The sequence below is a fragment of the Dama dama genome, chromosome 23 (assembly GCF_033118175.1).
Source record: "Dama dama isolate Ldn47 chromosome 23, ASM3311817v1, whole genome shotgun sequence".
NCBI classification, from domain to species: Eukaryota; Metazoa; Chordata; class Mammalia; order Artiodactyla; family Cervidae; genus Dama; species Dama dama.
In genome coordinates, this window is record NC_083703.1 from 2241567 (window position 1) to 2313655 (window position 72089).

Sequence of the window (72089 nt, forward strand, 5' to 3'; positions counted from 1 at the left end):
GGGTATATTCTCGATTTACGACTGGGATGGCCCTTCAAGACTCCTGTTTGTTCAGCAACGTCGGGACTCCTGTCTAGTTGCAAGGGACACCTCGGGATTCTCCTCAATTCTTCGCAGGGCAATAGGGACGCCTCTTGAGGTTATGTGGGAGACCCAGGGTCGCTTTCCACTTGAAACAGGTATATTGGGATTCCTATCAATTTTCAGGAGGAGTCAGGCATCGTCTCATTTTGAAGCATTGAACTCCCCGTGCCTCTCGGGTTGGCAAAGGATGTGAGGTCTGCTATGAGATGAGGCGGGAAACTAGGGCTTTCTCTAGGGTCTCCACAGGGGATTCAGACATCGCCTCATCTTGGGAGATGCAAGACAAACCAGCATTCAAGTCACTTCAGGGACACCCGGCCTTATTTCGAGTCAGGGCATCTCGGTGTCCATTCCACATGAGGCCGCAAAATCAGGGTCTCTATCACATACATTTACCTGAGAAAACTCTGCTCTTGAGGTGCTTATGGAAAGTTGGTATTCTTCTTGAGTCGAAGACAGGGAATCAGCTCACATCTCGAGTTGATTTGGGGTACATGGAGCTCTTTCATGTTGCTGTGCTGATCTCAGGGTCCCTCTAGGCTTGTGACAGTGTTCTTGGAGACTCTCTGGAGTGCCATCAAGGAAGTCAAGGCTCCTTTCATGTTTGATGTGGAACACGGAATTGCTCTGGAGACAATGCAGGGGAATCGGGCATCATCTTGCATTGAAGGTGGAATCTTGTGGAGTTCCTCACGTTGCAGTAGGAAACTCGTGCTTCCACTCGAGTAACTACGGGGACGACAGTGAACCTCTCATGGTCTTCAGGGATGTCAGGCTTCCTTTCTCGTTGCCAGAGACACTTTTGGATTCCTCTCGAGTTGTGGCAGGGGAATTGGGACGCATCTGGAGTTGAGGTAGAAAATCCAGCTTCCGTTTCCTGTTGCGACAGGGATCTTGCGGATTGTATAGATATTCCAGGGGTGTCAGGCATCATCTCGTGTTGAGGCATGGAAGCCCTCCTGGTCTCAAGTTCGAAATGGGGTGTCAGGTCTCATTTCGAGATGGGGTGGGGAACTCGGGCTTTTTCTAGAAGTGCAACAAGGGAGTCAGACCTCCCTTACTGTTGCGACAAGAAACTCAGAGCTCCATTCAAGTCGTTGCCATGGAATCAATCCTTTCATGGAGCTGAGGGGGAACACGATGTCCTTTCAACTTACAGCAGGTACCTCGGGGACCTTCTGGACTTTCAACAGGTGAGACAAGGCAGCGCGTCCGGTGTGAGTAGAGCATCAGGATTCCTCTTCAATCAAAGAATGAGAATTGGCCCTCATCTCGAGATGATTTGGGGTACACACAGAGCACTCTCAGGTTGCGGCAGTGACCTTGGGGTTCCTCTAGCCTTGTGACGGTGTTCCTGGGGACTCTCTGGAGTTCCATAAAGGAACTCAAGCCTCCTTTTGTGTTTGATGTGGAACACGTAATTGCTTGGGAGGCAATGCAGGGGAATCAGGCCTCATCTCGTGTTGAGGGGGGATATCTCATGGTTATTCTCGAGTTTTGGTGGGAACCTGGGGTTTCCTCTCGAGTTACGATGGGGATGTTCTTGAAACACTCGTGTTTTCTCAGTGACGTCAAGACTCCTGTCTAGTTTCCAGGGACACCTCGGGATTCTCCTCGAGTCGTGGCAGGGCAGTAGAGATACCTCTCGAGTTGAGGAGGGAGACCCATGGTCCCTTTCAAGTTGCCACTGGGATATTGGAATTCCTATCGATTTTCAAGAGAAGTCAGGCATCGTCTCCTGTTGAAGCATGCAACTCCGCATTCCTCTGGAGATGCCAAAGGGGTGTGAAGCCTCCTCTGGAGATGAGGCGGGGAACTAGGTCTCTTTCTAGGGTCTCAACAGGGCATTCAGACATCCCTTCATGTTGTGAGAGGAAACACGGGCTTGCATTTGAGTCACTGCAGAGAAATCAGGCCTTGACTCGAGTGAGGGGAACTCGGTGTCCATTCCACTTGAGGCAGCAAACTCAGGGTCCCTCTCACATACTTATAGCTGAGAGAAACCTCCTCTTGAGGTGCTTGTGGAAAGTTGGCATTTCTCTTGAGTTGAAGCCAGGAAATCAGCTCTCATCTCGAGATGATTTGGGGTACAAGGAGCTTTTCTCGAGTAGCTGTGCTGAACTTCGTGTTCCTCTAGACTTGGGACAGCATTCTCAGGGAATCTCTGGAGTTGCCTAAAGGAAGTCAAGCCACTTGTCGTGTTTGATGGGGAATGTGGGATGGCTCTGGAGCCAATACAGGAGAATCGGGCCTCATCTCGAGTTGATTTGGGGTTCACAGAGCTCTTTCATGTTGCTGCGGTGACCTCAGGGTCCGTCTAGACTTGTGATGGTGTTCTTGGGGAGTCTCTGGAGTTCCATCAAGGAAGACAAGGCTCCTTTCATGTTTGATGTGGAACACGGAATTGACCTGCACACAATGCAGGTGAATCGGGCATCATCTCGTGGCAAGGGGGACGTCTCATGGTTTTTCTCGATGGGGATGTCCCTTCAAGAGTCGTGTTTGTTCAGCGACGTCAGGACTCCTGTCTAGTTGCGAGGGACACCTCAGGATTCTCCTCGAGGCTGGCAGGGCAATAGGGACACCTTTCGAGGTGAGGCGGAAGACCCAGCATCCCTTTCCAGTTGCCACAGGGATATTGGGATTCCTATCAATTTTCAAGAGGAGTCAGACATTGTCTCCTTTTGAAGCATTGAACTCTGCTTTCCTCTCAAGTTGCCAAATGGATGTGAAGCCTCCTGTCGAAATGAGGCGGGGTACTAGGGCTTTCTCTAGGGTTTCAACAGGGGATTCAGACATCCCTTCATCTTGTAAGATGAAAGACGAGCCAGCATTCAAGTCACTGCAGGGAAATCCGGCCTTATTTCGAGTCAGGGCATCTCAGTGTTCATTCCACTTCAGGCAGCAAACTCAGGATCCCTCTCAAATACCTATAGCAGATAGAAGCCTCCTCTTGAGGTGCAAGTGGAAAGTCTGCATTCCTCTCGAGGTGAAGCAAGGGAATCGGCCCTCACCTCGAGATGATTTGGTGTACACGGAGCTCTTTCATGTTGTGGCAGTGACTTCGGGGTTCCTCTAGACTTGTGACGGTGTTCCTGGGGACTCTCTGGAGTTCCATAAAGAAAGTCAAGCCTCCTTTCCTGTTTGATGTGGAACACGGAATTGCTCTGGAGGCAATGCAGGGGAGTCGGGCATCATCTTGCATTGAAGTTGGAAACGTGTGCGTTTCCTCAAGTTGCGGTAGGAAACTCGTAGTTCCACTCGAGTAACTAGGGGGACGGCAGTGAACCTCTGATGGTTTCTCAGGGATGTCAGCCCTCCTTTCTTGTTGCCAGAGACACTTTGGGATTCTTTCGAGTTGTGGCAGGGGAATCTTGACGCATCTCATGTTGAGGCAGAAATTCCATCTTCTGTTTCCTGTTGTGACAGGGATCTTGCGGCTTGGATAGATTTTCCAGGGGTGTCAGGCATCATCTCGCGTTGAGGCATGGAAGCTCTCTTTGGTCTCAAGTTCAAACTGTGGTGTCAGGCCTCATTTCGAGATGGGTCGGGGAACTCGGGCTTTTTCTAGAAGTGCAACAAGGGAGTTAGACCTCCCTTAATGTTACAACAGAAAACTCGGAGTTCCATTCAAGTTGTTGCCATGGAATCAGTCCTTATGTTGAGCCGAGGGGGAACAAGATGTCCTTTGGACTTACAGCAGGGACCTCGGGGTTCTTCTCGAGTTTCTACAGGTGAGGCAAGGCAGCGTTTCTGGTATGAGTGTAACATCGGGATTCCTCTCCAATGGAAGAATGAGAATCGGCCCTCATCTCGAGATGATTTGGGGTACAAGGAGCTCTCTCAGGTTGCGGCAGTGACCTTGGCGGTCATCTAGACTTGTGACGATGTTTCTGGGGACTCTCTGAAGTTCCATAAAGGAAGTCAAGCCTCCTTTCGTGTTTGATGTGGAACACAGAATTGCTCTGGAGGCAATGCAGGGGAATCGGGCCTCATCTCATAGTGAGGGGGTAAATCTCATGGTTTTTCTCGAGTTGCAGTGGGAACCTGGGGTTTCCTCTTGAGTTATGATGGGGATGTTCTTTACACACCTGTGTTTTCTCAGCGACGTCAGGACTCCTGTCTAGTTGCCTGGGACACCTCGGGATTCTCCTCGAGTCGTGGCAGGGCAGTCGGGATGCCTCTCGAGTTGAGGAGGGAGACCCAGGTTCCCTTTCGAGTTGACACTGGGATATTGGAATTTCTACCGATTTTCAAGAGAAGTCAGGTATCGTCTCCTGTTAAAGCATGCAACTCCGCATTCCTCTGGAGATGTCAAAGGGGTGTGAAGCTTCCTGTGAATGTGAGGCGGTGAACTAGGGCTCTTTCTATGGTCTCAAAAAGGCACTCAGACATCCCTTCATGCTGTGAGAGGAAACACGGGCTTGCCTTTGAGTACTGCAGGGAAATCAGGCCTTGACTCAAGTGAGGGGAACTTGGTGTCCATTCCACTTGAGGCAGCAAACCTAGGGTCCCTCTCACATACCTATAGCTGAGAGAAGCCTCCTATTGAGGTGCTTGTGGAAAGTTGGCATTCCTCTTGAGTCGAAGCCAGGCAATCAGCTCTCATCTCGAGTTGATTTGGGGTCCACAGAGGTTTTCTCGAGTTGCTCTGCTGTACTCGGTGTTCCTCTAGACTTGGGACGGTGATCTCAGGGAAGCTCTGGAGTTGCCTCAAGGAAGTCAGGCCACTTGTCGTTTTTTATGGGGATGCGGGATGGCTCTGGAGCCAATGTAGGGGAATCGGGCCTCATCTCGTGTTGATTTGGGGTACACAGAGCTCTTTTGTGTTGCTGCAGTGACCTCAGGGTCCCTCTAGACTAGTGACGGTGTTCTTGGGGACTCTGGAGTTCCATCAAGGAAGTCAAGGCTCCTTTTGTGTTTGATGTGGAACACAGAATTGCTCTGCAGTCAACGCAGGTGAATCAGGCCTCATCTCATGGAGAGAGGGAAGCATCTTGGTTTTTCCTGAGTTGCGGCAGGAACCTGGGGTTTCCTCTCGAGTTACGACGGGGATGGCCGTTCAATACTCGTGTTTGTTCAGCGACGTCAGGACTCCTGTCCAGTTGTGAGGGAAAACTCGCGATTCTCCTGGAGGCTTGGCAGGGCAATTGTGACGCCTCTCGAGGTGAGGTGGGACACCCAGTGTCCCATTGCATTTGTCACAGTGATATTGGGTTCCTATCGATTTTCAAGAAGAGTCAGACATCGTCTCCTTTTGATGCATTGAACTCCGCGTTCCTCTCTAGTTTTCAAAGAGATGTGAGTCCTCCTTTTGAGATGAGGCGGGGCAATAGGGCTTTTTCTAGGTTCTCAACAGGTTATTCAGACATCCCTTCATGTTGTGAGAGCAAAGACGGGCCTGCATTCAAGTCACTGCAGGGAAATCCAGCCTTATTTCGAGTCAGGCCATCTCGGTATCCATTCCACTTGAGGCAGCAAACTCACGGTCCCTGTCACATACCTATAGCTGATAGAATCCTACTCTTGAGGTGCGAGTGGAAAGCCGGCTTTCCTCTCGAGTTGAAGCATGGGAATCGGCCCTCATCTGGAGATAATTTGGGGTACATGGAGCTCTTTCGAGTTGCTGCACTGACATCCGGCTTCGTCTAGACTGGTGACGTTGTTCCTGGGGACTCTCTGGAGTTCCATAAAGGAAGACTAGCCCCTTTCATGATTGATGTGGAACATGGAATTGCTCTGGAGGCAATGCAGGGGAATCGGGTATCATTATTCATTGAATGTGGAATTTTGTGGGTTTCCTCAAGTTGCGATAGGAAATTTGTGGTTCCTCTCGAGTAACTACAGGGACGACAGTGAACCTCTCATGGTTTCTCAGGGATGTCAGGCCTCCTTTCTCGTTACCAGAGACACTTTGGAATTCCTCTCGAGTTGTGACAGGGGTGTCGGTTGGCATCTCGAGTTGAGGCCGAAATTCCAGTTTCCGTTTCCTGTTGTGACAAGGATCTTGTGGTTTGTATAGATTTTCCAGGACAGTCAGGTGTCATCTCGTGTTGAGGCATGGAAGACCTCTTTGGTCTCAAGTTCGAAATGGGGTGTCAGGCCTCATTTTGAAATGGGGCGGGGTACTTGGGCTTTTTCTAGAAGTACAACAAGGGAGTCAGACCTCCCTTAGTATTTCGACAGGAAACTCTGAGTTCCATTCAAGTCATTGCCATGGTATCAGTCCTTATGTGGAGCTGAGGGGGGATACGATGTACTTTCGACTTACAGCAGGGACCTCGGGGTTCTTCTCGAGTTTCAACAGGTGAGATAAGGCAGCGCTTCTGGTGTGAGTGGAACATCGGGAATCCTCTCCAATCGCAGAATGAGAATCGGCCCTCATCTCAAAATGATTTGGGGTACACGGAGTGCTGTCATGTTGCGGCAGTGAACTCGGGGTTCCTCTAGACTTGTGATGGTGTTCCTGGGGACTCTCTGGAGTTCCATAAAGGAAGTCAAGCCTCCTTTCTGGTTTGATGTGGAACTGGGAATTTCTCTGGAGGCAATGCCGGGGAATCGGGCCTCATCTCACAGTAAGGGATGAAGACTCATCGTATTTCTCGAGTTGTGCTGGAAACCTGGGGTTTCTTCTCGAGTTACGATGGGGATGTTCTTGAAACACTCGTGTTTTCTCAGCGACGTCAGGACTCCTGTCTAGTTTCCAGGGACACTTCGGGATTCTCCTCGAGTCGTGGCAGGGCAGTAGGGAGGCCTCTCGAGTTGAGGAAGGAGACCCAGTGTCACTTTCCAGTTTCCACTGGGATATTGGAATTCCTATCGATTTTCAAGAGGAGTCAGGCATCGTCTCCGGTTGAAGCATGCAACTCCACATTCCTCTGGAGATGTCAAAGGGGTATGAAGCCTCCTCTGGAGATGAGGCGGGGAACTAGGGCTCTATCTAGGGTCTCAAAAGGGGATTCAGACATCCCTTCATGTTGTGAGAGGAAACACGGGCTTGCATTTGAGTCACAGCAGGGAAATCAGGCCTTGCCTCGAGTGACTCGACGCATTCCCCATCAAACATGACAAGTGGCGTGACTTCCTTTAGGGAACTCCAGAGATTCCCCGAGAACATCTTCACAAGTCTAGAAGAACACTGAGTTCAGCATAGCAACTCGAGTAGAGCTCCGTGTACCCCAAATCATCCCGAGATGAGGGCCGATACTCATTCTTGGATTGAAGAGGAATCCCGAAGTTCCACTCACACTGGAAGCGCTTCATTTTCTCACCTGTTTAAACTCGAAAAGAACCCCGAGGTCCCTTCTGTAAGTTGAAAGTACATCGTGTTCCCCCTCAGCTTGACATAAGGACTGATTCCATGGCAATGAATTGAATGGATCTCCGAGTTTCCTGTCGCAACACTAAGGGAGGTCTTACTCCCTTGTTGCACTTCAAGAAAAAGCCCGAGTTCTCCGCCCCATGTCGAGATGAGGCCTGACACTCCATTTCGAACTTGAGACCAAAGAGGGCTTCCATGCCTAATCATGAGACGATGACTGACTCCCCTGGATAATCTATACAAACCCCAAGATCCCTGTTGCAACAGGAAATGGAAGCTGTAAGTTCAACCTCATTTCGAGATGCCTCTCTATTCCCCTGCCATAACTCGACAAGAATCCCAAAGTTTCTCTGGCAACGAGAAAGGAGGCCTGACATCCCTGAGAAACCATCAGAGGTTCACTGCCATCCCCGTAGTTACTCGAGAGGAACCACGAGTTTCTTACCGCAACCTGAGGAAACCCACAAGATTCCACCTTCAATGCAAGATGACGCCCGATTCCCCTGCATTGCCTCCAGAACAATTACGGATTCCACATCAAACAAGAAGGGAGGCTTGACTTCCTTTATGGAACTCCAGAGAGTCCCCAGGAACTTGACCATCACAAGTCTAGAGGAACCCCGAAATCACTGTCACAACTCGAAATAGTTCCATGTACCCCAAATCATCTCGAGATGAGGGCCGATTCCCTTGTGTCACATCGATAGGAATGCTACCTTCCACTCACACCTCAAGAGGAGGCTTCTATCAGCTATAGGTATGTGAGAGGGACCCTGAGTTTGCTGCCTCAAGTGGAATGGACACCAAGATGCCCTGACTCGAAATAAGGCTGGATTTCCCTGCAGTGATTTGAATGCAGCTTGTCTTTTGTCTCACAACATGAAGGGATGACTGAATCCTCGGTTGAGACCCTAGAAAGAGCCCTAGTTCCCCGCCTCATCTCCACAGAAGGCTTCACACCCCTTTGACATCTCCAGAGGAATGCAGAGTTGCATGCTTCAACAGCAGACGATGCCTGACTTCTCTTGAAAATTGATAGGAATTCCAATATCCCAGTGGCAACTGGAAAGGAACCATGGGTCTCCCTCCTCAATTCAAGAGGCATCCCTATTGCCCTGCCACGACTCGAAGAGAATCCCGAGGTTTCCCTGGAAACTCGACAGGAGTCCTGACGTCGCTGAGAAAACACGAGTGTTTCAAGAACATGCCCGTCTTAAGTCGAGAGGAAACCCCAGGTTCCCACCGCAACTCGAGAAAAACCATGAGATATCCCCCCTCACCGCGAGATGACGCTCGATTCCCCGGCATTGCTTCCAGAGCAATTACCTGTTCCACAACAGACACGAAAGTAGGTGATTTCCTTGATGCCACTCCAGAGCCTCCCCAGGAACAATGTCACAAGACTAGAGGGACCCTGAGGTCACCACAGCAACACGAAAGAGATCCGTGTACCCGAAATCAACAGGAGATGAGGGCCGATTCCACTGCATTTGGTCCAGAGTCATTCCTCGTTCCCCATCAAACACGAAAAGTGGATTGACTTCCTTCAGGCAACTCCAGAGATTCCCCGAGAACAACATCACAAGTCTAGAGGAACACCGAATTCAGCACGGCAACTCGAGAAGAGCTCCGTGTACACCAAATCATCTCGAGATGAGGGCCGATTCTCATTCGTCAATTGGAAAGGAATCCCGATGTTCCACTCACACCGAAAGCGCTGCCTTGTCTCACCTGTTGAAACTCCAGAAGAACCCCTAGGTCCCTGCTGTAAGTTGAAAGGACATCGTGTTCCCCCTCAGCTTGACATAAGGACTGATTCCACGGCAACGACTTGAATGGAACACAGAGTTTCCTGTCGCAACACTAAGGGAAATCTGACTCCCTTGTTGCACTTCTAGAGAAGAACCGAGTTCCCCACCCCATTTCGAGATCGAAATGAGGCCTGACACCCCATTTCAAACTTGAGACCAAAGAGGGCTTCCATGCCTCAATACGAGATGATGCCCGACTCCCCTGGAAAATCTATACAAACCGCAAGATCCCTGTCACAACAGGAAATGGAAGCTGGATTTTCCACCTCAACTCGAGATGCGTCCCATTTTCCCTGCCACAGCTTGAGAAGAATCCCAAAGTGCCTCTGACAACGAGAAAGGAAGCCTGACATCCCCGAGAAACCATGAGAGGTTCACTGCCATCCCCATAATTACTCGAGAGGAACCACGATTTTCCTACTGCAACTTGAGGAAACCCACAAGATTCCACCTTCAACGCAAGATGATGCCCGATTCCCCTGCATTGCCTCCAGAGCAATTCTGTGTTCCACATCAAACATGAAAGTAGGCTTGACTTCCTTTATGGAACTCCAGAGAATCCCCAGGAACACCGTCAGAAGTCTAGAGGAACCCTGAAGTCACTGCTGAAACCCGATAGAGCTCCGTGTACCCCAAATCATCTCGAGATGAGGGCCGATTCTCATTCTTCAATTGGAGAGGAATCCCGATGTTCCACTCACACTGGAATCGCTGCCTTGTCTCACCTGTTGAAACTCGAGAAGAACCCCGAGGTCCCTGATGTAAATCGAAAGGACATCTTGTTCCCCTCAGCTCGACATAAGGACTGATTCCATGGCAATGACTTGAATGGAACTCCGTTTCCTGTTGCCACACTAAAGGAAGTCTGACTCCCATGTTGCATTTCTAGAAAAAGCCCGAGTCTGACACCCCATCTCGAAATGAGGGCTGACACCCCATCTCGAACTTGAGACCAAGGAGCTCTTCCATGCCTCAATACGAGAAAAGGCCTGACTCCCCTGGAAAATCTATACAAACCACAAGATCCCTGTCACAACAGGAAACGGAAACTCGAATTTCCGCTTCAACTCCATATGCGTCCGGATTCCCCTGCCACAACTCGAGAAGAATCCCATAGTGTCTCTGGCAACGAGAAAGGAGGCCTGACATCCCTGAGAAATCATGAGAGGTTCTCCTCCATCCCTGTAGTTACACGAGAGGAACCAAGAGTTTCCTACCGCAACTTGAGGAAACCCACAAGATTCCACCTTCAATGCAAGATGATGACAGATTCCCCTGCATTTCCTCCAGAGCAATTCCATGTTCCACATTAAACACAAAAGGAGGCTTGACCTCCTTCAAGACACTCCAGAGAGTCCCCAGGAACACCGTCACAACTCTAGAGGAACCCTGAGGTCACTGCCAGAAGCTGAAAGAGCTCCGTGTACCACATATCATATCAAGATGTGGGATGATTCCCTTGCTTCACCTCGAGAGGAATGCCAACTTTCCACTCGCACCTCAAGAGGAGGCTTCTCTCAGCTATAGGTATGTGAAAGGGACCCTGAGTTTGCTGCCTCAAGTGAATGGACAATGAGAGGCCCTGACTCGAAATATGGCCAGATTTTCCTGCAGTGACTTGAATGCAGGCTCTTCTTTCCTCTCACAACATGAAGGGATGTCTGATCCCCTGTTGAAACCCAAGCAAAAGCACTAGTTCCCTGCCTCATCTCGACAGGAGGCCTCACATCCCTTTGATAACTCGAGAGGAATGTGGAGTTCAATGCTTCAAAATGAGACAATGCCTGACTGCTCTTGAGAATCGATAAGAATCCCAATATCCTTGTGGCAATTGGAAAGGGACCCTGGGTCCCCCGCCTCACCTCGAGAGGCGTCCCTATTGCCCTGTCAAGCCTTGAGGAGAATCCCGAGGTGTCCCTCGCAACGAGACAGGAGTCCTGACGTCGCTGAACAAACACGAGGTGTTAAGGGCTATCCCCGCCGTAACTCGAGAGGAAACCCCAGTTTCTTGCCGCAACTAGAGAAAAACCATGAGACTTCCCCCTCAGTACGAGATGAGGTCCGATTCACCTGCATTGCCTGCAAAGCAATTCTGTGTTCCACATCAAACGTGAAAGGAGCCTTCACTTCCTTTATGGAACTCCAGAGAGTCTCCAAGAATTCGGTTACAAGTCTGGAGGAACCCTGAAGTCACTGCAGCAACACGAAAGTGCTCCGTGTACCCAAAATCAACTCGAGATGAGGCCCGATTCCCCTGCATTGGCTCCAGACCCATCCTGCATTCCCCATCAAACACGACAAGTGGCTTGACTTCCTTTAGGCAACTCCAGAGATTCCCCGAGATCACCGTCCCAAGTCTAGAGGAACACCGAGTCAGCACGGCAACACGAGAAGAGCTTCGTGTACCCCAAGTCATCTCGAGATGAGAGCTGATTCCCTGGCTTCGACTGAAGAGGAATGCCAACTTTCCACAGGCACCTCAAGAGGATGCTTCTTCAGGTTTAGCTATGTGAGAGGGACCCTGAGTTTGCTGCCTCAAGTGGAATGGACACCGAGATCACCTCACTCTAGGCAAGGCCTCATATCCCTGCAGTGACTCAAATGCAAGCATGTGTTTCCTCTCCCAACATGAAGGGATGTCTGAATGCCCTGTTGAGACCCTAGAAAGAGCCCTAGTTCCCCGTCTCATCTCCACAGGAGGCTTCACACCCCTTTGACAAATCAAGAGGAATGCGAAGTTGCATGCTTCAACAGCAGACGATGCCTGACTCCTGTTGAAAATCAATAGGAATTCCAATATCCCAGTGGCAACTGGAAAGGGACACTGGGTCTCCCTCCTCAACTCGAGAGGCCTCCCTACTGCCCTGCCACGACTCGAGGAGAATCCCAAGGTGTCCCTGGAAACTCGACAGGAGTCCTGACGTCACTGAGAAAACACGAGTGCTTAAAGAACATTCCTGTCGTAACTCGAGAGGAAACCCCAGGTTCCCACCGCAACTCGAGAAATACCATGAGATTTCCCCCCTCACCACGAGATGAGGCCTGAATCCCCTGCATTGTTTCCAGAGCCATCCTGCCTTCCCCATCAAACACGTCAGGATGCATGACATCCTTTAAGCAACTCCAGAGATTCCCCAAACACACCGTCACAAGTCTAGTTGAACACCAAGGTCAGCACAGCAACTCGAGAAGAGCTCCGTGTACCCCAAAGCATCTTGAGATGAGGGCCAAATCTCATTCTTCGATTGGAGAGGAATCCCGATGTTCCACTCACACCAGAAGCGCTGCCTTGTCTCACCTGTTGAGACTCGAGAAGAACCCCGAGGTCCCTGCTGTAAGTTAAAAGGACATCGTGTTCCCTCTCAGCTCGACATAAGGACCGATTCTATGGCAATGACTTGAATGGAACTCTGAGTTTCCTGTTGCAACACTGACGGAGGTCTGACTCCCTTGTTGCACTTCTAGAAAAAGCCCGAGTTCCCTGCCCCATCTCGAAATGAGACCTGACACCCCACTTCGAACTTGAGAGCAAAGAGGTCTTCCATGCCTCGAACGAGACAATGCTTGACTCCCCTGGAAAATCTATACAAACTGCAAGATCCCTGTCACAACAGGAAACGGACGCTGGAATTTCTGCCTCACCTCGAGATGCGCCCTGATTCCCCTGCCACAACTCGAGAAGAATCCCAAAGTGTCTCTAACAACGAGAAAGTAGGCCTGACATCCCTGAAAAACCATGAGAGTTTCACTGCCATCCCCATAGTTACTGTTGAGGAACCACGAGTTTTCTTCCGCAACTTGAGTAAAACCACCAAAGTCCACCTTCAAAGCAACATGATGCCTGAATACCCAGCATTGCCTCTAGAGCCATTCCGTGTTCCACATCAAGCAAGAAAGGAGCTTGACTTCCTTTATGGAACTCCAGAGAGTCCCCAAGAGCACGGTCAATAGTCTAGTTGAACCCCGAGGTCACTGCCGCAACTCAAAACAGCTCCATGTACCCCAAATCATCTCGAGCTGAGGGCCGATTTCCCTACTTCACTTCAACAGTAATGGCGACTCTCCATTTGCACCTCAATAGGAGGCTTCTCTCAGCTATAGGTATGTGAGTGGAACCCTGAGTTTGCTGCCTCAAGTGGAATGGACACTGAATTCCCCTCACTCGAGGTAAGGCCTTAGTTCCCTGCAGTGACTCAAATACAAGCCCATGTTTCCTCTCACATCATGAAGCGGTGTCTGAATCCCCTGTTGAGACCCTAGAAAGAGCCCTAGTTCCCCGTGTCTTCTTGACAGGATGCCTCACACCATTTTGACAACTCAAGAGGAATGCAGAGTTCCATGTTTCAAAAGGAGATGATGCCTGACTCCTCTTGAAAATTGATAAGAATCTCAATATCCCTGTGGCAACTGGAAAGGGACACTGGGTCTCCTGTTTCAACTTAAAAGTGGTCCCTATTGCCCTGCCAATCGTTGAGGAGAATACCGAGGTGTCCCTCGCAACAAGACAGGAGTCCTGACATCGCCAAAAAAAACACGAGTTTTTAAGGGTCATCCCCGTCATAACTTGAGAGGAATCCCCAGGTTCCTGCCACAACTGAAGAAAGACCATGAGACTTCCCCCTCACTGCAAGATGAGGATCTATTCTCCTGCACTGACCAAAGAGCCATCCCATATTCCCCATCAAACAAGTCAGGAGGCATGACTTCTTTTGGCAATCCAGACATTTCCCGAAAACACCACAGAAAGATTAGAGGAACACCGAGGTCAGGACATACACTCCAGAAGACACCATGTACCCCATATGATCTCGAGATGAGGGCCAATTCTCATTCTTCAACTGGCGAGGAATTCCAATGTTCCACTCACACTTCCCCCTCACTGCGAGATGAACCTTGTACCACTACAATCCTTGCACAGTCATTCCTGGTGGAGAGCAGTACTGCCAATGAGGAAGCAAGCAGTGGCGGTGTTATTGGCATGATTAGGGACCCTCCTGGGGCCTTTACTCATATGTAACCCACCAGGGCCTCTGGGGAGTGGCTTTGGCCCTGTCTTTCCACACTGACTAAGGTGGGAGAAAAGCTAGCTCTGCAAACGTCTGAAGGGAGCAGTGTTATGGATTTTCAAGCTATTCTATTATGCAGCACTTTAGGTCCCAGTGGAGCAAAATGGGTTTCTTGTAGCCCCTAGGTCTTGTATGGGTGTTTTCCCATGAAAGCCAAGAATATCCCGACAGACCTTGTCTAACTAGAGCTCTCCTCCAGAGCAAAGGGGACGCCAGAGATGTGTGCATGTGGCTGATCATTCCCATTTCAGAGTGGGGCTACTCCCTATTACCCCAATCTCATGGATAAGTGCCCTTAAGAAAGGAACTCTAAGAAGTGCTTTTCCAGGAGCCTGGGACAGGAAATTCGCATGATGCGGGAAAAGCGAGCCTACTTCGGGGAAGAAGCGACAGCAAGCTGCCGTGTGCTTGCCAGCCTCTATTTGAAGCAAGAAGTTTGCTGATATAACGGGGGACCTCCAGCTCTCCTCAGAGCACCAAAGTTCAAGTGAGAGGGTCGTGAAAATCCCATTTCCGTTTCAATCCTTGCACAGACATTCCTGGCTGAGAGCAGTACTTCCACTGAAGAAGAAAGCAGTGGGAGTGTGTTTGGCATGATAGGGTGGCCTTCTGGGCTCAGGTCTTCAAAGGGGCCTTTCTCTCGAGGTAGGAACCAAATCCCACTGGGGAAGGGCTTTGGCCCTCTTCCTTCCAGCCTGCCAATGTGTGCAACAACGCTGGCTCTGTGAGAGGTAGCAAAAGAGCACTTTGGTGGATGTTCAAGCTTTTGCCAATCTGAACCACTTGAAGGCCCACTCGAGAGAATCAGTCGCCCTGGGGCCCCTAGGTCTGGTATAGAGTTTGACAGACAGGGTGTGTTCCCATCAGAGCCCAGAAATTTCCAGAGAGACCCTTGCTCACTAGACCTCTCCTACAGAGCAAAAGGGACAGAAGGGATGTGTGCACATGGCAGTACCTTTCCTTTTGAGACTGGAGCTACTGCCTAGTAGCCCCGGCTCCAGGATAACTGCCCTTAAGAAAGGAACTCTAAGAAGTGCTTTGCCAGGAGCCTGGGACAGGAAAGTCGCAGGATGCGGGAAAAGCGAGCCTCCTTCAGGGAAGAAGAGACAGCAAGCCGCCACGTGTTTGCCAGCCTCTACTTGAAGCAAAAATTTCGCTGATACAATGGGAGACCTCCAGTTCTGCTCAGAGCAGCAAAGTTCTAGTGAGAGGTCTGTGAAATGCCCGTTTCTTTTGCAATCCTTGCACAGACATTCTCGGCTGAGAGCAGGACTGCCAATGAGGAAGCAAGCAGCGGCAGTGTGATTGGCATGATTGGGGGCCCTCCTGGGCTAAACCCTTCAAGTGGCCTTCACTCATATGTAGGCCACAAGTACCTCTGGGGAACAGCTGTGGCCCTGTCTTTCCACACTGACAAAAGTTGGAGCAAAGCTAGCTCTGCAAATGTCTGAAGGGAGCAGTGTTATGGATTTTCAAGCTATTCTATTATGCAGCACTTTAGGTCCCAGTGGAGCAAAATGGGTTTCTTGTGGCCCTTAGGTCTGGTATGCAGATCCTGAAACTGGGTGTTTTCCCATGAAAGCCAAGAATTTCCCGACAGACCTTGTTTCACTGGAGCTCTGCTACAGAGCAAAGGGGACGCCAGAGATGTGTGCATGTGGCTGTTCCTTCCCATTTCAGAGTGGGGCTACTCCCTATTACCCCAAGCTCAGGGAAAAGTGCCCTTAGGAAAGGAACTCTAAGAAGCACTTTGCCAGGAGCCTGGAACAGGAAATTCGCATGATACAGGAAAAGCGAGCCTCCTTCGGGGAAGAAGAGACAGCAAGCTGCCGTGTGCTTGCCAGCCTCTATTTGAAGCAAGAAGTTTGCTGATACAACGGGAGACCTGCTCAGAGCAGCAAAGTTCTAGTGAGAGGGCCGTGAAATGCCCGTTTCTTTTCCAATCCTTGCACAGGCATTCCCGGCTGAGAGCAGTACTGCCAATGAGGAAGCAAGCAGCGCCAGTGTGATTGGCATGATTGGGGGCTCTCCTGGGCTAAGCCCTTCAAAGGGGCCTTCACTCACAGCATCAGAAACATTTGTATATAATCTTTTCCCAGTTCCTGGAATATTTGGATACAATATAGTAAAATGTAGTATATTGAATGTTTAGAATAAGCCTGAACACTGTTCTAAATGATTCTTACTATTAGTGCACTTTATATCCATGAGATTATGATATCACAGTTAGTACTATTAACCACATTTTTCATATGGGAAAAAGGGAACAGAGAATTTAGGTAACTTATCCAGAGTTAAAATTACTTAATGTTGCTCTGTAATTTGGCCAAGGTAGATTGACTCCAGAGATCATTTTCATAATATTACACTGTTATTTATAATTAATTCCAAATAACTGCATTAATAAAATGCTAGATTTGTAATAAACAATGATAAAAGAATAGTTTAATATAACATGTATTGTTCTTTCCATTGCAATATTATATAATGTTGTTTTTGTTGTTCAGTCACTAAGTCGTGTCCAACTCCTTGGGACCCCCATGGACTTCAGCAGGCCAGAATACACTGTCCTTTACTTTTTTCAGGAGTTTACTCAAATGCATGTCCACTGAGTCCATGATGCTCTCTAACCATCTCATCCTCTGCCATGACCTTCTCCTTTTGCCCCCAGTGGTTACCAGCATCAGGATTTTCCCAATGAGTTGGCTTTTTGCATGAAGTGCCCCAAGTATTGGAGCTTCAGCTTCAGCATCAGTCCTTCCAATGAATATTCAGGGTTAATTTCCTTTAGAATTGATTGGTTTGATCTTGCAGTCCAAGGGACTCTCAAGACGCTTCTCCAGCATCACAATTTGAAAACATCAATTGTTTAGCACTCAGCCTTCTTTATGGTCCAACTCCCACATCTCTACAAGATTACTGGAAAAACTATAGCTTTCACAATATGGACCTTTGTTGGCAAAGTGATGTTATTGTTTTTTAATTTACTGTTTAGTTTTATCATAGCTTTCCTTCCAAGTAGAAAGTGTCTTTTAATTTCATGGCTGCATTCATTGTCTGCAGTAATTTTGGAGGCCAAAAAATAAAATCTCTCACTGTTTACAATTGTCTTTTCTATATGCATGAAGTGATGGGACTGGATGCCGTGATCTTAGTTCATGTTTCAAGCCATCATTTTCACTCCCCTCCTTTACCCTCATCAAGAGGCTTTTTATCTCCTCTTCACTTTCTGTCATTGGAGTGGTATCATTTGCATACTTGAAGTTGTTGATATTTCTCTACAGAATCTTGATTCTAGCTTGTGATTCATCCAGCCCAAAATTTTGCAGTAAGTACTCTGCACAAGAGTTTAAAAAGTAAGGTGACAATATGTTAATACAACCTTGTTGTTCTCCTTTCACAGTTTGAACCAATTAGTTGTTCCATGTCTGATTCTAACTGTTGCTTCTTGACCTGCATACAGGTCTCTCAGGAGGAGACAGAAAGGTGGCCTGATATTCCCATCTCTTTAAGGATTTTCCACAGTTGGTTGTGATCCACACAGTCAAAGGCTTTTGTATAGTCTATGGAGCAGATTTTTTTTCTGGAATTTCCTTGCTTTCTCTATAAGCCAGTGAATGTTGCAATTTAATCTCTCGTTCCTCTCTCTTTTTTCAACCCAGATTTACAACTGGAAGTTCTTGGTTCATATACTGCTGAAACCTAATTTGAAGGATTTTGAGCATACACTTATTTGCATGTGAAATAAGAGAAATTTTATGGTAGTTGGGGCAACCTTTGGTCTTGCCCCTCTTTGAGATTGGATAGAAAATTGACCTTTCCCAGTCCTGTGGTCACTGCTGAGTATTCCAAATTACTGGCATATTGAGTGCAGCACTATAGCAGCAACATCTTTTAGATTTGAAATAACTCAGCTGGGAATCTATCACCTCCACTAACTTTGTTTGTAGTAATGCTTCCTAAGACCCACTTAACTGCATATGCCAGGAAATCTGGCTCTATGTGAATGACCACAACATCATGGTTATCAGGGTCATTGATACCATTTTTGTATAATTCTTCTGTGTATCTTGCACTTTCTTAATCTGTTCTCCTTCTGTTAGGTCCTTACCATTGCTGTCCTTTATCATGCCTGTCATTGCATGAAATATTCCCTTGATTTCTCCAATTTTCTTGAAGATATCTCTATTATTTCCCGTTCTATTGTCTTCCTCTATGTCTATGCATTGTTTATTTAAGAAGGCATTCTTTTAAAAAAATATTTATCTATTTTAATTGGAGGATAGCTACTTTACAATATTGTGGTGTTTTTTGTTTGTTTGTTTGTTTTTTGTCATACATTGACATGAATCAGCCACAGGTTCACATGTGTTCCCCCATCCTGAAACCGCCACCACATCCTTATGGGTTGTCACAGAACACTGACTATGAGTGCCCTGCTTCATGCATAGAACTTGCCCTGGTCATCTATTTTACATATTAGAGATACCAAGGGAATATTTTATGCAAAGATGAGCACAATAAAGGACAGAAATGGTATGGACTTAACAGAAACAGAAGCTATAAGAAGAGGTGGCAAGAATACACAGAACTGTACAAACAAGATATTCACGATGGTGTGATCACCCACCTAGAGCCAGACATCCTGGAATGCGAAGTCAAGAGGGCCTTGGGAAGCATCACTATGAACAAAGCTAGTGGAGGTGATGGAATTCCAGATGAGCTATTTACAATCCTAAAAGATGATACTGTGAAAGTGCCACACTCAATATGCCAACAAATTTGGAAAACTCAGCAGTGGCCACGAGAATGGCAAAGGTCAGTTTTAGTTCCAATCCTAAAGAAAGGCAGTGCCAAAAATGTTCAAGCTACTGCATAATTGCATTCATCTCACATGCTAGCAAAGTAACACGCAAAATTCTCCAAGCCAGGCTTAAGCAGTGCATGAACCATGAAATTCCAGATGTTCAAGCTAGTTTTAGAAAAGGCAGAGGAACCAGAGATAAAATTGCCAACATCTGTTGGATGGTCAGAAAAGCAAGAGAGTTTCAGAAAAACATCTGCTTCTTCTTTATTGACTCTGCTAAAGCCTTTGACTTCCCACAACAAACTGTGGGAAAATTTTTCAAGGCATGGGAATCCCAGACGACCTGACCTGTCTCTTGAGAAATCTGTATGCAGGTCAGGAAGCAACAGCAAAAACTGGACATGGAATAACAGACTGCTTTCAAATAGGGAAAGGAGTACATCAAGGTTGTATATTGTGACCCTGTTTGTTTAACTTATGTGTCAAGTACACCATGAGAAACATTGGGCTCTGTGAAGCACAAGCTGGAATCAAGATTGCTGGGATAAATATTAATAACTTCAGATTTGCAGATGACACCACCCTTATGGAAGAAAGCAGAGAAGAACTAAATGGCCTCTTCAGCAAAGTGAAAGAGGAGAGTGAAAATGTTGACTTAAAACTCAACATTCGGGAAACTAAGATCTTGGCATCCTGTCCGATCACTTCATGGCAAATAGATGGGAAACAATGAAAACAGTGACAAACTTTATTTTCTTGGGCTCCAAAATCACTGCATATGGTGATTGCAGCCATGAAATTAAGAGACGCTTGCTCCTAGGAAGAAAAGCTATGACCACCCTAGATGGCATATTAAAAAGCAGAGATTTTACTTTTCCAGCAAAGGTCTGTCTAGTCAAAGCTATGGCTTTTCCTGTAGTCATGTATGGATGTGAGTTGGGCTATAAAGAAAGTTGAGCATCAAAGAATTGATGCTTTTGAACGATGGTCTTGGAGAAGACTCTCGAGAGTTCCTTGGACTGCAAGGAGATCCAACCAGTCCATCCTAAAGGGGATCAGTCCTGAATATTCATTTTAAGGACTGATGCTGAAGCTGAAACTCCAATACTTTGGCCATCTTATGAGAAGAGCTGACTCATTTGAAAAGACCCTAATGCTGGGAAAGATTGAAGGCGGGAGGAAAAGGGGATGACAGAGGATGAGATGGTTGGATGTCATCAGTGACTCAATGGACCTGAGTTTGAGTAAACTCTGCAGGTTGGTGATGGACAGGGAGGCCTGGCGTGCTGTGGTCCATGGGGTCACAAAGAGTTGGACATAACTGAGTGACTGAACTGAACTGAAGATATTGTATTGGTATTTCTCTTTCTGACTTACTTCACTCTGTATAATAGGTTCCATTTTTGTCCACCTCATTAGAATTGACTCAAAGGTGTTCTTTTTTGTAGCTGAGTAATATTCCATACTTTCCTTGTCCATTTCTTTGTCTGCCAATGGACATTTAGGTTGCTTCCAAGTCCTAGCTACTGTAAACAGTGATGCAATGTGCATTGGGGCACATGTGTCTCTTTCAATTCTGGTTTCCTTGGTGTGTATGCCCAGCAGTGGGATTTCTGGGTCATATGTCAGTCCCATTTCCAGTTTTTAAAGAAATCTCCACACTGTTCTCCATAATGTCTGGACCAGTTTTCATTCCCACCAACAATGTAAGAGAATTTCCACTTATCCACACCTTCTCTAGAATTTATTATTTGCAGATTTTTGATGGCAGCCATTCTGACCAGCATGAGATGGTGCCTCACTGTGGTTTTGATTTCCATTTCTCTAGTAATGAGTGATGCAGAGAATCTTTTCATGTGTTTATTATCCATCTGTATGCCTTCTTTGGAGAAATGCCTGTTTAGTTCTTTGGGCCACTTTTTTATTTCATTGTTTGTTTGATGCAATGGTACTTACCAAGAGTCAAAATTGGTTAAAAAAAATTCTTCCAAGTTTTATCTGTCTAGAATTACATCAGTCTCAATTTGTGTTCACACAGAGAATATGAAGACCATTTCAGTAAAAAAAAAAAAAATCTATAATATTTGTTTTGTTTTGTTTTTTTTGGAGATGAGTTCATTTTAAATTTTAGTGCATTCATTTTATTTTATTCAAAGAGAAAACTAAGCAAACCTAGAAATTGTGTTCAGCTCCTGTAAATATAATTTCAAATGTAAATTTTCCAGGAAGTTGTGTCTGAAGTGAATATTAGGGATCCACTGTTTAAATATATAAGCAGAACAACAGAATATGCCTTGATTCTCATCCTGATAAATCAACGATACTTCATAGACAGGGCTTTCCTTACAGCTTAGTTGGTAAAGAATCTGCCTGCAATGCAGAAGACCTCACTTCAACTCCTGGATTGGGAAGATCCTCTGGAGAAGGGATGGGCTACCCACTCCAGTATGCTTCGGCTTCCCTTGTGGCTCAACTGGTAAAGAATCTGCCCAAAATGAGGGGGACCTGGGTTCAATTCCTGGGTAGGGAAGATCTCCTGGAAAGGGGAAAGGCTACCCACTCCAGTATTCTAGCCTGGAGAATTCCATGGACTGTATAGTCCATGGGGTCTCAAAGAGTAGGACACAACTGAGTGACTTTCACTTTCACTTTTAATGGACTGGGCATAGATAATAATGCAACATTTGGTCATCCTAATTACCAAGGAAGATTTATCAGAATGTCTCCAAGTACAAAAGCTCAATGACTTAATGCAGTTGTGCTATGTTTTGAGAAGCTAGTTGTCTCTTCCTTAGCAGCCAACAATGAAGAGCTTAATGGTTTGGTTGTCCTTTGTGATTTGCTAAATTTATACCTGGGATGGTAGAGAAACTATTTCTAGAGAAATTCTTAATTAATCTAACATTGAAGCCAGGAAGGGTGACATGACATATTTTTTTTACAATGAAACTTTTATATTTAAACATGTGGCACTATCATAGGATTTAATATGTTCATTAGAAGCAAGATGAGACTACAATAAAATTCAAAGAATAACATGAAAATTACCAAAATTTTGTCGCATTTTGATAAACTTCTCCCAATTATGTTTTGTTCATAGAATGCTTATTTGCATGCCTCCAGATTTTCATAATTAATATCAGAATGCATGATCAATATCCATTTTCATTTTATGCTAAAATTACTTAACATATTATGACCAATGCTATATTAGTCTTTTGTAAAACCCATAATTTCATGTACTATGCATTGACTGATAGCCCGTAATCAACTTTGTTCTAGTGAAGCCTTCCTCAAATATTAAGAACTTTCTTAAATATTATTTATCCAACACGAGGAAACAAAAAAAGACTGTGAAGGAATAACAGAGGATCAGATTAAAATATTCTTGTGAATCCTTTATTAACTCATGCAAATTAAACCTATTTTATACAGATTTAAAAGGGACCCTTACAGGAAACTCAGCTCATACTCCAGAATTTCAGGAGATAATTTGTTGGTTTGGATAAAGGAGTTACTTTTGCATTTATTGTATCATTTTTGAAATTTGGAGTGGCAAATTTAGTCACCAAAAGTTAGTTCTACTAAAACAAGTGTGAAATAAAATTCAGGTTTATGGCAAGATAACATAAAACTAAACACAAATTTTGAATTTTTGCTTTAAATTGTATAAAAATTAACATAATAAATAGACATTTTTACTTTAATCAATTCTTTAAAATGATTATTATTTATTGACTTACACAGAACACATTATATCCATTCATAGGCAGTTTTAAATATTCTTTCATTTGCCTATTCTAAAGATTTCACGTAAATTGCTTCATACAGTATGTTGTGTCTTGTGACTAAAGTATTTCCTTAAAATAAAGGTTTCAAAGTTAACCTATGATGTAACATGTATCAGTTCAGTTCAGTCGCTCAGTCATGTCCGACTCTTTGTGACCCCATGATCCACAGCATGCCAGGCCTCCCTGTCCACCACCAACTCCTGGAGTCTACCCAAGCCCATGTCCATCAAGTCGGCGATGCCATCCAACCATCTCATCCTCTGTCGTCCCCTTCAACTCCTGCCCTCAATCTTTCCCAGCATCAGGGTCTTTACAAATGAGTCAGCTCTTCCCATCAGGTGGCCAAATTATTGGAGTTCCAGCTTCAGCATCAGTCCTTCCAATGAACACCCAGGACTGATCTCCTTTGGGATGGACTGGTTGGATCTCCTTGCAGTCTAAGGGACTCTCAAGAGTCTTCTCCAATACCACAGTTCAAAAGCATAAATTCTTAGGTGTTCAGCTTTCTTTATAGTCCAACTCTCACATCCATACATGACCACTAGAAAAACCATAGCCTTGACTAGATGAATCTTCGTTGACAAAGTAATGTCTCTCCTTTTTAATATGCCATCTAGGCTGGTCATAACTTTCCTTCCAAGGAGTAAGCATTTTTTTAATTTCATGGCTGAAATCACCATCCACAGTGATTTTGGAGCCCAGAAAAATAAAGTCAGCCACTGTTTCCCACCTATTTGCCATGAAGTGATGGTATTGAATTCCATGACCTTAGTTTTCTGAATGTTGAACTTTAAGCCAACTTTTCCACTCTCCTCTTTCACTTTTATCAAGAGGCTCTTTAGTTCTTCTTTGCTTTCTGCCATAAGGGTGTGTCATCTGCATATCTGAGGTTATTGATATTTCTCCCGGCAATCTTGATTCCAGCTTATGCTTCTTCCAGCCCAGCGTTTCTCATGATGTACTCTGCATATAAGTTAAATAAGCAGGGTGACAATATACAGCCTTGATGTACTCCTTTACCTATTTGGAACCAGTCTGTTGTTCCATGTCCAGTACTAACTTTTGCTTCCTGACTTGCATATAGATTTCTCAAGAGGCAAGTCAGGTGGTCTGGTATTCCCATCTCTTTCAGAATTTTCCCACAGTTTATTGTGATCCACACAGTCAAAGGTTTTGGCATAATCAATAAAGCAGAAATAGATGTTTTGTTTTGTTTTGTTTTTTTCTGGAACTCTCTTACTTTTTTGATGATCCAGCAGATGTTGACAATTTGATCTCTGGTTCCTCTGCCTTTTCTAAAATCAGCTTGAACACCTGGAAGTTCAGGGTCCATGTATTGTTGAAGCCTGGCTTGGAGAATTTTGAGTATTACTTTACTAGCGTGTGAGATGAGGGCAATAATGCTGTAGTTGGATCATTCTTTGGCATTGTCTTTCTTTGTGATTAGAATGAAAACTGACCTTTGCCATTTCCGTGGCCACTGCTGAGTTTTCCAAATTTGCTGACAAATTGAGTGTAGCACATTCAAAGCATCATCTTTCATGATTTGAAATAGCTCAACTGGAATTCCATCACCTCCACTAGCTTTGTTCATAATGATGTTTCCTATGACCAACTTGACTTCACATTCCAGGATGTCTGGCTCTAGCTGAGTGTTAGTAACATGTATACTCATTTTATTTTTTTCTTTATTGCCATACTTTGCTCTATTGAATGGCTATATCACACTTTATTTATTCATCATCTTCTGATGGCCATTTGAGTTGTTTCTATTCTATAGCTGTCATTCATACTGCTTATGAACATTTTCACTCATTTGCTTAAGTGGATTCGTGCTTTCAGTTAGCTTGGATAGATACTGAAGAGCAGACTCAGGCACAGATGTTTTTACTGGTAAATTCTACCAATACTTAAAAAAAAAAATAATCGATACTTTGAACAATGCAGAAGAGGGCAACATTTGGGAGCTAATCAATCAAAAATATAAAAGAAATGTAATTTCGAGGATTATTCTGTGAAAAAGAATCATCCAGGCACCCTAACCAGTTAACATCTAGGAGTTTGCAACTGAGGATATTTTTTTCTTTATTGAGCCACTCTGTTTCTGAATCCCACTCTTACACCAGCATAGCCTGTTCCTTGACTATTACAGATGTTTTTTTAAGAATAATACTTTTGAGGGATAAACTGTTCTTTATTTTACAAATTTTTTTTCTTCTGTGAATAGGACTGTAACTGTATGTTTCCACAGCTAGTCATGCCAAAACTACACTGTCTTCAATCAGCATTTCCAGAGAATGTCTGCCAGCAACATACATCTTTCAACAGCCCCTGGTATTTTCTTTAATGTTTTCTTTAATATAGCTATGAATTCTACTTTTTCAACTCTGATAATTATAGTAGGATATTGTTTAAAAAATATCCAGTCAGAGAGTGGTGGTAAAGCATATTAACAATAGAGTTAGGGTTTCTGGGTTCAAATGTGAGCTTGTTCTTTAACTAGTGGAGTGACTGTGGACCACTATTTACTCTTTCTGCTCTGCAGTTTCCTCATCTGTAAATTGCAACCTTCAGACACATCTTGAGGCATAGATCTAATGCTGGGGATACAATGTTGAGCAAAGCAAGAAAGAACCCTGAACTGATTAAGTTTATATGACAGTGTGTGTGTGTGTGGGAGGCGGGGGGGAGCAGACAAGAAAAAAATGCAAAACTGCTCTAACAAAATATTATTAATAGTCAGATGTAGATAGTTGGTATGGGAAACAAACGAAACATGAAAGGGAATAGAGAACAGGTACAATTGTAAATAAAGTGGCAAGGATGTTTTTATTCAACAGAATAAGGGGGGAAAATGCAGTTGTCTATGAAGAGGAATTTCTGAATGAAGCAAAAATGGAAAAATCCCAGGTGGTATCAGGATTAGTATATACAGAAGAGTTAGGATGCCATGTGGTTAAATGAAAGTGAATATAATTGATACAATAGTAAGGAATGAGTTCATGGAGATTAGGAGTGGATGCAATGTTTTTATGGACTAGTGGGATCTTATGAAGATTTTTCATTTTACTCTTAGTGAGATGAGACTGTAGGATTATTGAGTAAAGTAATATATTCCAACTTACTCTTTAATAGTATGATCTCTCTGGCTCTTACACTTGCATTTAAATTCAAGAGGGACAAGGCCAAGCAGAGACAAGCCCAGAGACTGCAGCAATAATTCTAAGACTGTGATGGTTCTTTGAACCAGTATAGGTAGCAGAAAAAATGTTGAGTAGTCAGACTTCAAATATATCTTATATTTTGAATCTATATACTATCTTGATAGATTAAATGTGAGGTGTGTGAGATAAAGAGAAAATTTCAGGATTCCTTTTAAGTCTTTGACTGAACAATTAGGAGGATGGCCTTCCATCACCTGAAACTAATATGTAGATGTTGCTGTTATTTACCTGAAAGTTATCTTGTGAAGAAAAACTCTTTTCACTCTATATCTAAAACCCTTTGAGTATTGGCTGGTAGATGGGAAATACTTAACAAAATGTATTATCATCATTCTATTTATCAATTATTTGACAGTAAATGCAGCTATTTATGTTTTTGGTATTCTTCTCTGTATCATACTTTTATTAAATAGCATTTTGGCATGACACTGTAAAAAAGTATATTATATTTTAAATTACTTCAGACCCCATTTTACATAAAACGTGGTATGCTCTAATATAACAAGGAGCGTTTAGGAAAATGAAAATGGTTGAAATATTTCATATGGCCTATAGATTATAAAACATAATGCACATGGGTAATAACATTACTTATATTTCTATTACCATAAAATGTATTCTAAACTACATTATTATAAGAATAGTATTGTCAATTTATAGAGTTTATGTTGCTTATAGTTTACCTAATTTAAGAATTGTCCACATCATAGAATCTGTTCATCATATTTGTTTGCAGAAAATAAGAAGATACATTTCCTAATCATAGAAATGGAAATGAAAGCATAGTAAAAGCATAATTTACAAAAGTGTCTAGAAAACTGAAAGGGGCTCATAAATATAGGAAAGGACATTATGCTTATGAATGATAACAAAGCAGACAAAAAGTATATTATTAAACTAATGAAAGCAAAAACAAGTAGCAATTGCTCTAAGTAAAGAATCTAGAAATCATGGAAATCAGTCATGATAACTTCAAATGGCCTTGATAAATGATGTTTATCATGTAAACAAATTATCAGAAAATAACTCATTTTTAAAACACTTAAATTTGTTAATAGTTTTGAATTAGTAAAAACAATGTAAACTTTTAACTCTTAAAAGAGAATTGCCCTTCTGCATATTATTATTATTAAAATAATCAAATATAGTTTTTCAGAGAAAATAATATTAATTTTTAAAAATGAAAGTTTATAATCATTATAGTGTGAATAAAAATGATCTATCTAGTTGCAGAAATATAAACAAAAAATATTAAATGCTTGGTAAATGAAAAATATGTTCTTAACCTTTAAATATCAAAGTAGATTAAGATTGAAATTCAATATTATGTCCAAGAAAAACTTTAAAATAAGGGAAATTTTTAGCACTCTACCAGACTAAAATTAATGAGCTAACACAAAGTCTGAATTCATTGTAAATTTGTAGCTTTACAACTTATCTCTGTTAAGTAATTTAAAACAAATGAGTTAAGCACTTAATTTCATTAATTTAAATGACCATTAAAAAATCTATAGAAATCAGGAGAAAGGCAATTATACTTTAAAATGCACAGAGTTTCAATTTAAAAGCAATTTATTGAAGTTTGTTAACACATCATAGAAAGGAAGGATTTTTTTAATATTTTCAGATAGTCACCAAAGAGATATAACTGTCTGCAGATTTTTAACTTGATGAATTTACAAACACTTCATGTCCAAAGAATTGCAAAGTCTAAATCTTACTCATGTATCAAAAACACATTCATCTTAGAATTCATTGACAAAGAAATAGTCAAAGGTTAATCTTGTTAGTGTACACTGTGAACTGCAAAACGTACATATGAAATGACAGAGGTATTGTTCTAGCACATAAAGTGTGCATATATATACACATATATGTGCATACATAATTATCAATCTGGAAGAAAATGTACAAAGTTATTAATTTTTAGGACATTTCTATTTCCTGAAATTTTCAACATTTTTCAAGTTTTCTCCAATATTGACAGGTACCATTTTAAATCCAAACCTGTGAGGTGCTAAGTTTTTTTCTTAGCTGTTTGTGTGTTTATCTTTTAAATTGACCAAAAGTAATTTTTTACAAACAAGAGAATATTCTGTATGAATAAGATACTGTACATTAAAAATGCTGAAGAAATGAGTTTTCTAATGATAATGCCCTGTATTTAATAGTACTACCTTAAACACTTATATCAATTATATAATTTAATCTTTACAAAAACTCTATGGACCTGGATTCATAATTTATTATGTTTGATTGAGGAAATATTTTATTTAAGAGTGTCACAGCTGAAAGAGTTGCAGATCTAGAATCATAAGTCTGGAATGTTTGGTTCAAAAACAAGAGCATTCTGCTATACTGCTTTTCCACAATGTAAATGAAATAATTTATAAAACTGCTAACATTGTTCCTAAAATGAAGCTCTTTTCCATCATAAAATTCTCTGAATCTGCATGATGTACTTTAAAAGGTGGTAAAAGTAATTTCCATTTTGCTAATCAGTTACCCTTAAAAACAGATACATTTGCACCATGGATTTAACATGTGTCAGTGTTTCCAATTACAACGTGGATTTCTAAAGGCATATTATAATAAATGTCTAAGAAAATATTTAGTCAATCAAAGGATAATTCTACTGAATAAGTGAATAAATAAAGAACAGGTGAAGTCTTCAATTCATTTTTGAAGAAAGAGGAAGGAAATGCTATAGAGGGAAGAAGAAAAAAAATAGCTTAAAAGTTCAGCATCACTGTTATTTTAATTGCTTGGAAACCTTTCTTTTCTGAATGGCTCTACTGACAGCATTTTTCACTTCTTTGTTTCTAAGACTGTATATGAGGGGATTCAGCATGGGGATGACAATAGTATAAAAAACAGAAGCCACTTGATCCTTTCCCAAGGAGTAGGACTTATTTGATTTTAGGTAAGTGAAAATCATAGTGCTGTAAAAGATGGTTACTCCCAGGAGATGGGAGGCACAGGTATAGAAGGCTTTCCACTTCCCTGAAGTGGAAGTAATTTTCAGGATGGTGGACAGGATGGACACATAGGACATGGATATTGTGATAAGAGACACCACTAGGGTACAGCTAGCAACAATGAATATCATGATTTCAATGTCGTGTGTGTCAGTGCAGGACAGGAATAGAATTGGGGATGTGTCATAGAAAAAGTGATAGATTACATTGGAGTCTCAAAAATGCAATTTGTTCATGCAAAGCACATTGACAAAGGAATCTGTAAAGCCAATCAGATAAGATCCAAAGACAAGAGAGCAGCATCACCTGATGGACATAGCGACGGGGTAATGCAGAGGGTTGCAGGTGGCTACATAGCAATCATAGGCCATGGAGGAGAGAAGGAAACATTCAGTGGCACCCAAAAAGACAAAGAAATACATCTGAGTGAAGCAGTTCAGGTATGAAATAGTTTTGATAGAAGTCAGTAAGTTGTCTAAGGTTTTAGGGATGATGACACTTGAGTAAATGAGGTCAAGAAATGACAAGTGACTGAAGAAAAAAATACATGGGTGTGTGAAGCTTGGAATCCAGGCAGATTATCAGTATCATCCCCACATTCCCCAGCACAGTGATCAGGTACATCAGGAGGAAGAGGGTGAAGAGGATCAGCTGGATATATTCAGAGTCTGTCAGTCCCATGAGGATGAAATCAGACACAAGTGTGATATTCCTTTTACCCATAGTGTTCAAAGCTCTATACTGCTGAAAAATCCAAGTTGAAATCTATCAGAAATTATTTCAAAAAGCTTTGTGTTTCTGTATATGACATGACATATTTATATTCGTTTAGCATTTCCAAGAACTGATGATAATGAGGTATGGACTGTGTATGAAGAGTAAAATATGAATTTGATTCCCAATATAGAAATAGATGTAAATTGACATTTGAATACAACAAAAGGTAGTATATTGAATAATTTGTATAAGCCTGACACAGTTCTAAACACTTCCCATTGTTAATACATCTAATGCCCATAATATAATTATTCCATAGAATTATTAGCCACATTTTTCACATGAGAAAAAGGGAACAGAATTAGGTAGTATATTCATAGTTAGAACTATTAAATGTTGGCTCTGTATTTCTACCAACATAGATTTACTCCAGAGAGCATGTCCATTACATTCCTGTCATAGTAATTTCAAATATGCCTATTAAAATGCTGTTTATAGATCATAAACAATCATAATAGAATATTTTAGTATACCATGCTTTTCTATTCCCCCAATATTATTTAATATTAATTAAAATAACTTTCAACCTTTGGACTTTAGTAGAGGTACAACATACATAGCATTACTTTCCAAAAGATACAAAGTTATCATAACCTGACCATTCAAAATCAAATTTCTTCCAAAATTATATTTCTAAATTGCTAAAAGACCATGATTATAAAAACCCTATATTTCTGGGTCCACCAGTCCTGGCACTACTGAGGCAAATATATCTAAAATGACATCTGAATGCATACTTCTCTGATATTATCTTTAGTTTATTTGATTTCAACTAAAACCTTCCAATTTTGAAAATAATACCAACTGGGAGGCAAGGTTGATCAAAAAACACTTTTCTCCAAAATTATCTGTCTAGAAGTACGTCAACTTCAACACTTACTCACAAATAAAATATGAAGACCATTTCAGTTGAAAATTTCTGTAATATAATTTTTTTTTCTTTGAGATAAATTCTTTTTAAATTTTAGTGTAGTCATTCTGCTTTATTCTGAGGAAAAATTAATCAACCTAGAAATTTTGTTCAGTTCCTGATCAAATGCAAAATCTTCCAGGAATTTATTCTAAAATGAATATCAGAAGCAGAGCAGAGTATGCCTTGCCTCCTATCCTAATAATTCCAGGGCACCTCATATCCTGGGGATTGATTGCAACATTTGGTCATCCCTGTGGACCAATTTCCAAGGAAGAATTCTTGTCATATCTCCAGGGGTAAAAGGGACTTGGCATATCTTCAAGGACTAAATTGCAGGTATGCTAGGTCATGAGAAACTAAATGTCTTCCTTTCCAAGACCTACAGTGAAGGACCTAATGATCTGATCTTCCTGCATGATGCTCTAAATTTTTGCCTGGATGGTAGAGAAACTATTTCTAGAGAAATACTTACTTACTCATGCCTGAAACTGTAAGGGAAGGTATGATACATTTTTCACAATGAGTCTTTTATATTTAATTGTGTGATACTATATGGGAGTGAATATTTTCATTAGAAACAAATTGAGAATTTAACAAAATTGAAAGAATAATATGTATTTCCATACAAATTGTGAAATTATTTGTTCTAGTTCTGTGAAAAATACTGTTGGTAGCTTAATAGGGATTGCATTGAATCTGTAGATTGCTTTGGGTAGTATATTCATTTTCACAATATTGATTCTTCCAGTCCATGAACATGGTATATTTCTCCATCTATTTGTGTCCTCCTTGATTTCTTTCATCAGTGTTTTATAGTTTTCTATATATAGGTCTTTCTTTTCTTTAGGTAGATATACTCCTAAGTATTTTATTCTTTTTGTTGCAATGGTGAATGGTATTTTTCCTTAATTTCTCTTTCTGTTTTCTCATTGTTAGTGTATAGGAATGCAAGGGGTTTCTGTGTGTTAATTTTATGTCCTGCAACATTACTGTATTCATTGATTAGCTCTAGTAATTTTCTGGTAGAGTCTGTAGGGTTTTCTATGTGGAGGATCATGTCGTCTGCAAAGAGTGAGAGTTTTACTTCTTCTTTTCCTATCTGGATTCCTTTTACGTCCTTTTCTGCTCTGATTGCTGTGGCCAAAACTTCCAACACTATGTTGAATAGTAATGGTGAGAGCGGGCACCCTTGTCTTGTTCCTGATTTCAGGGGAAATGCTTTCAATTTTTCACCACTGAGGGTGATGTTTGCTGTGGGTTTGTCATATATAGCTTTTATTATGTTGAGGTATGTTCCTTCTATTCCTGCTTTCTGGAGAGTTTCTATCATAAACGGATACAAAGGATTAATCTCAAAAATATACAAGCAACTCCTGCAGCTCAATTCCAGAAAAATAAATGACCCAATCAAAAAATGGGCCAAAGAACTAAACAGACATTTCTCCAAAGAAGACATACAGATGGCTAACAAACACATGAAAAGATGCTCAACATCACTCATTATCAGCGAAACGCAAATCAAAACCACAATGAAGTACCAATACACACCAGTCAGGATGGTTGCTATCCAAAAGTCTACAAGCAATAAATGCTGGAGAAGGTATGGAGAAAAGGGAACCCTCTTACACTGTTGTTGGGAATGCAAACTAGTACAGCCACTATGGAGAACATTGTGGAGATTCCTTAAAAAAAAATGGAAATAGAACTGCCAAACGACCCAGCAATCCCACTCCTGGGCATACACACCAAGGAAACCAGACTGAAAGAGATATGTGCACTCCAGTGTTAATCGCAGCACTGTTTACAATTGCCAGGACATGGAAACAACCTAGATGCCCATCAGCAGATGAATGGATAAGGAAGCTATGGTACATATACACAATGGAATATTGCTCAGCCATTAAAAAGAATTCAGTTGAATCAGTTCTAATGAGATGGATGAAACTGGAGCCTATTATACAGAGTGCAGTAAGCCAGAAAGATAAAGATGAATACAGTATACTAACGCATATATATATGGAATTTTAAAAGATGGTAACCCTATATGCAAAACAGAAAAAGAGACACAGATGTACAGAACAGAAGACTCTGTGGGAGAAGGCGAGGGTGGGATGTTCTGAGATAATAGCATTGAAACAAGTATACTATCAAGGGTGAAACAGATTACCAGCCCAGGTTGGATGCATGAGACAAGTGCTCAGGGCTGGTGCACTGGGAAGACCCAGAGGGATGGGGAACACATGTAAATCCATGCCTGATTCATGTCAATGTATGGCAAAAACCACTACAATATTGCAAAGTAATTAGCTCCCAACTAATAAAAATAAATGAAAATAAATAAATAAATATGAGCCAAAAACCTTAAAAAATAAATAAAGTACTCATCTTTTAAAAAAATGATATGAAAATTTTCAAAACTTTTGTAACACTTTGACAAACTTCTCAGGATGATTTTTTTTTAATAGAATGCTAGTTTGCATTCCTGTAGAACTTCGCAGTTATTATCATACTGGATATTCAGTATCCATCCTTGTTTCATAACTTAAACTTCATAACACACTATGACCAATGTTATTCTAGCCTCTTATGAAGCCAATAACTTCTTGTTTTATTTATTGACCGATACCCTATAACCAACTTTATTCTAGTGAAGTCTTCTTCAGATATTAAGAACTTTATTGAACATTATTTATCCAAGATACAACAGAGAAAGACTATGAAAAGGATAGACTGAGAATCAGATGGAAATACTCTAATGAATCTTTCATTAATTCATGACAACTAAACCAATTTTCATATAGATTTAAGTTACTCTTACAGAAAACTCTGGTCATACTCCAGAATTTCAGGAGATAATTTTTTGTTTGGAAAAAAGAAAAAAAAAGATTGCACATTTATTGTATTTTTAATGAATTTTAGAAGAGCAATTATACTCACTGAAGCTTCATTCTGCTAGAACAGGTGTGAAATAAAGTCTACATTTTGTGATGAGACCATAAAAATCATAAACAAAAATTTTCCTCTGGCCTTTCACCTCCTCTCTCACCTCTACTGTGCATTGTGTATCTGCATCCAAACTTCCACCATCAACAGAAACACCTGCTCAGCCTTAAATAACTGCATTCTTCTAGCATCAACAAAGCAACTCCTTAAGATATTCCTGCTTGAGATTTATGAGATTTCCTTCCTTTATGAGATTTATGGGGAACAAAAAAATAATTTTCACTCTGTCCTTTCAGATTTTTGGCTAAAACCCACTTTCTTGCAATGAAAGACAGATAACCAGGAGAAAAACAAATAGAAATTTAGTAATATGTATACCCCCTTTATACATGGGAGACACACAAGAAAATTGAGTAATTCTCCAAAAAGTTCCCAAACCCCTAAATACCATCTCCAGCTAAAGGTAAAAGAAGATGTGGGAGGGTAGGAGCCAGAGAAAGAATAGGAACCAAGAGTGCAACTGTTAATGCAGAATCAACTTCATTCCTTCTTCACTGAATAGGGATTTAGCCATCTTTCTCCTCCTGGTATAGAAACGGAGGCAAAGTGAAAGTGATAGTCACTCAGTCATGTCGGACTCTGTGAATCTTTGTGACCTCATGGACTGTAGCCCGCCAGGATCCTCTGTCCTTGGAGTTCTCCAGGCAAGAATACTGTAGTAGGTAGCCATTCCCTTCTCTGGGGGATCTTCCCAGCCTGGGGATCAAAGAGGTCTCCTGCATTGCAGGCAGATTCTTCACTCTCTGAGCCAGCAGGGAAGCCCACAGAGAGGGAGCCATCCTTCCAAATGGAGAGTAGCAGTGTTAGTCACTCAACTGTGTCCAACTCTTTGTAACACCATGGATTGAATTGTAGTCCACCAAGGTCCTCTGTTCATGGGGATTCTCCAGGCAAGAATACTGGAGTGTGTTGCCATTTCCTTCTCTAAGAGATCTTCCCCACCTGGGGACTAAACCCAAGTCTCCTGCATTTCAGGCAGATTCTTTATCATCTGAGCTACATGGACATTTCCTCTTTAAATGTAAATGCCTCCTACAAATTTCCAGAACATCTTCTGTGTCTACTGTTTTATTTTATTTTTTTTAAATAACCAGATAATCCTTGAGCCTACAAAGCATCTATTGGCATTGAAAACTCTGTTCCCTATCAGGTTGAATTTATTGATTTTTTCTAGGACCTAGTAACACCTGCTTGGCCCATTCTGGGAAGATGCATATTAGAGGTTTTGAGGGACAGTACATATAGAGCAGTTCAAAGGGAAAATGATTAGAGGTCACCAAGGATAAATTTGAGGTATATATCAAAATGTGTGTACATCTGGATATTTAATCATAACTTGACAAGTAAAATATATTTCTACATTTTATGATTAACTGGAAAATTGTGGTATATTTCTGCTGTTAGAGAGAGATTAACTAGGAAACATTAAAACATTAAAAATAACAATTGATATATAATTTTATTAATACTAGATAAATATAAAGGCCTGGAATGATCTACAGAATAAATACACAGTGCAAGTACAGATAATACATACAATTAGAACCAAGGAAAATATAGGTAAATATAAATAAATTTCAACAGCTGACATTTTTCACACAATTATAAAAATGTGAGCATTATAGTTATAGTGCATAAATGAAAAGCTTTGATAGAGAAAAAATAAAGGGAAATATCAGTTTAATAATTTTCCATGATGAAGGTAAAATATAATGAAAGCAATCATCTGAATCTGATATTGTGCTTAGAAGGAAAAATGTATGTAGATTTAAGAAAGGGAATGAGTGATGAATTGTTAAGACAGCCTTAATAAGCCTTTATATATAATATATAAAATATTATATAGTATATGTCATCAGTTTTCACTTGCAATAGTTTATCATGTAAAATCACATTGTAAAGTGAAGTTTTCAGGAGTCAGATATCAGTAATGTAGGTCAGAGAAGAAAATTAAAATTTCAAAACCAAATGTATACATTGCGTGCGCGCGCGCACACACACACACACACACACACACACACACATCCTTTCACATGAATTGTCTTCAGCTAGTCCCAAGACTGAAGACTCTTTATTTCTTCAGGATGTTGGTTTGTGATATACATAAGATTATAAGAGGCCTATCAGTTGACTGTACTGATTACAAAACACATCAACAAAGTATAAATCCACATACACTCATTTCCTTATACTAACCATTAAAGAAAAAAATCAGTTGAAAGAAAATCTATTAATCGCTATGCCATTTTTAATATACAAGTAAGCAATGTTTTTGAAAGAATTCTAGAAATAGAACTTTCAATTAATGTTTTTTGAGTGCTGATATGCACAGGGTTGTCTAAATACCAGGCAAGAGATAAACATGAATAAGATAGAATTCTTAACCTTAATGAAATCATCACTATGTTTCCACAAGCCAAAAAAGCAAAGAAAGCATTTACTTATATACTGTATATGTAACACATTCGTTCCATGCTGTGGAGAGCAAAACTATGACTAAACAAGTTTTTCCCAAAGAGCTTACAATCTTGTTGAAGAGAGAGACAAATATTTTAAACACATGTGTTTTATTCTGAAAGAACTTCATTAAATTAATCTTTGCTTCCCTGGTGGTCAGAGGTTAAAGCTTCAACCTCCAATGTGGGAGACCCAGGTTCGATCCCTGGGTCGGGAAGATCCCCTGGAGGAGGAAACAGTAACCCACTCCAGTGTTCTTGCCTGGAGAATCCCATGGACGGAGGAGCCTGGTAGGCTACAGTCCATGGGGTCGCAAACAGTCAGATACGACTGAGCGACTTCACTTTCTTTCTTTCTTTCACTTTCCTTTCAACAAATGTTTTGACTGCTCAATTTGTTTCATTACTTCTCAATGATTCATGCACAGTGAAGGCAGCAATGGGGATTTCATCTTTTCCAGAGGTCATTTTGTAACAATGCTGGGAAGAGTACATTAAACTGGGTTGTTGTTCAAGTCTCTTTTCAAGGAAAAATGAAAGCAAAACCCAGTTTCATTTTTAATACTATAGACTTAATGAAGTTTTTCTGCCTGATTTGGAGAAATGAGAATCTCTAAATATACTTCCAAAATGGCTTAGGAATTATGCTATGCTAAAGTACTTCATGTTTTTACACACATACATGCACACACACACACACAAACATTAAAAAATTATCAACTCTTTGATCTTAGGGAAGCACATTATAGTGAATAAAAATTAAACACAGCTGTTTTTGATGGGTTCTGTACTCCAATGCATAAATGCATCACCTTTTTCTTGAAAACAAGATGAAAACTTAGCTTCCCAAAAGACTAGAAAAATGAAACATGCCCAGAAATATAGGAAAAAGCATTATGCTTCTGAAAGATGAGACAGGAGTCAAAAAGTATATTATTGAACAAATGCAAGCAAAAATAAATAGCAATTGCTGTAAATATAGAGTCTAGAAAACATGGGTAAAGAGCAAAAATAAGTCATAATAATCTTAAGTAGAATTTGTAAAAATGGAAAATAATTAAAATAGATTAGGTAAGTGAAACAATGCACATTTAAAACATTTGAATTTGTTGAGAGTTTTGAATTAATACAAATAATTTACACTATCTCCTAAAAAAGAGTTTATGCTTATGCATTTTATTTGTAACATTTAAAAATATTTTAAAAAATCAAAGATTGTTTCACATATAAAGCAATCTAAATTTCAAATAATTTTTTATAACCACTGATGCTTGAATAAATGATCTAAGTAGTTACAAAAGTTTAAACAAGAACTACCTGGAAAATAAAAAATGCATTCTGAAATAAGCTTTCAATAGAGAAAATGAAAATTACAATTCAAGGTTATGTACAAGAAAAGCTTTAAAATATAACAAACTTTAGTATTCTAAATGACTAAATGTCATGGGTTACCAAAGCTTCTGAATTCATTGCAAATTGGAAGGTATATAATTTTTCTCTGTTAAAAAAAATAGATGAACCAAGCATTCAGATTAAGAATTTAGTTTTAACAATCATATCAAACCTATAGAAATAAGGAGAAAGGCAGTAATGTTTTAAAACACACAGAATTTCAACAAAGATGCATTTACTGAAGCTTGTTGACCTGTAACAGAAAGGTAGCCTTATTAAATATTTTCAGTTGGAAAGGGAGCACCAACCCAAGAGTGAAGGAATATACATATACTTATAGCTGATTCAGAATCTTTGCAACCCCATGGACTATAGAGTCTATGTGATTCTCCAGGCCAGAATACTGGAGTGGGTAGCCATTCCCTTCTCCAGGGGATCTACCCAACCCAGGGATTGAACCCTGGTCTCCCACATTGCAGGCAGATTATTTACCAGCTGAGCCACAAGAGAAGCCCAAGAGACCATTCAGGTATGACCTAAATCAAATCCCTTATGATTACACAGTGGAAGTGAGAAATAGATTTAAGGGACTAGATCTGATAGACAGAGTGCCTGAAGAACTATGGACGGAAGTTAGTGAAATTGTACAGGAGACAGGGATTAAGACCATAACCATGGAAAAGAAATGCAAAAAAGCAAAATGGCTGTCTGAGGAGGCCTTACAAACAGCTGTGAAAAGAAGAGAAGCAAAAAGCAAAGGAGAAAAGGAAAGATATCCCCATCTGAATGCAGAGTTCCAAAGAATAGCAAGGAGAGGGGAAAAAAAAACTTTCCTCAGCAATCAATGCAGAGAAATAGAGGAAAACAACACAATGGAAAAGACTAGAGATCTCTTTAAGAAAATTAGAGATACCAAGGGAACATTTCATGCAAAGATGGGCTTGATAAAGGACAGAAAATGTATGGACCTAACAGAAGCAGAAGATATTAAGAAGAGGTGGCAAGAATACACAGAAGAACTGTACAAAAAAGATCTTCATGACCCAGATAATCACAATGCTGTGATCACTCACACTCAGCTAAAGCCAGACATCCTAAAATGTGAAGTCAAGTGGGCCTTAGGAAGCATCACTACGAACAAAGCTAGTGGAGGTGATGGAATTCCAGTTAAGCTATTTCAAATCCTAAAAGATGATGCTGTGAAAGTGCTGCACTCAATATGCCAGCAAATTTGGAAAACTCAGCAGTGGCCACAGGAATGGAAAAGGTCAGTTTTCATTCTAATCCCAAAGAAAGGCAATGCCAAAGAAAGCTCAAACTACTGCACAATTGAACTCATTTCACAAGCTAGTAAAGTAATGCTCAAAATTCTCCAAGCCAGGCTTCAGCAATATGTGATCTGTGAACTTCCAGATGTTCAAGCTGATTTTAGAAAAGGCAGAGGAACCAGAGATTAAATTGCCAACATCTGCTGAATCGTCAAAAAAGCAAGAGAGTTCCAGAAAAACATCTATTTCTGCTTTATTGACTATGCCAAAACCTTTGACAGTGTGGATCATAATAAACTGTGGAAATTCTGAAAGAGATGGGAATACCAGACCATCTGACTTGTCTCTTGAGAAACATGTATGCAGGTTAGGAAGCAACAGTTAGTACTGGACATGGACCAACAGACTGGTTCCAAATAGGAAAAGGAATATGTCAAGGCTGTATATTATCACCCTGCTTATTTAACTTACATGCAGAGTACATCATGAGAAACGCTGGGCTGGAAGAAGCACAAGCTGGAATCAAGATTGCTGAGATAAATATCAATAACCTCAGATATGCAGATGACACCACCCCTATTGCAGAAAGTGAAGAGGAACTAAAAAGCCTCTTGATGAAAGTGAAAGAGGAGAGTGGAAAAAGTTGGCTTAAAGCTCAACATTCAGAAAACTAAGATCATGGCATCTGGTCCCATCACTTCATTGCAAATAAATGAGGAAACAGTGGAAACAGTGTCAGATTTTTTTTTTTTTTTTTTTTTGGCTCCAAAATCACGGCAGATGGTGATTGTAGCCATGAAATTAAGAGACGCTTACTCCTTGGAAGGAAAGTTATGACCAACCTAGATCGCATATTAAAAAACAGAGACACTACTTTGTCAACAAAGGTCTGTCTAGTCAATGCTGTGGTTTTTCCAGTGGTCACGTATGGATGTGAGAGCTGGACTAGAAAGAAAGCTGAGAGCTGAAGAATTGATGCTTTTGAACTGTGGTGTTGAAGACTCTTTAGAGTCCCTTGGACTGCAAGGAGATCCAACCAGTCCATCCTAAAGGAGATCAGTCCTGGGTGTTCATTGGAAGGACTGTTGTTTAAGCTAAAATTCCAATACTTTGGCCACCTCATGTGAAGATTTGACTCATTGGAAAAGACACTGATGCTGGGAGGGATTGGGGGCAGGAGGAGAAGGGGACGACAGAGGATGAGATGGCTGGATGGCATCAGTGACCTGATGGACATGGGTCTGGGTAGACTGTGGGTGTTGGTGATGGACAGGCAGGCCTGGTGTGCTGTGATTCATGGAGTTGCAAAGTGTTGGACACGACTGAGCGGCTGAACTGAACTGAACTGAACTGATATCTGATTTACTGTTGTACAGCAGAAACTAACACAACATTGCAAAACAATTATGCATCAAAATAAATAATTATTAAGAAAATATAATTGATATATTCTGGGAGCCATAAAAGTGGTAACACTGCGTGCAGAATTTTAACTTCATAAATTTACAAATATTTATGTCCAAACACTGCAAAATGAGAATCTAGATTCTCCCATTAACCAAACACAGTTGTCTTAGATTTCAATGGTAAAGGAATAATCAAAGATTAAACTTGTAAGTGTAGACAGAAAACCTCAAAAAAGGACATAGGAAATGATAAGAATATTATTACACAAAACACACACACACACAAACACACCCCTATATTTACATTTAAAACTATCAATCTGTTTACAATAGCTAGGACATATAAGCAACCTAGATGTCCATTGGCAGATGACAGGATAAGAAAGCCGTGGCACATATACACAATGAAATATTACTCAGCTATGAAAAATAATGCATTTTTATGCATTTTTTTACCTCAGTTCTAATGAGGTAGATGAAACTTGAGCCTATTAAACAGAGTGAAGTAAGTCAGAAAGAAAAGCACCAATACAGTATATTAACATATGTTAATATACATATATATATATACGGAATTTAGAAATATGGTAATGATGACCCTATATGCAAGACAGCAAAAGAGACACAGAGGTAAAGAATAGACTTTTGGGCTCTATGGCAGAAGGTGAGGGTGGGATGATTTTAAAGAACAGCATTGAAACATGTATATTACCATATGTGACATAGATCACCAGTCCAAATCCAATGCATGCAACAGGGCACACAAAGCTGGTGCACTGGGACAACCCTGAGGGATGGGATGGGGAGGGGAGAGGGAGGGGGTTTAGGATGGGGGACACATGTACACCCATGGCTGATTCAAGTCACATTATGGCAAAAACCACCAAAATATTGTAAAGTAATTAGCCTCAAATTAAAAAAGAAAAACTATCAATCTAGAAGAACACATACAAAACCCTGAATAACTTCTTAGGCATATCGATTTCCTTAAATTTTTCAAATATCTCCAATATTGACACATTCCATTCTAAATGAAAAATTGTGAAATGCTAAGTTTTTATTTAGTTTCTTTTTGTGTGTTTGTCCTTTAAATCAACCAAAGCTAATTCATAAAACTACACGTGAATATTTATTAAGAAAAAGGCATTGGGCATTGAAAATACTGCAGGGATGTGAATGTTCTGATGATAATGGCCAATATTTATTAGTATGGCCTTAAAAAGTTAATATCAATTAACTGATTTAATCTTTATAGTAACTGTTTGGACCTGGAATTGTTATTTATCTGTGCAGTTTAGGAACTCAAAACTTAGTTTCAGCGATTTTTTTTTAAAGCATTCAACAGACAATTGCATAGAAGGTTTGGAATCCAAATCCTTGAACGTTTGGTTTCCAACCAAGTACTCATAATCACTCTGCTATCTTGCTTCTCCACCAAGTAAAGGAAATTATTTCTGAAACTGCTATTGTTTTTTCCCAAAACGGAGCTCTTTGCAATCATAAAATTCTTTACAGTTTGATTATGCATGGGGATTTGTACAGCACACTTTAAAAACTGACAACTATACTTTTCATTTTGTGAATCAGTTGCCCTTAAAAACATACATATGGTTTTTAAGACCATGGTTTAAACGTGTTTCATGGTTTCCAATTACAATGTAGATTTCTAAAATCATATTCTTAGAAAGGCCTGAGATTCAATTTATTCAAGTAAAGGATGTATCAATAAAGTAAATAAATACTTCTATTTGTTTTTGGAGAAAGAGCAAGAAAATACACTATAGGGACAAAAAAACAAACAAACAGAGGAGCTTAAAAGTTTAGGATCAAGGTTACTTTAATTGTTTGGAGCTCTTTCTCTTCTGTAAGACTCTGCTGAGAGCATTTTTTACTTATTTATTTCAAAGACTGTATATGAGCGGATTCAGCATGGGGATGGCAATACTATAAAAAACAGAAGTCACTTGATCCTTTCCCAAAGAGTAGGACTTACTTGGTTTTATGTAAGTAAAAGTCGTAGTGTCATAAAAGATGGTGATTGACAGGAGATGGGAGGTACAAGTAGAGAAGGCATTTTGCTTCCCTGAAGTGGAAGTAATTTTCAGGATAGTGGACAGGATGGACGCATAGGACACAGATATTGTGATAAGAGACACCACTAGGGTGGAGCCAGCAAAAATGGATATTATGATTTCAATAGCATGTGTGTCAGTACAGGACAGGGCTAAAACAGGGGGTGCATCACAGAAAAAGTCATAGATTACACTGGAGTCACAGAAATGCAATTTGTTCAAGCAAAGCACATTGACAAAGGTGCCCATGAAGCCAATCAAGAAGGATCCAAAGACAAGAGAGCAGCAGCATCTAGTGGACATAACAATTGGGTAATGCAGCGGGTTGCAGATCACACAGCAATCATAGGCCATGGAGGAGAGAAGAACACATTCAGTGGTGCCACGAAGACAAAGCAATTCATCTGGATGAAACAGTTCAGGTGTGAAATATACTTGTTGGAAGTCAGTAAGTTGTCTAAAGTTTTAGGGGTGAGGGCGGTTGAGAATCTCGAGGTCAAGAAATGACAGGTGACTGAAGAAAAAATACATGGGGGTGTGAAGCTGGACATCGAGGCAGATTATCAACATCATTCCTGCATTGCCCAGCACAGTGTTCAGGTATATTAGGAGAAAGAGGGTGAAGAGAACCAGCCGGATCTCTTCAGAGTCTGTTAGTCCCATGAGGATGAAATCAGACACGTGAATGATATTCCTTCTGCCCATGGTGTTCAAATTCTCCAAACTGTTGAGCAATTAAAGTTGATTCTTAGCAGGAATCACTGCAAAAATGATTTGTGTTTCCATGAACAACATGGCATATTTATATTAGCTTTTTCTGAAAAGGGAACATATTGGGGAGTGTGTCAGTTATGAAGAGAAAAAATTTTTACTTGATTGCTAAATATAGAAATGTGTATAAGTTGACATTTACATGTAATGTACTAAAAACTACTGTATTGGAAAATTAGAAATAGTCTTATAGTGTTCTAAACACTTCACTTTATTAAAGCATTTAATTCCATTGAGAAAATTATACCATATATATTAATATTAGTCACACTTTTTACATTAAAAAAGTACATAGAGAATTTAGGTAATTTATCCAGAGTCAGAACTAGTACGTGTTGTCTCAGTAATTTTATGAGGACAGATTGATCACAGAGTGTATGCCCATAGTACTAGTTACTATTCATAATTAATTTCAGCAACTCTGACAAACAAATGCTAGATATAAAACAATAACTAAATAATTATTTCAATACATCATGCACAATTATTTTTTTTCCAATATGATTTAATACTAATGAAATATAAATTTCAACCTTTGGATTTCAGTAGGGTGTATTAAGAATCCTAGACCATATATTAGCATTAACTTCCAAAAAATATATGTGTTTTCATAACTTGATATGCAAAACCAAATTTCTACAAAAATTATATCTCTAAAATACATACATTCCTTGCAGACCTTGATTACATCAATGTCATCTTTCACAAGCCCTGGGTAAGGTTAAATGACATCTGTATGCCTGCTTCTCTAATGTTCCTGTTTTATTTGAACCTAACTAAAACTTTCTGATTTTCAAAATGACACTTACCAGCAGCCAACTTTGGTGGAGGAACAAATGTTTCCAATATTATCTGACTAGAAATAGGACAAAGTTTCCCTCATGAATAAAATATGAAGAGGATTTCAGCTAAGAATTTCTGTTACATAGTATTTTTGATTTTTTTTAATTTTAATTCTCTCATTTTGTTGCATTCTGTGGGAAAAGTAAATCAACATAGAAATTTTGTTTAACTGTTGTTCAAATGTAAAATTTGTCAGGAAGTTGTGTCTAAAAGAGAATATCAGGGATCTAACTGTGTATGAATACAGAGTAGAATATGCTTTGCCTCTCATCCTGGAAACTCCAGGGCACCTCATATACTGGGGATTGGTGGTTGTGCAACATCTGGTCATCCGTATGGACAATTTCCATCAAAGATTACTTTGCATGTCTCCAAGGACAAGGGTTCAAGGACTAAATGCAGCTGTGCTGAGTTTTGAAAAGCTGGTTGTGTTTTCCCTTAGGAGCCACACAATGAAGAGCCCAATGCTTTAGTTTTCCTTTGTGATGGTTTAAATTTATTCCAGTGGTGGTAGAGTAATCATTTCTAGAGAAATGGTTAATCTATGACTGTAACCATCAGGGATGGAAAGATACATTTTTTACAATGAAATTTCATAGTTATATTTAAATATGTGTGTGACACTATGCTAAGAGTAAATATGTCCATTAGATACAAAATGAAATCTCCAAATATGAAAAAGAAAATTCTTCCAGGGGTGATCAGAACTGATTTTTTAAGCTTTGCTGCTGCTGTTGCAAAGTTGCTTCAGTTGTGTCTGACTTTGTGTGACCCCATAGACAGCAGCCCACCAGGCTCCTCTGTCCCTGGGATTCTCCAGGCAAGAATACTGGAGTGGGTTGCCATTGCCTTCTCCTGAAGTATAATTGATACAGGAAGATTTACACGCATTTACTATATACTTATTAATGAATTTGGACATCTGCATATATTCAAATGCCATCACCACATTCAAGGTTCTAAACCTAGCCATCAGCTCCAAAAATTCCCTTGTGTTCTTCTATGCATGTGTATGTGTTTTGTGGTTAAAAAAAAAAAAAATGATTTCTAAAGGTAACCACCACATACTAAAATATAGCATGTACAAAAATGAATATATAACAAAATTCAAAAATGATATGAAGATAAACAAACTCAAATTTTGGTGAATGAGCTATTTTTGTTCATTAAATGCTTAATTGTATTCTTTATTTGCATACTTATTATACTATATAGTCAGTATCCATCTGCATTTTATAACTAAAATTTCATAATATAATGTGACCGATTTTATGCTAACCTTTCATAAATCCCAAAATTAAATGCCTTATGCATTGACTGATACCCCTTGACCAACTTTCCTCCAGAGTTCAGTTCAGTCACTGAGTCATGTCTGACTCTTTGTGACCCCAAGGTCTGTAGCACGCCAGGCTTCCCTGTCCTTCACCATCAGCTGAAGTTTATTCAAACTCATGTTCACTGAGTTGGTGATGCCATCCAACCATCTCATCCTCTCTCATTCCCTTCTCATCCTGCCTTCAATGTTTCCTAGCACCAGGGTCTTTTCTAATGACTAGGCTCTTCACATCAGGTGGCCAAAGTATTGGAGCGTCAGCTTCAGCATCAGTCCTTCCAATGAATATTCAGGAATTATTTCCTTTAGGATTGACTGGTTTGCTCTCCTTGCAGTCCAAGGAACTCTTAAGAGTCTTCTCCAACACCACAGTTCAAAAGCATTGATTATTTGGTTTTCAGCCTTCCTTATGGTCCAACTCTCATTCATATATGACCACTGGAAAAAACATAGCTTTGGCTATGCAAGCCTTTGTCAGCAAAGTAATCTCTGCCCCTGCAGAAATGTTCATCAAATATTAAATATCTCACTGAGGATTATTTGCCCAAGATGAAGAAGACTCTAAAAGGGTCTAAATCTGACTAAATATCAGATTATAATATTATTATAAATTCTCTGCTGATTCATGATAATGAAATCAATGTTTATATAGATTTAAATGTGAATCTTACAAGAAAGTTTGCTCATACACCCAGAATTTCAGGTAATAATTTATTGGTGTTGATAAAGAAGCTACTTTTTTATGTGTTCTACATTTGATGCAGGGCAATTCTATTCATCAAAAGATAGCACTTCTTTGTCTCCTGCTAAAATAGAAATCTTTAGAAATTAAAACTCCAGTGTAAACTTATTTGAGGACAGACAACTTAGGGAATTAAGCCAACTGAGAAACTCTGTTATTTTCAGTGTAAAGCCACCTCAATAACCATGACGATTGCAAAATTACCAGAAGCAAGCTCTTCTTGCTCAGTAATGTCCCAATGTTGAAACCCATTTTGTTCAAGTCTAGGATTATGCTTTCAGAATATTTATTTTTTACTTGACCACGACCGTTTATTTTGTCATGTTGATACCAAGTCCTCATAAAACCGAGCTCCTCTGCTGAGTTTATGATTAACATCTCTATCCAAAATGCTCTTCCCTTCCTTGTCCAACACCTGTTCCCCACAAAGTTGAGGATTATCAAAGAAAAGAGTGATTGAAGCCCGGTAGGACTTGTGGGGCTCTCCCAGGTACAAATGCATTTTCTTGTTCCTAGTTTCCTCTTTGTAGAAAGAAGGTTTTCATCCTCCTTGACCTTTCCTGAGTTTCAAAGGGCATATTCAAACAATAACTGTTTAGGTCAGTGAGCACACGTGGAAACAATATTGTAGTAACGGGCCAGTGTCCTGCTTCCTCCACAAGTGAGGTACATAACAATGCATGTCACTGAGATCTTCTATAGGAACTAAGGCCCCACCCAGGTGGAGGATGGTAACTTCAGGCTGAGCACAAGCTCAGGGATGCCAGACTGGCTGGTACCAGAAAGCAAACTCCTGGAACACCACCCTGTGACCTCACCACCAACCAATCAGAGGAAGGTCAAGTATCCTGCAGAACTCCCTGCAAATTTTGCCTATAAAATTTTTTCCTTGAAAATCATCTGGGAGCTTGGGTCTTTTGAACACGTGTGCATGTGTACTAACTCATTTCAGTCATGTCTGACTCTGCGATGCAATGAAATGTAGTCTGCTGGCTCCTCTGCCCATCAGATTCTCCAGACAGGAATGCTGCAGTGGGTTGCCATGCCCTCCTCTAAGGGATCTTCCCCACCTAGAAATCAAATTCTCATCTCTTATGTTTCCTACATTGGCAGGTGAGTTCTTTACCACTAGTCATCTGGGAAGCCCCTTGAACATGAACACCACATCTTCCTTGCTTAACCTTAGAATAAAGCTTTCTTTGCTCCAAATAGAAACATATTTCAACAATACATAACTAGTGGAATTCAATTACTTAAAATCACCTATACAGTGTATAATTCTGTATATACACTAATTTCAATGTCCTAACCACTAAGGAAAATGTGATTTGAAAATATATTTATAAATAAAAGATGCTGTGGTGACCCAAGGACAAAAAAGCAGATAAAATCAAGGAAGGTCTTGGATTGCAGGAACAGAAACACCAGATCCTTATTGTCCTTCCCTCCCCCATGTTGTCACTATTAATGGATTTCAGGTCCTCCTGAGCAGTATAACCTGTCTCCCCTCCTACCCCATAGGAGGGGAGAAGGCCTTTGCCTTACTCTTCCCCATCCCTACCCAGTATACATGCCTCATCCAATCAGAAAATAACCTGCCAGACTCCTATCCCACTCCTTGTACCGTGGGTATAAAAGTGGACTAAGGATCCCTGTTCAACTTCAGTTCTCCCTTGAGCTGGTCCACTGTTCTAACAGCATCTCCCACTCTAATAAACTTTATTTCCCTCTCGGTCTCATGTCTAGAAGTTATTTTCCAACTCACACCCAAGCCATGACAGATGTCTTTGAAATAATTTCTTAAATATAATTTTCAACAAAACTAATAGTTTTTGAGTGCTAATGTGCATGTGTACTCAGTTGCTAAGTCATGTCCAATTCTTTGGGATACCACAGACTGTAGCCTGCCAGGAATTCCTGTCCATGGAATTCTCCAAAGAATACTGGAGTGGGTGGCCATTCCATTTTCCAGGGGATCTTCCCGACCTAGGGATCAAACCCCAGTCTCCTGCAGTGCAGGCAGACTCTTTAGCATCTGAGCCACCATCTCTATAGATACCTCCAAAATGCCTCAGGAATTGTGTATAGCCAGTGCTTTATTAATCTACACACACACACACACACACACACACACACACACACACACACACACACACATGCAGTTTATTCAGTCTTTGAACTTAGGGAGTCACTTTGCATTTGTTAAGAAATGGAACTCTGTGGTTTTTTTTTTTTTTTAATATTCTCTACTTCATAAGATGAGGTTTCATAGATAAATGGTAAGAATTTCAACTGTCATGCAAAATGAATGCACATTACCAAGAGATTTCTCTGTATTACCCAATGACCTCTTATCACTTGTGCTTACACCTCATGGAAATTAATAACTCTAACCCTAACCATTCCCTTCTGACCACAGATTTATAATTGCTTTTATTATTTCTCTATGCTTTCACGTCCTCTCGGCTATTCAGCAATCATTTCTTGTTAATAACATTTGAGTCATCATTTCTTAGTCTACCAATTTTCTACTCTTAAATTGTTGATAGTGGAGAAAACAGCATGTCAAAACTTATGAAACATCAATTTAATAGTAGTTCAACATTTTGCAGTGTGATGGCATAATCACAAGTGGGGTTTAGCCACCATTCAGATTCTTTACAAATCTGTGCATGTCTATGTCTGAATAATTTATGTACTGAAATGAACTATTTCCATGGTGATTCAGGATTCTATGTCAACAAATCAAATGATAATTCACCTCCTGCATTTCATGACTCTGTTACCATTTCTTTTGTCTTGTTGTTTTTGGGGTTACTCTACTAGTTCCCAAATTTTTGAGCCATTGAATGCCTGAAACACTTCAGGTTTGCTTTAATTGAAACATGTACAGATTTGTCATGGAAACAGCTTTTGAAATGCTTTCAGAAGAGCATTTTTTACATCTTTGTTCCTCAAACTAGATAAGCAGATTCAGCACTGGAATGACAATGGTATAGATTACAGGTGCTACCTGTGCCTGGGTCAAGGAGGATGTATTATCAGGCTGCAAATAAGTGAAAAGCAGGGACCCATAGAAGACAGTCACCCCCATGATGTGGGACACACAGGTGGAAAATGCTTTCTGTCTGCCTGCTGCAGACTGGATCTGCAGGATGGCTGGAATGATGGCAATGTAGGTGACTGTGATGATGAAGAGAGATCTAAGAAGGGTGAAGCCAGCTAAAACAAAGATCACCATTTCTGTGTTGAATGCATCCATGCAGGACAGAGCTAGAAGAGCTGTGGTGTTGCAGAAAAGGTGATTGATGCTTGCATCACAGAATGCCAATGTGCTGATCACACAGATGGAGACCAGAGAATTGGTGAAGCTGATCATGTAAGGGATGACTCCCAACCACCTGCATACCTCCTGGGACATGACCACGGAATACAATAAGGGATTGCAGATAGCTACATAGTGGTCACAGGCCATGGACCCCAGAAGAAAGCACTCACTACACACTAAACCCACAAAAAAGTACATTTGAACAAAGTAGCCAACGAAGGAGATGATTTTCTGAATTGACTGGAGATTTACCAGTGCCTTGGGTGTTACAGTAGAGGAATAAAATATATCAATGAATTCTAAATTGCTAAGGAAAAAGTACATAGGTGTATGGAACTGAGAGTTGATTCTGATTAACAGAATTAGTCCAAGATTCCCCAAAACAGTGAAGAGATAAATAAAAAGAAACATCATGAAGAGGCTAACTTGTAGTTTAGGGTGATTTGCAAATCCGTGGAAGATGAAGAACATCACCTCTGTGAAATTGTTCCCAGCCATTTCTGTCAACTCAGACCCTTGACTTCTCTGCTGAAAAATGATAAGAAAAGTTGGAGGAAATTCAAGTCCAAAGGCATGATAAGCAGCACTGACCTAGATTCCCATAATGAAAGAGTAACAGATGGTAAGCAAATATTAAGTGACTTCAAGTTAATTGAGAATTTGTACATGATTTTAATTTAAAAAAAAATTAGAACTTATTCAAAAATTCCAAGTTCACATTCATTGGAATTGGTTACATTCTAAAAAAACAAACAAACAAACAAATCTATCTGGATTGCTTTTTAAAGAAATTTCTCTAGAAATTTTCTCTTCCCTTATCTATTTCTGGGACCCAATTCATATACTTTAAAACTTACATAGTGTAATTGATTATGTATTTTTCTTAGAAAACATGAAGCTCAGCTGGAAATTTAAATTTTAAAATGTAATGATACCTTGTGTGGCAGTCATAAGATTTCAACAGCCAATAACTACTTTACAGGGTTGTTTTAGGTGCTTAATGAGATCTTCAGTAGGCATATCTAATAGTTCCTTGGACTCAATAAGGCTTGCTAAATTTTGTAAATATATATGTATATAATTTATAAAATATATATTTAGCAAAATATTATGTATAAACATATGCATATATTTACATATAGTAAGTGAGATGTTTTATATATATATATATATATATATATATATATATATATATATATATATATATATAATATGGAGAAGGGCATGGCAACCACTCCAGCATTCTTGCCTGGAGAATCCCATGGATAGAGGACCCTGGTGAGCTAGAGTCCATGGGGTCACGAAAATTTGGACACAACTGAGTGATTAACACACACATATATATGTGTGTGTGTGTGTGTGTGTTCCCTAATATGAACCCCCAAGTCGTGCACTTTCAAAAATGCAAATGTGAGTTCACATGTTCACTCACATGTCAGCTTACATGTCTGGCATACACTGTCCCTCCTCTGCAATGGACTGCTCTTCTGTGTATATCACTGGGCATTGCTGTGTGGAGTACAGCCGTGCAGGATCTTTATTTCAGGTGCAGGTTGGGTGGAAGCAACCATAAAAGCAACAGTGATATAGCTGGTACTGCTCAGAAGAGAGTCAGGAAATGGTAAGGGGATTTTATTTATTTGAGGAGCCACTGTTAGTTTTTTGAGGCTCAGGACCCAAATGTAGAATGGTGCATGAAAGCTGCAGCAGCCGTTCAGAATACAGTCCATTGCCAGCCTGTCATCTACGACAAGAATAAAAGAGCTACTACTCAGACACCTCTGGATCAATTTTTCAAGAGGGTATTCATGGGTAGAACTGAATCTGGCAAGGAACAAGAACCTGTGCATCGGCGTCAAGCCTGAGGACATCGCAGCTTGCCCTGTTACTATCGCTGACAGTCTTCAGCTCTGCCATCTCCCAGCTCTCTTCCCTTCAGGCGGTGACTTTTCTCGCCTGTTCACTCAGTGCCGGCCCCTGCATACCAGCTGTTGTTCCATAGCACTGCACTTTTCAAGGTGCTGTACTGTAAGATTAAAGATATTTCCTTTCTCTTTCGTGTTTGTTTTTTTATGCATTAGTTGTGCAAAAATTATTATAAACCTACTACAGGACAACACTATATAGTTGATTGTGTTACCTGGGTACCTAGGCTAACTTTGTTGGACTTAACAAACAAACTGGACTTACCAGTGTGCCCTAGGAACAGAACTCATTCATATATAGGGGACTTATATATTAATATAAAAGAAAAGAAACATCCTGCTTATTTTACATGTTAATACTAAAATTCTCTATATTTTTTTCCTATCACATACCCTTCTTTCTATTGGTGAACATTTCTAAATGCGGAACATAGTCTATGATGCAGCCAAATTGTTTTGCCTCTGTGGTTTATTTTCAACATGAAACACTTGGCTACATCAGGCAGTAACTAATGCATTGTCAACAACAGGATTCAACTCAATAATATGATGCAAAGAAGCCTACAAATGGTAAAATGAATATGATTTGTTATATTTAAAACAGAAAATTAAAATATACAGTGATTTAACTAAAAATCAAATAACTTATTTGCTAGTTATATTGACATAAACATGATAGATAAGTAAAACTGAAACTGGTGTGATATTAATGCAGTTTATTTCAGACATGTGGCACTCTGCTTGAGTAACCCAAAGGAATCTGCTTTATAAAATATACTTAATCCCTTAGTATCTCTCATGCTCACAGTGCTCCTACTTATTTATCCATTCATTCCTTTATTTAGTATTTAGTCAATGAAGACATTTTGTCTTGGCTGTCATTAAAGGCACTTTTCTTAAAGGTTGCCGGAAGGTGCAGGTATATAAAAATAAAAATTGTCTCATTGTGGGAAACACATATGCGGAAAATGTGGAGTCACTCAGTTGTGTCCGACTCTTTGCAACCCCATGGACTGTAGCCTACTACACTCCTCCATCCTTGGGATTTTCGGGGCAGGAGTACTGGAGTCAGTTGCCAAGTAACTACACAATAATGAAAAGAAGAGGATGATACAATTAGACTTACCTGAGATTTACTCATCAAAAGGAAACTCCCTTTTCTTTCATGACTCTTCCACCTTTTTTCAGGTTTATGATCAAGCAACAAGAAGAGAAAATATTGTGTAATACTTGCAAAATTCATCACAATTTTTGACACATAACTATATTTACCCCATTTATAATTCTGAACTCTATGAATTCCCAATAAGACGTCTTCTTTCTGTGGCTGTTTTAGCTGCTACTGTGTCTGTTATCACAGAGCTCTATTTCTAACATAATGGGTCCCTAATGATATCAGGAAGTTGATGGGGAAAATGGTTTTGGTTCTGATGACAATTATGGGAAATACATATATCACCTTCCAATGACAGGATAAAATAAGAGCCAAATTAGCAAAATAATTGTTTATTTGCATGTACCTTCTCAAGAATTCAAATCTATTTTTTAGCTCAAATTTAGATTTGTATTCAGAATTAATTTTGTTCTCAGTGTTTTTATAAAGCAGTCTCATGATAAAGGATTGTCTTCAGAAATCTAGTATTAAACTGTCTTTTTATACCAGAATCTCTTTTTAAACTCACAAATATATATCATAAAAGAATTGGTCAATTAGCACCTTTGATCTCTTGAGATATGTACTTTAATTGTACCCAAGGTTTATTTTTTTTCATTTGCATGGGATACATCAGCAGTGAAAATGTTTGGAAATAAATAGTCCTTTCTCATGTGTATTTGTTTAAATGTCCATAGTCATACTGAAAAATCCAATTTAATATAGTCTTCAAAATTATGTTTATTTTATATTATGTATTTAGATTATTAAATATTATATTTATAAATTTGTTTTGATTATTATATTTTAGACTTTCTATTATTAAATTATTGTGTAATAAACATTATATTTTATATAATTTATATTATATAAATATATATATATAAAACACCTTTTCTAAAATATTATGAAATGTATATGAGGCACATGGTATTAGAAAATATCAGATAACTACTGCCCCTTTCTAAGCTTCCCAGGTAACTCTCCCAGCAAAGAGAAGTGAGTCTTCCTATCTACTGATTTAACATTGAAATCATGTCTACACTTGTGTTAATAAATCATGTATGCCTTTTTAAATGCAGCCATTCAGTGATTTCTAATTGACTTGCTCCATGATATGTACTCAAAATAATTGGCTGAGAATAAGTATGCCACCTAGAAAAATAAACACAAAATCTTAAGCAAAATTAAAATTTGTGCTCTGAGTTTGATGCTCAGCAGTAAGGTCAGTACTTTGAAAAAATTAATTATATTATTATTGTTTCTTCATTTTCTAAGCAGCTTGGTAGGACACACTCTATAATGAAGATTCTAGGTTAGTAAATCTGTGACAGACCCACAAAAGTGAAATTTTTAAAGTGTCTCAGGTCTATGGACTCTTTCAAAATACTAGCTTAGAAGGATCTCACAGATTTGTCTAATTGTTACTTTTCAATTGGTATCATTATATTTTATTATTTACTTACCTTTAGAAGGGATTTAGTATTACATTGATGTAACATGACAGATTTTTCACTGGGGAAGAAAAAAACACACCTCTAATTCTACTTGTCACACTAGAGATTCAAAAAGAGAAATAAAATCCATTACACATGGGCCATATCAGTTAAAGGTGGTCAGCATATTAAGATATTAGGAAGAAAGAAATGGCATTACATCCCCCCTGCCACTATGTGTCTTGAAAAACTTAAACTTTGAAATATTTGGGCTGTTGGTGAAATCATTAAAGGGATGTAAACCCAAGGCTTCTCTAATAAGGTGTGTGCTGAATCTCTCAGTTATGTGACTTGCAACTCCATGGACTGTAGTCTACCAGGCTCCTCCATCCATCAGATTTCACCAGCAATAAGACTGGAGTGGGTTGCCAATTCTTTCCCCTGGGGATCTGCCTTACCCAGGGATTGAACTCATGTCCCTTGAATCACCAGAACTATCAGGAGGATTTTTTACCACTGCACTACCTGGGAAGCCTCTCTCTGATCGAAGAGCGCTAAGGAAAAGTGAGAAAAAAACAGAAGACATCTTGAGCAGTTAGAATGGCCTGAACAAACATAAGAATTTGCAAGTGTCATCAACAAGTTCAACTAAATGAAGCTAAATAAAGTAATTATCCATGTGGAGAAAAGGGAGACAGAGCTGAGAAGGTTGAGAAAATTCAAACAAGGACATTTTCTGAGTCACTTTGACACTCAGTTCATCCCAGTCCATCCTCTCCTTACCCCTCCATAAGAAGTTGAGCTGCACTCTCCACACCTGTAGACACACGGTGTACCATTTGGGCTCCAACCATGTCTTTTCGCATTCCTGGTAAATCCCAGACTTCACCACTGCAGACCAATTACCTGTCCAGGCTGGAAAAAAAAAAAAAAAAAAACCCCTCTATTTCTGTCCTGTCTGGTTGCTTAGGGTGAACTCTGATTTTCTCTGGCAGGAACCATAGTGATGGATGAGAGGAATCACAGTGCTGGAATGACCTTCGTCCTCTTGGGTTTCTCAGAATACCCACAGCTCCAGGTGCCCCTCTTCTTGATCTTCTTTGCCATCTATACAGTCTCTGTGCTGGGGAACCTGGGTATGATTGTGATCATCAGAATCAATCCCAAACTTCACACTCCCATGTACTTCTTTCTCAGCCATCTCTCCTTTCTTGGTTTTTGTTACTCTTCTATAACCACACCCAAACTCTTAGAGATCTTCGTTGTGGATGTAAGGACCATCTCCTACGTGGGTTGCATGATGCAATTCCTCTTTGGTTGCACACTTGTGATTACAGAAATGTTCCTGCTAGGAGTGATGGCCTATGACCGGTTTGTGGCTGTTTGTAACCCCTGCTCTACACAGTTGTGTGTCTCCTAAGCTCCGCAGCCTCCTGGTAGCTGGAACCTACACGTGGGGTGGAATGTGTTCCTGACAATCACATGTTCTCCTTTGGAGCTGTCTTTCTGTGGTTCTAACGTCATATGTCACTTTGGCTGTGAGTACTCTGCATCGTCTCTGCCTCTTGCCCTGACTCTTACTTCAGTCAGATGACATGTTTTATCATTTCTACTCTCAATGAAGTGCATCACCTCCTGATTATTCTCGCCTCTTATGTTTTCATAGTTGTCACAATCATCAAGATGCCTTCAGCCGGTGGAGTCCAAAAAGCCTTCTCCACCTGTGCCTCCAACCTGACTGCCATCACCATTTTCCATGGGGTCATCCTTCTTCTCTAATGTGTACCCAACTCCAGAAGCTCATGTCTCTTCATCAAAGTAGCCACTGTGCATTTCACATTAGTGATTCCCATGCTAAATCCCCTATCTACAGCCTTAGAAATAATGATGTGAAGGAGACCATCAGAAAATTAGCCAACACCAAAATCTTTTCTCACCCAATGTAATTTTGAGTGAGAAGAGAGATAAAGGAGAGCACTTTCTTAAGTGTGCTTTATACAGTGTGTTGATGGTTATTACATTTTTCTTCAAACATGTGCTTATTTGCTCATTTGTGTCCTACCCTTTGCAGTCCCATGGACTGCAGTCCACTAGGCTTCTCTGTCCATGGAGACTCTCCAGCCAAGAATAGTGAAGTGGGTTGCCATGCCCTCCTCCAGGAGATCTTCCCAACCCAGGGATGGAACCCATGTCTTCCACAGTGCATGTGGATTTTTCAGTGACTGAGCCACAGTGGGATACAATCTTTTGAGGGGGAAAAAAAAAATACACACACACACATACACACACACACATATATATATGATATCTATCATATAACTCATATAAATATAATGTGATTTTTTAACTTCACTGTTCTTTTAAAATATCACCTTCAGTTTAAAAGAAAAAAAGTAAACTTCTGCACATGTCTCACTTTCAGAGGGTTATAGGCTAAATAACGATCATCTAATGTTGTCCACGGGCTTTCCTGGTGGCTCAGATTGTAAAGAATCTCCCTGCAATATGGGAGACCTGGGTTCTTTCCCTGGGTTAGGAAGATCCCCTAGAAGAGGACATGACAACCCACTCCAATATTCTTGCCTGGAAAATCCCCATGGACAGAGGAACCTGGTGGAGGACAGTCCATGGGGTCACAAAGAATCGGATGACACTGAGCAACAAAGTACAGCTCAGCAAAAGGCTGTCCACACCCAAAAATCCTCAGAATTTGCAAACGATTTCTGTTCCATGTCTCCTTTCTTTCTTTCTTTCTTTCTTTTTTTTTGTCTTTTTCTCATCCTTTTCTTTCTCCTTTTCTCTCCCTCAAATTATAGAATGGGATAAACAGGTAGACAAGTAATTCTGTATAATCATCCTATACGTTACTTTCTCCAAGAAATTAAAGACATTATCAGCTCTTTGCAGCATTTCTGTAAGCATTTTTTGAGTCACTGTGCCTCTCTGATGCCTCTAGGAGCAAACTTCATTGCTGTGTTCAAAACTTTTTCTTCTAACCGGAGAATAGTTTATGAGAATATAAAATTTAACTTTGCCGCTATTGAAATTTATCTTAATAAAATTTTAGAGTACATTCCCTTATGTCTGGCTAATTTGGCTTAGCAAAGCAAGGTGAAAAGACAGCCTTCAGAAAGGGAGAAAATAATAGCAAACCAAGCAACAGACAAAGGATTAATCTCAAAAATATACAAGCAACTCCTGCAGCTCAATTCCAGAAAAATAAATGACCCAATCAAACAATGGGCCAAAGATCTAAACAGACATTTTTCCAAAGAAGACATACAGATGGCTAACAAACACATGAAAAGATGCTCAACATCACTCATTATCAGAGAAAGGCAAATCAAAACCTCAATGAGGTACCATTACATGCCAGTCAGGATGGCTGCTATCCAAAAGTCCACAAGCAATAAATGCTGGAGAGGGAGTGGAGAAAAGGGAACTCTCTTACACTGTTGGTGGGAATGCAAACTAGCACAGCCACTATTGGGAACAGTATGGAGATTCCTTAAAAAACTGGAAATAGAACTGCCATATGACCCAGCAATCCCACTCCTGGGCATACACTCTGAGGAAACCAGATCTGAAAGAGACACGTGCACCCCAATGTTCATCGCAGCACTGTTTATAATAGCCAGGACATGGAAGCAACCTAGATGCCCATCAGCAGATGAATGGATAAGGAAGCTGTGGTACATATACACCATGGAATATTACTCAGCCATTAAAAAGAATTCATTTGAATCAGTTCTAATGAGATGGATGAAACTGGAGGCCATTATACAGAGTGAAGTAAGCCAGAAAGATAAACACCAATACAGTATACTAACACATATATATGGAATTTAGAAAGATGGTAATGATAACCTTATATGCAAAACAGAAAAAGAAACACAGATGTACAGAACAGACTTTGGGACTCTGCGGGAGAAGGCGAGGGTGGGATGTTCTGAGAGAATAGCATTGAAACAAATATACTATCAAGGGTGAAACAGATCACAGCCCAAGTTGGATGCATGAGACAAGTGCTCAGGGCTGGTGAACTGGGAAGACCCAGAGGGATGGGATGGGGAGGGAGGGGGGAGGGGGGATCGGGATGGGGAACACATGTAAATCCATGGCTGATTCATGTCAGTGTATGGCAAAAACCACTACAATATTGTAAAGTAATTAGCCTCCAACTAATAAAAATAAATGGAAAAAAAAAAAAAAGAATTTTTAAGTGATTTTAACAGTACCTCCATTTTCATTGCTGAAGAACGTTCCATAAAATAAATATACTGATATGATAATATGTTTATTCATACTACAACTAATGGACTTTGGCTGTTTCCTCTTCCCTATTGAAGTATTATTGATTTACAGTGTTATAATATTTTTAGATGCATAAGATAGTGATTCATTATTTTTTTAAGATTATACACTATTCAAACTCAGTGGGTAAAGAACCTGCCCACAATGCAGGAGATGTCTGAGATATGGGTTTGATTCCTGTGTGGGGAAGATCCCCTGGAGGAGGGCATGGCAACCCAAACCCCTGGAGAGAGGAGCCTGGTGGGCTGCAGTCCATGGATTTGCAGAGAGCTGGACATGACTAAGTGACTGAGCACAGCAAAGCACACAGAGGATAACAGCTATAACTCGCGGTGCTATACAATGGTATCCTTGTTGCTTATTTTTTCAAACAGAGTATTTTGTAGACTTAATAGTCCTAAATTGCTTCTTCGCCTTTCCTCTATATACAAAGTCTGCAAATAACAATTGTTAGAGAGAATTAGAGAAGAGGGAAACCTTGTGCATTGTGGGTGGGAATATAAACTGGTATAGCCAATTACATACATTATTTTTTCAGGGCTCCAAAATCACTGCAGATGGTGATTGCAGCCATGAATTTAAAAGACGCTTACTCCTTGGAAGGAAAGTTATGACCAATCTAGACAGCATATTAAAAAGCAGAGACATTACTTTGCCAACAAAGGTACGTCTGGTCAAGGCTATGGTTTTCCCAGAGGTCATGTATGGATGTGAGAGTTGAACTAGAAAGAAAGCTGAGCACCAAAGAACTGATGCTTTTGAACTGTGGTGTTGGAGAAGCTTGAGAGTCCCTTGAACTGCAAGGAGATCCAACCAGTCCATCCTGAGGGAGATCAGTCCTGGGTGTTCACTGGAAGGACTGATGCTGAAGCTGAAACTCCAATACTTTGGCCACCTCATGTGAAGAGTTGACTCATTTTAAAAGACCCTGATGCTGGGAAAGATTGAGGGTGGGAAGAGAAGGTGATGACAGAGGATGAGATGGCTGGATGGCATCACCGACTCAATGAACTTGGGTTTGGGCAGACTCCAGGAGTTTGTGGTGGACAGGGAGGCCTGGCGTGCTGAGGTTCATGAGGTCAGAAAGAGTTGGACATGACTGAGAGACTGAACTGAACTGAACTGAACTGAACTGACTGAATTACAAACTGTATGGAAAACAGTATGGAGTTTTGCACACACACATGCAAACATACACAAAAGCTACATATAGAACTACCATATGATCCAGCAGTTTCACTCCTAGTTATTTCATCTTTTTTATCTTTAACGGAAATGTTGCATGAACATTCCTACACAATAATGTGCTGCATTGCACATGGGGACTCATTGTGTGAGGTTTGCCCTATCTCTGAATGTTCCAGATCAAAGGGTGCTTTTTTTATGATCTTTTGCTAGGTACCATCAAACAATTTTCCAAAATAGATGGATTAGTTTAAATTCCAACTATATTGCTTGTGGGTTCTAATTATTGCCCATTCTTGCCAACATTTAATATTGTCATAGCAAACATTTTAATATTTTCAGGTTGGTGGGTGAGTAGGGGTACTTCATTTTGGTTTTGAATTCAATTCCACTTTACTAATGTGGTTGAATCCCTATAATTTAGTTATTAGTCATTTGACTTGTCTTACTTCTTTGTGAAGGGCCTATTCAGGTTTTCTTTTAACCTATTTTTATATTAGGTTGCTAATATTTTATTATGATATATGTATTCCATTATGCATTCTAAGTAAAAATCCTTTGATGTGTGTATCATGACTATTTTCTCCTAGATTGTGGCTGGCCTGTTCACTCGCTTGGTGATGTACTTAGGTGTACACATTCCCTTATGTTTAATGAATCAATGTTTATCAAACTGTTTCTTTACACAGTGAAGTGCTTTTAATGTTTTATTTAAGATCCACTTCTTACCTCCAAAATAGTAAAGATATTCTCATATTTTATGTGCTAAATTATCACAAATTTCATACAGTATTTTATTTTATATTTTTCCTATATTTTCAAATCAGGGTTTTATTTTCTCTTTTTACATTGATTTTTTTTTTCATTTTTTTTATATTAGTTGGAGGCTAATTACTTTACAATATTGTAGTGGTTTTTGCCATACATTGATACGAATCAGCCATGGATTTACATGTGTTCCCCATCCTGAAACCACCCATCTCCCTCTCCATCCCATCCCTCTGGGTAATCCTAGTGTACCAGCCCTGAGCACTTGTCTCATGCATCAAACCTGGACTGGCGATCTGTTTCACAATTGATAATATACATGTTTCAATGTTATTCTCTCAGATCATTCCACATTTAGCCACCTTATTAGAACTGATTCAAATGTATTCTTTTTAATTTTAAATTTGTTTCAAACTGAAAGTAAATTTTTGTGGGGCATGACTATAAGCTAATTTTATATTTTGACTTATTGGTGTATATTTACCCCAGACATACTTATTGAAAAATTCACTCATTTTAACACGTTCTTTGGTGTCAGAATATTCATAAAGTAAATATCAGTATATCTGTAGTTCTGTTTCTAGAATTTCTGTATGTTTCTAGGTGTTTTATAATCAGAACTACCCTTGACTAATAGGTTTTGACATCAAGTTGAGCTACTCCTAAAAAGTTACTCTTTATCTTGCAGGGTGTTTAATATATTATTTATCTTTACCTTTTAAAACAAACTTTAGAGTTATTCTTATTTATATTTAGTGTAGAAATACAGTAGAATTGTAGATCTATTTGCAGAAAATAAGTTTGCATCCTCAAGTCTTCCAAATCATAAGCATGCTACATTATTATGTTTATTTAGATCTACTTAATGTTTTACAATATAAGATATATCATATATATAAGATATATATATTTTCAAATTAATATGGATGTGTGATATTCGTCATACTATTTCAAATATTGTTTGTAAAATGTGTATTGCTTTTCAATTAGTATTCAATGCATTTTGGCAACTCTAAAAATATCTCTTAATAATATTATAATTTATTTGCAGATTATTTTGGATTTTCAACATGCATATCATACAATCTCTAATTAAACATTTTCTGGATATGTTATTTCCAATGTTATTCCTTTTACATTTTTTGTGTGTTTGGTTAACTAAGTGAAAACAATAGTACCAGAAAAAAAAAATTAGTACCATTTTGAATAAGCAGTAAAAGTAGGTATCCTTGACTTCCTCATCTAACAAGGAAAGTATGAATACTTAACATTTCATGCTTTAAAATGTTAAGCAAAGTTATCTCATGCTTGTTTTTTTTTTTTTGTATGTGTCTGTTATATTTTGTTTTTTTAGTGAATGAATATTGAATTTATCAAGCTAATTTTCCTCATTTTAACTCCTTTATTATTTTTTCCATTTATTTTTATTAGTTGGAGGCTAATTACTTAACAATATTGTAGTGGTTTTTGCCATACATTGACATGAATCAGCCATGGATTTACATGTGTTCCCCATCCCGATCCCCCTTCCCGCCTCCTTCTCCATCCCATCCCTCTGGGTCTTCCCAGTTCACCAGCCCTGAGCACTTGTCTCATGCATCCAACCTGGGCTGGTGATCTGTTTCACCTTTGATAGTATACTTGTTTCAAAGCTGTTCTCTCAGAACATCCCACCCTCGCCTTCTCCCACAGAGTCCCAAAGTCTGTTCTGTACATCTGTGTCTCTTTTTCTGTTTTGCATATAGGGTTATCCTTACCATCTTTTTAAATTCCATATATATGTGTTAGTATACTGTATTGGTCTTTAACTTTCTGGCTTACTTCACTCTGTATAATGGGCTCCAGTTAATATTTTGATATGGTAACTTATATTTTTAAAAAATTTCTAATCAAAATATGTGTTTTTTCCTGAGAAAATTACTATAAGCATTATATATTTACCTTTATATTAGTTGATTGGTTTAATGTGTCAATATTTTATGTATAATTAAAATCCTATGATCATTAGTAAGATTGTTCTGTAATTTCCTTTTATTGTCCTTTATCTGTTAGTTTTTGCCATCAAGATTATATTTGTCTCTTAACACAGAAATGGTAATAGAGTTTTCTTATTCAATTCAGTGAATATTATGTAGAAATGAAAAAGAGAGTGTGATAGGGAGATATACAAGAACAGTATTCATATAAAAAAAAAACTGAACTATTCAGTTCAATTCAGTTGTTCAGTAGTATTAGACTCTTTGTGACCCGATGGACTGCAGCACACCAGGCTACCCTGTCCGTCACCAACTCCTAGAGCCTACTCAAACTCATGTCCATCGCATCAGTGTTGCCATCCAACCATCTCATCCTCTGTCGTCCCCTTCTCCTCCCGCCTTCAATCTTTCCCAGCATCAGGGTCTTTTCAAATGAGTCCGGTATCCACATCAGGTAGCCAAAGTATTGGAGTTTCAGCTTCAACACCAGTCCTCCAATGAATATTCAGAACTGATTTCCTTTAGGATGGACTGGTTGGATCTCCTTGCAGTTCAAGGGACTCTCAAGAGTCTTCTCCAACACTGTAGTTCAAATGCATCAATTCTTCGGTTCTCAGCTTTCTTTATAGTCCAGTTCTCACATCCATACATGCCTACTGGAAAAACCATAGCTGTGGAAAGCTCGGCTGAGTAGACTCTGAAAAAAGGACACAGACAGCCTCTCTGGGAGGCTGACAAAACTTGACTTCTACAGCAAATCGTTTTATACATGAAAGCAAGGAAATAGCTTACAAAAACCAAGGTTACACAGATGAAGCTTGTACAGAAACCAAGGTTACACAGATGGAGCTTGAGCACGTACAAAGTTGATAACAGCAAGTTTACAAAGTTCATGAGACACATAGACTCTATTGTCTCAGGATCAAAAGACAGTCTGTTTTCCTCAAGGTAAGCTTTTTATCCTCAGCACTATTCTCATGCAGTCGTAAAAGCCATATATGCAGGAAATGTTTCCCAGGGCAAAACCTCGAGACATGCCTGGCAGCCCTGGCCCTTTGCCAGTTCCTTGTGAGGACCTTCTCCTCAAGGCAGTCACGTAGTTTCCCTCAACAATAGCCACCTCTTCTTAATATCTTCTGCTTCTGTTAGATCCATACAATTTCTGTCCTTTTTGAGCCCATCTTTGTATGAAATTCTCCCTTGGTATCTCTAATTTTCTTGAAGTGATCTCTAGCCTTTCTTATTATATTGTTTTCCTCTATTTCTTTACACTGATTAGTGAGGAAGGCTTTGTTATTTCTCCTTGCTATTCTTTGGAACTCTGCATTAAAATGGGTATATCTTTCTTTTTATCCTTTGCTTTTCACTTCTCTTCTTTTCACAGCCATTTGTAAGGCCTCCTCAGACAATCATTTTGCTTTTTTGCATTTCTTTTCTTGGAGATGGTCTTGATTCCTGTCTCCTGTACAATGTCTTGGATCTCTGTCTATAGTTCATCATGCACTCTGTCCATCAGATCTAATCCCTTGATAGACCTTTGTTGGCAAAGTAATGTCTCTGCTTTTTAATATGCTGTCTATGTTGGTCATAACTTTTCTTCCAAGGAGTAAGCGTCTTTTAGATTCATGGCTGCAGTCACCATCTGCAGTGACTTTGGAGCCCCCCCCCCCAAAAAAAAAAAGAGGTCTGCCACTGTTTCCACTTTTTCGCATTTATTTGCCATGAAGTGATGGGACCAGATGCCATGATCTTATTTTTCTGAATGTTGAGCTTTAAGCCAACTTTTTGACTCTCCTCTTTCAATTTCATCAGGAGGCTCTTTAGTTCTTCTTCACTTTCTGCCATAAGGGTGGTGTCATCTGCATATCTGAGGTTATTGATATTTCTCTTGGCAATCTTAATTCCAGCTTGTGCTTCCTCCAGCCCAGCGTTTCTCATGATGTACTCTGCATATAAGTTAAATGAGCAGGGTGACTATATATAGCCTTGATGTGCTCTGTTTCTGATTTGGAACCAGTCTGTTGTTCCATGTCCAGCTCTAACTGTTGCTTCCTGACCTGCATACAGATTTCTCAAAAGTCAGGTCAGGTGGTCTGGTATACCCATCCCTAAGAATTTTCCACAGTTGTGGTGATACACACTGTCAAAGGCTTTGGCATAGTCAATAAAGAAGAAATAGATGCTTTTCTGGGATTCTCTTGCTTTTTTGGTAATCCAGCAGATGTTGGAAATTTGATCTCTTGTTCCTCTGCCTTTTCTAAAAGATTTTGAACATTTGGAAATTCACAGTTCACATATTATTGAAGCCTGACTTGGAGAATTTTGAACATTACTAGTGTGTGAGATGACTGCTATTGTGAGGTAGTTCAGGCATTCTTTGGCATTGCCTTTTTTGGGATTGGAATGAAAACACCTTTTCCAGTCCTGTGGCCACTGCTGAGTTTTCCAAATTTGTGGGCATATTGAGTGCAGCATTTTCACAGTATCATCTTGTAGAATTTAAAACAGTTCAACTGGAATTCCATCACCTCTACTCGCTTTGTTCATACTGATGCCTCCTAAGTCTCACTTGACTTCGCATTCCAGGATGTCTGGCTCTAGGTGAGTGATCATGCCATCGTTATTCTCTGAGTTGTGAAGAACTTTTTTTGTATACTCTTCTGTGTATGCTTGCCACCTCTTCTTAATATCTTCTGCTTCTGTTAGATCCATACAATTTCTGTCCTTTTTGAGCCCATCTTTGTATGAAATTCTCCCTTGGTATCTCTAATTTTCTTGAAGTGATCTCTAGCCTTTCCTATTATATTGTTTTCCTCTATTTCTTTACACTGATTAGTGAGGAAGGCTTTGTTATTTCTCCTTGCTATTCTTTGGAACTCTGCATTAAAATGGGTATATCTTTCTTTTTATCCTTTGCTTTTCACTTCTCTTCTTTTCACAGCCATTTGTAAGGCCTCCTCAGACAACCATTTTGCTTTTTTGCATTTATTTTTCTTGGAGATGGTCTTGATCCCTGTCTCCTGTACAATGTCTTGGATCTCTGTCTATAGTTCATCATGCACTCTGTCCATCAGATCTAATCCCTTGAATCTTTTTGTCACTTCCACTGTATAATCACAAGGGATTTGATTTAGGTCATACCTGAATGGTCCAGTGATTTTTCCCTACTTTCTTCATTTTCAGTCTGAATTTCACAATAAGGACTTCATGATGTGAGCCACAGTCAGCTCCAAGTCTTTTCTTGCTGACTCTATAGAGCTTCTCCATCTTTGGCTGCAAAGAATATAATCAGTCTGATTTAGGTATTGGCCATCTGGTGATGTTCATGGGTAGAATCTTCTCTTGTGTTGTTGGAAGAGGGTGTTTACAATGACCAGTGCGTTCTCCTGGCAGAACTCTATTTGCCTTTGCCCTGCTTCATTCCGTACTCCAAGGCCAGTTACTGTACTCCAAGCAGTTACTCCAGTGATGGCTATTCCTGGTGCGCTGAGTCGCTTGGTTGTGTCTGACTCTTTGTGACCTCAGAGACTGTAGCCCACCAGGATCCTTTGTCCATGGTACTCTCCAGGCAAGAATACTCGAGTGGGTTCAATGCCCTCCTCCAGGTGTTCTTCCTCACCCAGGGATTGGACCCATTTCTTCCACCTTGCAGGCAGATTCTTTACTGTCTGAGCCACCAGGAAACCTATTAGGGGAGGAGACTCTAAAGCTCCTGTGATTTTCTAGTATCTATTTATGTGAAGAATATAGTATTCAAACCCTGACATCACATACCAATTTTCTGGCCCAGGAAATTAGATTTGTTGTGTCTTGCTTACTTCTTTGTGAAATGTGTATATTGTGTTAGCCAAAAAGTTTGTTCTGGTTTTTCTGTAACATATTATGGAAAAACTGGAATGAACTTTTATGCCCAGCCCAACATTATTAGGAAATTGTAAGTTTGCATTCACTAATTAGTAGTTATTTACTTAATAATAAGTTGAAAAATATTGCTTAGTACTTCCAAAAACTACCTCTCAACCTGGACCCAACACACTGACAGTCACAAATACTAAAAGCACAGTCTGGCAAATGTTGTAGCAAAATGATGCAAAGTGGAGATACTGAGAGCTACTTATTACATTTACACTTTTTCAGTTCAGAATTGATAGTATGTTGGCATAAAGCAGAGCTGGTTGTAGTATTGGAGATACAATAAAATGGGACTACTAATTGATGATGACATTTTAACAATAAATTATATAATTTTTAATTTAAAAAATAAGTTGCAAAGATATTTCAGAGTTTTCATCACACCTCACTGTACATTGTTAGTGGGAATGCAAAATGTTGCAGCTGCTATGGAAAATGGTCTAGAGGTTTTTTATTAAGTTGAAAATTGAATTGTACATGATCCAGAAATCCTGCTTATGGGTATTATCCTAAAAATTTGAGATCAAGCTTTCAAAAATATGTTAGCATTCCCACATTCACTGTAGAACCATTCACAATAACCAGGGTGTGGAAACAACTGAAATGTCTATAGACAGATAGTCGGATAAAATAATGTGGTGCATATGTAAACAGTAGAATACAATCTGATCTTTATAAAGAAGGAAATTGTGTAATATGTGACTACATGGATGAAACTTGAGGACATTATGCTATATTAAAATGTCAGTCATTGAATGACAAATACTGCATGATTCAACTTGTATAATATATCAGAATCAAGGAGTGGAATAATAGTTACCAGAAGCTAGTGGAGAGGGAAGCAGGAATTTACAAATCAATGGTTAAGAAGTTTCAGTTTAGCAAGACACACACAGTTGTACTGTACAAAATGATATGTGTAGTCAACAGTACTGTATTGTACACTGAATAATATCTTAAGAGGGTAGATCTCATATTGTGTTCTTACCACAGTAAAATAAAATATAAGAAAGAATTAATGGTATGTTATGATGACTAAAATTTAAATTTTATTTGGATTCCATCCGGTTTGTTTTTTCCCACTAATACACTCCTTTCTTTCTGAGATGTAATCCAGGGTACCATATTGCATTAGTTTTCACATCTCCTCAGTATCCTCTGGTCTGAAACAGTGTTTGACTCCTTTCTTGTTTTTTCTTGACTTTGACAATTCTAAGGAATATTGGTGAGGTATCCTAAAGAATGTTTCTGGATATGGGTTTACCTAATGATTCTGTTACATTAAACTGGAATTGTAGATTTTCAATATGGTTTTATCACAGAGGTGAAGCTTTTCTCATGACATCATATTAGGGGTGAATGATATCCACATTACATCACTGGAGAAGACTACCTTTATCTTTTGCTTAATGCAGAGCTGGCCAAGTTTCTCTACTCTAAACTTGAAAACTGGATTTGAAATGATGTTAATAACAATTATTTCTATATTTTTTCATATTTCAAAGTCTACATTTCATGTTTATTAGGTGAATACTTATTATTTCAAAAGTTCAATGTCAAAATAGTAATTAATGTGATAGATGTGGTGGTGTAATTATCTTTAATGATTTAGAAGAAAATGAATCTACTGAAATGACACAAGAGACAGTGTTTTTACTAATTACATGGTTTGTGGCCCACTGAGTAATACTCAGTGGCTGACTTTATTTTTCTGGGCTCCAAAATCACTGCAGATGGTGTTTGTAGCCATGATTTTAAAAGATGTTTACTCCTTGGAAGGAAAGTTATGACCAACCCAGACAGAATATTGAAAAGCAGAGACATTACTTTGCCAACAAAGGTCCGTCTAGTCAAGGTTTTTCCAGTGGTCATGTATGGATGTAAGAGTTGAACTATAAAGAAAGTTGAGCGCCAAAGAATTGATGCTTTTGGACTGTGGTGTTGGAGGTGACTCTTGAGAGTCCCTTGGACTGCAAGAAGATCCAACCAGTCCATCCTGAGGGAGATCAGTCCTGAGTGTTCATTGGAAGGACTGATGTTGAGGCTGAAGCGCCAATACTTTGGCCACCTCATGTGAAGAGTTGACTCATTTTAAAAGACCCTGATGCTGGGAAAGATTGAGGGCAGGAGGAGAAGGGGACAACAGAGGATGAGATGGTTGGATGGTTGGATGGGTTTGGGTGAACTCTAGGAATTCGTGATGGACAGGGAGGCCTGGCATGCTGCAGTTCATGGGGTGGCAAGGAGTTGGACACGACTGAGTGACTGAACTGAACTGAACTGAACTGAGTAATACTCCAATTACAATTCTGTGTACTTCATATATTCATGGTCATGGGGGGAAATATAAGTCCCAGGGCTTCGCAGAATTTAGACTGTGAATTCAGCATTTAAATTTTTCTTTGTGTTTTTTGATACGTCTAATGTCCCTAGAAATAAAATGCCATTTTGTTGGCATGCTCATTGAAATATATTATCAATTTTGCAAGCCTAAATTCTTTTAATATCTTAAAGAAGGTTTGAATATTGAGAAGAAATATACCTGAGATTAATTAATCCAAAAAATAAATTCTCAGTAAATTAATCAAGAACATGTGGTTTAAGGTCAGTTTATGTTACTTTCTGTATCTTTCAAATTAAGTGGAAAAGATGGAGCTACAGCTCATATAGATTATTTCACAAACTATAGAGGATTCCTTTCTATGATCAGAGACATTTCAGTTTGCACTAATATGGCATGAAGTGGTTTTGACAATTAAGATTTGTATTACTGAAACTGGCAGCAATGAGCAATAGGGAAATTGCAAAAATACACAGAATTCTGTAATTCCATAAACCTAGTTCCAATTTGAATACAAACCTACCATTAATCCACTGATTTTCTCCAAAATCATTTAAAATTGCTAAGGTTGAACACCAAATCAATCTTTCAGTCTATTTTGTTATTGGTGTGAGTATTGCATCAATAAACTAAAACAGTGGTTCCAGTCTTCCTAATATACCAAGGTGTTGCTAATATTTTCAAGTGTCAAAGGAGAGTCATTTATTAAAATAATCTGAACAATAATGGGCATTTACAATGTATCTGCCCAGTACCACTTGCTATTGGAAAAAAAATATTCTGATGGCACATTATTTATTTCTAGGGTTGTTTGTAGTGGATATCAAGCAGGTCTTCATGGAGCTGGGTCTGTAGCCTGATACTTGATCTAGACAAAACTAAGATGAAACAGACCATCCATCTAGTTTTACTGAAGTTTTATGTCTGTGTCTCGGGGTCATTCATTTTAAGGCATTGCAGCTCTTGCTTCCCCATCTTGTCCAAGTTTGCCTCATCATAGCAGAGATTTACTCATTGGTAGAGAAAATATGTAATTTTCATTGTCTTTGAAAGCATTTTGCATAAAATTATTGTTGGTAAATATAATTATATCTTTCTCTTTCTCATAATATTATATATACTTTATATGATATATTTAACCACATATTGGTGGCTGAGGTGATAAAGAATCTGTCTGCAGTAAACCTGGGTTTGATCTCTGAGTTGGGAAAATCCCCTGTAGAAGGGAATGGCAATCCACTCCAGTATTCTTACCTGGAGAATCACATGGACAGAGAAACCCAATGGGCTACAGTCTGTGGGTTTTCAGAGTCAGACATAAGAGAGCAACTAACACTCACTTATAATTTTAGATATATATCAAAAAAGTTTAGCTGCTAAGTCATACTGGAGTGGGTTGCCATCTCCTTCTCCAGGGGATCTTCCCAACCTAGGGATTGAACTCAGGTCTCCTGCATTGCAGGTGGTCTTCTGCATTACAGGTAGATTATTTACTGACTCAGCCACCAGAAAGGCCCACAGCAATACTGGGGTGGGTTGCCATTTCCTTCTCCAGGGAATCTTCCCCACTGAGGAATCGAACCTGTGCCTCCTACATTGAAGGTGGATCCTTTACTGTTAAGCCATTGTGGAAGTCTTTTATATTAAAATAGATGATCTAAAATCACATTTAAAAATAATTAATAAAAGTTAATTAGCGTCATTAATGAATGAATCAATGTTAAACAAAATGTCAATATAAAAAGCCCAAAAATTATCCCAGGAGGCACTATAACCTTAATGGAGGTTTTGATGGAAGGTACATGATTATTTCATGAATAAGATTCTATAACTAATTTAAGCACAAGATAGAAGGCATGAACTAGTTACAACTTAAGATGTATGACAATTCACAAACTTTATGGGTGCTTAATTCTTTAATATGACTAGAATATTAAAAAAATATATACTAAGATTTATATGGCACCTTTTACATATCATGTGATCTCCATGATCCTTAGTGTAACTGTTAGAACCATAACAAAGTACTCTGCTTCTTTTTGGCGTCTCAAAGTTTTGAGATTTACAATTTGTTTTGTGTTCCAAATTTACATTTTAGTTGTATATTGAAAATACTAGCTAAGGGCTAAATTTTAAATGATAGAATGAATAGTCTGTATTTTAGCGGTTGTCATAATTTATCATGCATCAGAAATCACCTGGAGGGTTGGATAAATCACAAATTGTGGGCTCCATTCCAGAGTTTTTGATTCAGGAAGTTGGAGATGGGGCTTTAGAATTTTCATCCCTGACATATTCTTAGGTGTCCCTGCTGCTGCTGGTTTGAGGACCATACCTGGAGAATATATACCAACTCCCCAGAAACATATGAAGCTTCTGCCTTCTCTGTTTCTCTTTTCTATTCATTTCTATTTTTCAGGAATAATGTTTGGTCCTTTGTTCAACAGTAATCATTCTGCTATCAGAAGGAAATCAGAGTATCATACCCACATTTATTCTCCTGCATTTTTCAGAATATCCAGAACTTCAGGTCCCATTTTTCCTTGTTTCCTTTTCTGTCTACATGGTCACCATGGTAGGGAATTTAGACATGATCATAATCATCAAGATCAATTCAAAACTCCACATGATCATGTACTTTTCTCTTAGTCACTTGTCCTTTGTCAATTTCTGTTTTTCTGCTGTAGTTACACCCAAACTGTTAGAGAATGTGATTGTGGAGGACAGAACCATTTCTTTCTCTGGTTGCATTGTGCAATTTTGTTTCGCTCGCCTATTTGGTGTAGCAGAAACGTTCATGTTAGCAGCGATGGCCTATGACCGCTTCGTGGCAGTCTGCAGCCCCTTGCTCTATGCCCCTGCGATGTCTCCGAAGCGCTGTGCTCTCCTGGTGCCTGGCTCTTACTCATGGGGTGTAGTGTGCTCCATGACACTCACATACTTTCTTCTTGCATTATCCTATTGCAAGTCTAGCACCATAAATAATTTTATCTGTGACCACTCTGTAATTGTTTCTGTCTCCTGCTCAGATCCCTATATCAGTTAGATGTTATGTTCTATTATTGCCATATTCAATGAGGCGAGCAGCCTGATGATTACTCTGATGTCCTATATATTCATTTTTATCACTGTTATGAGGATGCCCTCTGCAAGTGCGTGCTGGAAAACCTTCTCCACCTGTGCTTCCCACCTGACAGCCATCAGCATCTTCCATGGAACCATCCTTTTCCTTTACTGCATTCCTAATCCAAAAACTTCTTGGCTCACAGTTAAAGTGACTTCTGTGTTTTACACAACAGTGATTCCTATGCTGAACCCTTTATCAACAGCTTGAGGAACAAAGAAGTAAAAAATACACTCACAAGATTAGTTTTCACAAAGTCACTTTGTCATGCCACCTAATATTCTTAGACTCATTATTCTATTTCTGAAAAAAAGCTGATTTACTATGCTACAGATTGTTCAATTCTTGTAGTGAAATTGATGATTCAAATCTTTTAATAAATAAGCTTTTAGTTAATATACCTATGGCAGGATAACTTTTTATTGATAGTTGATTATTGATTGTTGCATACATCAATGTTTAGTAAAATAGCTCTAAACCACATGTAAACCAAAACAAACAAAATTTTTGACTGTTTTTTGTAATATTTGTAAATTGCTTTTGAGTGAATTCAAATTTATTAAAAGTTT

At 39.5% G+C, this 72089-nt stretch overlaps 1 protein-coding gene and 3 pseudogenes across 1 annotated transcript; 1 reads left to right on the plus strand and 3 right to left on the minus strand.

Annotated features, from left to right (window-relative positions):
* Nucleotides 1-28856: 28856 nt before the first annotated feature.
* On the minus strand, nt 28857-29805 carry LOC133044205 (olfactory receptor 8H1-like; annotated as a pseudogene).
* A 12324-nt stretch (nt 29806-42129) lies between these two features.
* LOC133045253 (olfactory receptor 8H1-like) lies at nt 42130-43074 on the minus strand (annotated as a pseudogene).
* A 5943-nt stretch (nt 43075-49017) lies between these two features.
* On the minus strand, nt 49018-49884 carry LOC133044525 (olfactory receptor 8I2-like). Its single transcript, XM_061125906.1, has one exon. The coding sequence runs from the start codon at nt 49882-49884 to the stop codon at nt 49018-49020; it is 867 nt and encodes a 288-aa protein (XP_060981889.1).
* A 20291-nt stretch (nt 49885-70175) lies between these two features.
* Nucleotides 70176-72089, plus strand: part of LOC133045254 (olfactory receptor 5D13-like) — a 2344-nt pseudogene continuing 430 nt past the window's right edge.

What these genes read in the sequence shown, in the direction of transcription:
- LOC133044525 (XM_061125906.1), bottom strand. Translation starts at nt 49,884, where the DNA reads ATGGCTGGGAACAATTTCACAGAGGTGATGTTCTTCATCTTCCACGGA.